Raw genomic sequence first — 72,089 nt, 5'->3', positions numbered from 1 at the left:
CACCCATTCCACAATTATACATGCACTTTAATGTTTTGAGGTCACCTGCAAGATGCCACTGAACTTGAAAGTCTCCCCTTCCATCTAGACGTAGTACCTCTCCCTGGTTAGTCTGTCGATCAATCACCTCCGGAATATTAGTTCGATGGAACACCCAATATAGAATCTCATGATCTTCTTTCTTTACCTGCAACACAAAATAAATGAGACTTAAGTAGATCTGAACATTTGAGCTTACTTGAGAATCTCGCTTACCTCAAACGCACCAAGCCACCATATGTTAGATTCTGATTGAACACTAAAATATAAAGGATCATCACTGGGACACTTTGAGAGGGCTCTATTCATTAAAGTAATAGTAACACGCTCTAGCTTTTTCTCTTTAACAAGCTCACACTCATCCAGTTTTAACACAAAATGTAATACCCCACGTGACTCTTCAAATGTGATGTTGTAAAACTCCACCATTCTCTTCTGTAACATCCGCAGGTCCATAAAAATATTGTTGAACTCATCATATGCCATGTTTGCTCCATGGCCACTGTAAGTTACTTTAATATGAAAGGGCTGTCCAAGATAGTCTCCCTGTGCCTCGTTAAGCTGAAGCCTCTCTTTCCAAACACTTGAGGCTGATGGTAGAAGTTTGGATTTTATACCCTTCCTAACAAAGATGGATGAGACAGACTTTTGGATAGCCGAATATCCTCTTTTGCTTACACCAAGTGAATCAAGTGTGCCTTGTATCTCTTTTGCAGGCACTGAGTTCTCTGAAATAAAGCGGTCCACTACATTTCGTTGTAGGACCTTAAACTTCTTGTCATGTACTATATCTGCTGCCAGGCTTCTACTTATAAGTGGCTTCAATCTCTTTCCTATATTGGCTTTGGGGTCAATGTTTTCCTTGTCGGGATAGATTGAATCTCTACATGAAGACAATGCATAAGTAAATAACAGAAAATTTGCTTCACTAACACTATTTAGGCACATGAAAACAATGCATAACAAGAAAAAACAAAAAGATTACTTAACTAAGACAATGTAGCCAAACAAGAAGCATCACCTTAATGCTCGGATTCTTTTCTTGAGACCTCCTGATGCAACCTGCAATGTTTCAAGATTGCGCAATTTCTTCTTTCGGATACGACCACCCAAGATGGTGTCCTTCATTTGACAACTTCGCACCTTTCCTTCCAGTTCTTGTACCTCTGTTTTATGTTGCAAAATGGTAACCTGATCTGTAGAATGTAAATGTGAAAGGCGAACAATCTCACATTGTTGAGCTTGGAGAATGCTCTTGTAAGTTTCAGCTTCTCTTGTAAGAGATTTACAATAACCCAGAAGGCCCTTTTCTCCATCACCAGCAAAGGTCAATAAGCTTGTAGGATTGACAAACGGTGGAGACGCATTAGTCATTGGATTCTTAGGGTAGAGAGAGCCTCTTGTCCAGGTATCTATGTGTTTAGCTCCCTGAGCTCTGAGCGTGTCTATGGAAGCGGGAGGTATATGTGTGTTTGTTTTACTGCGCTTAATCAATGGTTGGTACTCATTGTCCAAATCAATGTGAAGGTGATATTTGGCTCGTTTCTGGGTAACATTTGTGCCATTTGAGGAGTGCGCCATTAGCCAAATGTGCAGGTTTAATGGAAAGTGAATAGCGGCTGCGCCTTCGTCCCTCCATGTTAGCCTCATTCCCTCCATATTGATGAGGTTCATTCAATGCAACTGAAAAGAGGATTATCCCTCAATCACTACGAACGAATGTTCAGAAGAGTAAGGAATCTACTTAAAGTACACTTTTTAAACTTTTACTATGAAAGACCCAGCTCTTTTATTTGCCATTTTTTCTAGAGAGAGAGTGCAAAAAATACATTTTCTTAGAAGGCCCTCCAAATGACCTCCGAAATTCCCTAATGGGCCATGCAAGCATCTGTGTGTAGATTGAGAAGCTCCAATGAATCCAACACTATAATTTTAAAAAAGTTATACAAAAAACAAGAGGATTTCTAAAAAGAAATCCTCAAGATGCAATCAAGCAAGTCAAGGTGATTGTGTGTAACTACACATTTATTGAGCCTAAAGGAATCAACACATATTCTAGTGCTCAATCCTAATTAGCTCTAATCACTTGGTTAGGGAAGTGGCCATGTAGATGTACCCAAATCTAAGGAGAGAGATAATTAGGCTTGAGCTTAATTAGCCTATTCCTAAAGAGCTATGAATCAATCTAGTGCACACACACACACACACAGAGAGAGAGAGAGAGAGAGAGAGAGAGAGAGAGAGAGAGAGAGAGAGAGAGAGAGAGAGCACTAAATCTAGCTTAAAAATCAACCAATGTAATTAGGAGATATTAATTACTTATAAGCTCTAATACTGCATGTAATGTCTATGGTGGATAGACCAACAAGGCATTCATCATAATGAGAGCTTCATAACAATTAGGAGAAAATAAATTAGAGAGAATATACTCAATGAGAGAAAAATGGACTTGTTTGATTAGTTAGCATAAAAGATCAGCTTACAAGTTAAGCATGATGGCCTTATATAGGCTCAAAATGGAATGTGGCATTAAATGCTGGAAAGTGATATTATGCATCACAAGGTCAAGTGGCATGTGGGCTTCATGTGATTATAATTGTGTAGCATGTGGGCATAGTAAATAAGCACGTGTTAGGAAAATCGATGTAGTAGGATCCATGCATGTACATAAGGGTACATGCTTAGTATGCTTGGATTTAGGGGCTGGTCACATATTGAGTGTAAGCTAAAGGCTTACCCCAACATGCCTTACCTTGGGCCGGGACACTGTGCACGACCATCCACACTTACCCTTATTGTTTGTACATATACAAACTAATAAGAAGCTCCTCATTTGAGGCCTGCTCCACCCACACACTACGTGTGTTCTCATTTTTCCTTTCCTCGCATGCACATATGCACACATGTATCCGTGCATACGCACCTCTCAACTGGTATCAACGACACTTAGCTTGATTTCTCTCAACAGTGGAGAGATCAAGAAATCTTGGAATCTTTGTGAGAATGCAATGAGAGCTTGTGAGCTCAATTGAGAGTGATGTATGTTCTTGTGGAAGCTCAAAAGACTATGTGAAAGGTAGTGTGTAGGAGAAGGTGTTGCCCTAAAAATCGTGTTGTGTGCAGTAGCACTATTTCAAGATCAATTTTCTCCTTGTAGATTACATATTTGAATATTTTGTACAACGCTCCCCTCCGTTTTAACATGGTCTACAACTTTGGAGAAGAAACTTTTCACAAATTCCTCATCAATTTGCTGATATTCAGCCTTTGTACAAGAAGTTTTAGGTTTTTTGTTTTGCATAGTGTGCAAGTATGATGCACTTTTGAAAACATGACATGTGCTTAAAGTTGGATGCATAAATTTTGAGACTGAAGATGCAATTTCAGCTTGTGCACAGCTTGAGATTTGAGGTTTTTTGTTAGATTTGGGTAAAGAAGAAGTGATGGTGGCGGAAGCATGACATCGAGAGTTCAAGATCGACATCAACACCACTATCTATTGTGCTCTCAGACACAGGAAGGTAGGTGTTTACACAGTCTTGTAGTGATGTCTTGAGAGACACAACTTCTTGGGCACACAATTGCTCAGAGGCGGTGTCTTGTGCATCGATAGCATAGGTGGAGAGTGTTGGAGTAATCGAGGTTTTCTACTCACAACTTGCACTTTTTCCAATGCGGATTATGATGCACATGTAATGTGCTCATGTATGACTATGTGGGTTACTTCAAAGAGTTTTCTAGCACCGTGTTGTGCGATTTTTGCTATGTATGCATATGAGGATATTGAGTGAGCTAGTTACAGCTCACAGGTGGCGGATTAGGTTTATAGGAACTTTGGACAAGTACAATTGTCCATAGAGCCACTCATTTAGAAGTGGGATGGATTGGAAAGATTTTGTTCGTTTAAGTATTCCATATGTGGTTTTGCTACTATTGAGATATTGAGTGTCTGTTCATGATCTATGTAGTCTTTTGGTGATATTTTTAAAGATTTTGCTCAAATTTCAGAGAAAACTCTGTCCAATTTTTCTTAGATTCTCGCCACGTTTTGTGCCCGTTTTGTGTGTATCTTCAGTTTACTCTATGATGGTTTAGTGACTGAGTGTGACTCCTACTTTGATAATGATAGAGTTTTTACTCTCACTTTGACAAGTTCTGTCAGTTTTGGACATAGATTGGTTTTTTTGTACTCACTCTCGCATGTGTGAGATATGTGTGTGCTCGTTGTGGCTATATGTTAGAAGTAGTTATAGGTTACAAGTTCTACATGTTATAAGTACATTTTAGTTGTAGCTGTCAAATTTTATATACAGATTTGTGGGATGCATACTGAGCATCACATTTACTTCTACTTATGCATATGGTTATGGATTTTATGCTTGTGAGAATTGTTTATCCTAGTCTTGAGTCTTTGCTACTGGTTGTGCCTACATTATCACGTGGTGCTTGTATGTGTGCTAAATTTGCTTGGTTTAGAGCAGAGATTGGACACCGCTACTGTACATTGTTTTGGTAGAGCAACATTTTGCATATGCAAGAATTGGATTGATGCATTGATCATGGTTATGATTTTGTAGTGGTGAGTGATCTCCCTATTTTTTCCCATTTTGGCATGATTTATAGTTGAGATTTTGCCCCGGGAGTTTCACTATCTAGTTTCGTACGGTATCACATGAGTGTAAGAAAGAGGGATTTTATTTCTGCGAGCTTTCATTTTTGAGCTTTTACAAACTTACTTTTGAGATTTTGAACGCTTGCATTACATTAAAAATATCTTTAAATATCATTGTGACATGAAAAAAGTCAAAAGTACACAGTGCATTCCTTCAGTTACCACACAATTATAAGTGATATGAATGCATGTCTATGCTTAAGCAAAATGCAACTTTAAAAGAAGCACCATTTGTATTTAATTTTGAGCTTGTACATAAAATTTAAATCTTAAATTTTTGCCAGAGTCTCCTTTGTACGTTGACCTCTTTCTAAAAAGAAATCGGTACATCCTTTCTTGGGCTCCCACATGGAATTTCCATCACATGATTTCTTTTTCCAAAAAAACCGTCCATGCCATCTTGGGCTCCCACATGGAATTCAAGGATTTCTTACACACCAAAATCCAACACACTCTCAATAGTGTCAAAGTAATCTAGCTAACTAACCTCAGAGTGGTGGTGTGACATGTATATCACACTGCTTAGGAAACCTCCAATCACATACTCTAATCACATGATTACCAAAATGCCATGTTCACATCATGTGGCCATCATGTACAAACAAACACAAATGAAAGAATAAAAATGCAACGTTTATCACACTACATAGGAAATCTCTAATCACATAATCTAATCACACTACATAGGAAACCTCCAATCACATAATCTAATCACATGATTACCAAAAAGGCCATGCCCACATCATGTGGCCATCATGTAAAAACAAACACAAATGAAAGCATAAAAATGAAACATATATAGAGAGTAGCATACCAAATCAACTTAAGAATCCTCAAAACCAAACTACATTCCAAGTGCTAGTATGTCATACATCTCATACTACACAATCAGCAAAATGCCATGTCAATGTCATATGGCTGCCATGTATGTTTGAAGAGAGTTTCTAAACCAACTACACACTCACAATCAACATTTCAATGGTCCACATGCCATGTTCGACAAACATTTTTCATAGGGCACATCATCTAGCTTTAGACACATGCAATGTCTCATATCCGTTGCATAAGCTCGGCCCAAACCACACCATATAAAAGTCAATTAGAAACCTATTGCAAATACACATATACTAGAACATTGACTTATGCCATACATTGGACTAGTCTTATCAAAATAACAAAGAAGACCTCTCTGCCCCGCCTCTAAGAATTATACCATCAATCTCCATGGGGAAGACTAAATCATCCATCATGTAGCTACAATCTACTGGAAACAATCTCTCCATAATTTTCTCCCCTGCCTCTCTATCATAGCGTGGCACAGGATATCCAACACGATATCAAAGACACATGGTAAGATCAAGTACTTGCATAAATAAATAACTCAAAGAATGAATGACTTTGTTACAATGTTTTTAGTTGGAAAATTAAATAAGGAAACTAAGTTTGTTATCTCATCGCCTCTCTAGTGAGTGGATGCTAATATTCCTTCTTATTACACATGAGGGTCCATGTATGTAAGAGCACAATTCCTACCCTCATTGCATCTGCAATAAAATCTTCAATATGCTCTTTCATGCACATGATGACCAAAAACCCCTCATCGATCAAAAAATCATGTGCAACATTCATGCACCCCATCACTAGACCCTTGAAAAATTTGTTCCAAATGGGAGCACTCATGTCCTCTACAAAATAGATTGATGGTATATAAACATACAACCATAGTGAGCTTTAGGTACTAGTTCAAAGAGTAGTTACTTATCCAATGGGATTGGTCCTAGAAGATCAACAAGTAAACTTGTAGCAAAATCTACAAAGATAAGCCTAGAAACCTCATGACACGAGACACCATCTCTGCTATATAGATTTGTATTCTATGTTGCAAAAAATTTATTGATGCTACAAGAAAACCAAACATGAATCATGTTTAGAATATTAGAGCTATGAAACATAGCATGCAAATAAGTATTCATTACCCAAATCTACCTATCCATGGAAAACTTATCAATTTGCAAGATATCCACAAGCAAAACATTACAATTTGGTAATGGAACCTGCAATCATTATCCCAATAAGCATTGAGGTAGAAAACAAGGAATACACATTTGCAAACAATGTTTTAAAAGTCACCAATAGATCATGTGATAGGCCTCCTCTCCCAAGCCTCATGCCCACGTGAAGACACCCCAACAAACAAAGTAGTATGCACCAACGAGGATGTAGTGGGCACCTTAGAGGAGGGTGCCATAAGAGGTGTAGTGGTCACCAAAGAGGACATGACAAGCTCCGTAGATGGCACAATGGGAGGCATAAAGGAAGGAGTGGGTATCCTAGATGTACATGGAAGCTCCATTTTCCCTTTACCCTTGTTCAGTGCATTGCTTGCTTGTGGAGTAGTTTGAGAGCCACTCCCAACGGTGTATTGAGTAGCTCCATGAGAAATGGGAGGGAACGACTCTTCTTATGTGTCCTCTAAGTACTCATCACTTTCATTCTAAAACCCTTCACTCAACAACCATATAGCACAATGTGACATATGCTATCACAAAAGTAACATGTTCATACTCAAGAAAACAAGAGACATGAGTGTTGAAGTACTTACTCTCCCGTAACTCTATCTCTTACTTTGGAATAACTCCCACTGGATAATCCAACCACCAAGGGCAAACATTCACCTCCCATGTTGTCACATTCCTCTCAAGCAAAGAGGGAGAGTACATGGTACTCTCATCACGCACATTAATCCACTCTCTAGTGACTAATGGAGTTGCATCCAATTGCAAGCCCGTTAATCCACTCTCTAGTGAATAATGGGGTTGCATCCAATTGCTCCTCCTCTACGCATTACACAATCCATCTATACAATTTTCAGAGAACCATCTACTTTAAGAAACACATATAAATTGAATTAGAGAGAATCACAAGCAATTAACATAGTAAAGATGACATATACCATATAAAAATTTCACTAGAGTCTCCTTTGTATGGAGAACATTTAAAAAAAAAAAACCGTACACCCTATCTTTGGCTCTCACATGGGATTCAACATGATCATTTTTCACATAAACTTCTTTTCCTCAAAAAAACAAAAGAAGGGGAGGCAAAGCCCTCCATCATCCTCGGCGGGGGGGGGGGTGCACCTTTAAGAAACTATTCATATAACGTGTATTCAAAGGGTATTCAAAAAACTCCTTTACGTACAAATAAAATGACCCCTTTTTCTTTAAAAACTTATGGGTTTTTCTCTAAAATTAATTTAAAAATCCCTTTTATTAATAAATCCTACTAAAATTTTAAAATTTTGGCAATTAAAAAACCCATTCATTTGAACTCACATGGTAACTTACATGTCTAAGAGACGAACCCCCCAAGCCATCATCTGCGCGCTTTTGTGGAAAATGCCTCCTTGTCTTTGTAATGAAGAGGTTTTTTTGAGAATCATGCAACAAAATTTTTGCAACGTAGATACTGTTTTAGAAAATGAAACTCCTAACAGCCTTGTGCAGATTGCAAAAAAAGGGGGGGGGGGGGGGGGGGGGGGGAGGGGGGAGAGCCCCCATCATCCACGTGCGCATGGATGATGGGGGTACTCTGTCTCCCCCTTGCCCCCCTTTTGTGATCTATGCAATGCTGTTAGCGGCAACATCAAGGATCGACATCGGGTGGAGAGAGAGAGAGAGAGAGAGAGAGAGAGAGAGAGAGAGAGAGAGAGAGAGAGATAGAGAGAGATGATGAATAGCGATGATGACGGAGATAGAGCGAGGAAGACATACCTGTGTTGCTCACTGTGTGCTCCCAAAAAAATGACTTATCTTCATTTTCACTTGTTATAAGGTATAAACCCTAACAAATTGCATTCACATTATAAATTTCCGAAAAACAAATTGTTTGACTAACTAAAACCAAACTATACAAAAAATATAAGTTGAAGTAAATTTTAAACTATATAATATATATATAGCAAAACTATATACGATATCTATTATATATAAGCTATATAATATACATTAATATATTATACATGATAATATATAAAGTATTAATATATATATATATATATATATAAATATATAAATATATTTGTATTTATATATACGTTATAAGATACAAATAGGTAATATACAATATATATAATATACTATATTATGTTATATAATATATAAATTATCCTATAATATACAATATATAATATACTATATAGTAGATATTGTAAATGAAGTATACAATATATATATATATATATATATATATATATTATAATATATAATAAACATATTATATATCATATAAATAATATATAATATATCTACCATATAATATAGAATATAATATATATATATATATATATAATATAAATTATATATTATTGTATATATATCATATAATATAAAATATAGTATATATATAGTAAATAGTTCATAATTTAGTAAATATATAGATAGATATATAATAAATATTTTATGTAATCATATAATAATAATGACGTGTATTAGTAGATAGATTTGAAAAGATGTTAATTCGAATGTATCTTAAAGATTATAACTGTTCATATCTTAAAGAATGAATATTTCAAATCCATTTATAATAGTTTTCAATGAATGTATTCTCTTACACTTTCTCTGTGTCTTATAACACTCTCTGCCATCTCTTTTTGTCACTTTCTTTCCCTCAAGCATTCCTCCTCCTTGTCTATTTCAAACAATGACAACTTCAACTATGCTTCTATGGACGATTAATGGTTCTCCCGTGGAATATAGTGTTTCATTAAAAAATGGAGAGCTTCTACTTAGTGAATATTTCCTTCAAAGCTTGTTACCTCATTCTATTGAATTTGAAGGGGTACAAGCAATCGTTCAGACAAGGAGCTCTGTATCTAAGGTCAATGTGTTGCCAAGATGGGATCATGAAGACAGAAGATTTACCGCCTTGATCATATTTTGTCCTCTACTCACCACATTCTATATTCAGATGATTGCGTTTATGTGTCTGATAGTTCAGAAACAATGGAAGATGTTGGTGATGATTCTCTCTACATACTACACCATGTAACAAAAGTTCAACTCCATTACATTTAAATGTTGATACTGATGAAGATCCAGATGCAGTTATTTTGGAGACAATGGAAACAACCAAGGCATTAGAACCCTGCCTAAGAGGTTGGCTAAACAAACAAGGCAAGAGTATTCAAAGGATACATCCATCAGTGCATGGATGAAAGCCATAGATAAATCATGTAGGTTGTTCAAACTACTAGAGATTTGTGGACCTCCCAAAATGGTTGAAGAGATCGCAATTATTTATAATGGTACTGTTTGTTTTGAGATTTCTCCAGCACATGACAACAAAAGGATGCTTGGGATGGAGTAAAAGTATGACTGTCACCTTTGGCCTTGACCAACATGGCCATAGATTGCACAATGCATTTGAGCTATTGTCTTGGAAGTCTTCAATATTGCAGGGTGACATGCCCTTTTTACTTGAGTGAAAGAAGATACAATGATGCCTTCTTTCATGGTCATTTGGACAGAAAAATCAACATGGGCTATCCTGCTAGCAAAGGTAAATCTAAAATAACTTGCCATTATTGTGAGAAAACGGTCACTTGTTCAAATGTTTTCAAGTGTATGATCTATTATGTGATGTCAAAGAAAGACACATTAACACGTTTGGTGATCCATCTTGGGATGCATGAACATGATGTTCAGCCAGGTACTAAGAGGGAAACCCTTGAAAAGGTGCACAGTCTTGTTAGTACAATTCCAAAGATTGAGAAGTGGCTCCTAGAAAAGTACAAATGTTAGCTGCTTGACAAATGTTATTCCAATCTTTGACTACAGAAGATGATTTGAAAGCCAGTGATATAGAGCTTAACCATCCTCTTGAGGAAATGATGCCACTTGCTCAAAATAGGGGATTCAAAAGTATTGTATCAAATGAGAAAGCCAAAGAGGGTCAAGTTGCTGATGATGGATATAACAATATGCTATTGCTGTAGAAGAGGTGTGTTTTTCCATTCTTTCATGGAAGTCGTCTTTTTGGTCAGGGTGGACCTAAGGATAAATGTTACATGCTCAAAATGTCCATGAAAGAACATGCTTTAGGAGTTGAACTTGCCAATCGAATGAGGCAAGGAGGGACATGCAATTTGAGAAGTGCATGGGTGCACTTTGATCACACTCACCGGATTGAAGGATGGGAAACTATGTCATGCTCAATTTATGATCTTGGGTAAGTGAGCTCATAAAAATATGTTAGAAATCATATTTTGATATGAGTCACCTTTTAATACTCAATTTTATTTTGTATACAACATGGGAGCATTGCAGGTGATTGCAATATGTGAATGTAAAGAGGAAGACGAGGATACACAAATCTTGTTGTGGAGAATTTTTAACACAATGATGGAGAGATACGGGCATGAACCACCAGACTTTGCTGGATTCATGTCTGATGAAACTAGAGCTAATTGGTGGGCAATACGAACTGCATACAATGGAGGAAGGCATAATGTAATGAAAGAAAGCAAGTGCTCATGCCTTTTCCATTGGGAGCAAAGTCTACACACACAAAAAAAAAACATGTCGCTTCGGATAGACAAATGCATCACATTGAAATGTGTGAAGCATGGCGCTTAGTAGAGACAACAAATGAGGCCTCCCTTCAGGCTACCACAATACATTGGGGAAGTGCTAAACCAATGGTATATCAATCTTTTCTTTGCATGTAACATACATGAAAATAGAGGTTAATATATATATGTTTTTCTTGTATTGTATTTATAGGCTAGCAAGATTCCTTGGGAGAAAGCTCAAATTCCAAGCATAAACTTGTCAGAGGGCATCCATGCAAGTTGGCTGGCACATGAAGGCAAAAAACAAAAATCTTGCTTTATGATGCATGTGTTAGCAACGTTTGAATGCATACATTCAATGTGAAAAAAGATTGGAATACACCACAAGCAGGTTCATAGAAATTGGTCCTTCCATAGAAGCAATGATGGGCAATGCCAAAAAAAAAGAATCTCGAAATCCAACTCATATTGCAAGTACATTGAAAGGATTGGTTTATGGTGGACCTTTCAATGAAGATCCTGTGATGGAAGGTGACAAAGAGACTGTGCAATGGAATAAGAAAGAAAGTGTACCGATACAAGTTCACATAAATGTGGATATGTAATGGAATAAAGGAAAAACAAAATTAGAGGGAGACCACAAAATATAGAGAGGATAATGAAAGAGATATATGTCAATGACAATGAAGTAGGAGAAAGCATTCTAGTGAAGCAAGAAGAGAATTCAACAAGGTGTATTCAAGAGGTCAAAGTTGCACATGAAGAGTGGGATTTACAAAGAATGCCAACCAATTGAGTGAGGAAATATTTTGGAATGGAAAGGAAGAAAAATCGTGGTTAACAAATTACAGAGCGACTGTCACGTGGGATTGGTTGCACCATGTTTTTGCTCTAAGAGAACTTTTAAAGACAAGACAATTGAGCAATGGATATGGATTTGCAATCATGACGTAAGCCACACACAAAAAGTATAGAGACAAATTAAATTCTTACCTATCGTTCCTACATTTTGACGAGTGGATATTGGAACCAACGTATTGAAGGAAGAGAGTGATAGCTTAGTGCAAAGTGGTTTTCAAATTGAAAATTTTGCAACACCACTACGAAACATGAACAATACGTCTACTGCTCTTACAAAGGGAGGCTCTAGTAGTAGGAAGAACAAGTGGAGACATGGTATTTCCAAAGAAGGACAAAAGAGATTGGAGTCAACTGCAGGTATGGTTGCAAAGTTCTTGGAAGAGAAACTAGAAAGTGAACAACACATAGTTTTGCAAGTTTTGATAGAGAGTTGTTATGATTTACACATAAAGGAAAAACCTAGTTGCACCTACCTTGATTTTTAGAAGACAGAATCCACACATAGAGCTTTTTTAGCATGTAATCACATGTACTATGGTGTTTGTGTACATACTTGGGCTTCAACTAAAAGAGCACATGGTCATTCATCAACCTGTACTAACTCCCATAGACCTTGCATTTGTATTGAGGCAAACCTGCAAGATAAACCCTGTGGTGTAGTGAACCTAAACCTTAAAGAAAGTCATCTAGAGGTATGCATTAAATGAGACATCTCTTATGTATGAGCTGTGGAATTACTCCTTCCCATCTTTTGAAACTTTTTTGAATCCTTTTTAGTTATAGATGTATGCTTTGTAGTATCTACCTTGCCAAATGTACAAGCTCAAAGTTAGGTCCTTTGTAAACTTGTACATGTTTTTTGGTGTGTATCATATGAGTAATGTCTCTTTTTTGGTGAACATTTTTTGTGTCATTGAAAAACTTTTTAAATTTCAAGTCAAGTTATTGCAAACTGGCACAGTTTTTTTTGGTATGTATCATATAGTAACTCTTTTTTGGATTAACATATTTTGTGTTGTTTGAAAATGCTTTAAAGCTAAAGTCAAAAAGCTCGCAAATGGGTTTGATTGCAAAAGCTCAAAATTGAAAGCTCGCAGAAAAGAACATACTTGGTTTTTAATAGGGGTACCATAAGCGTATACAATAGGGGTTACCCCCACTTATTTTTTTAATCTACCATAGGTAGAAGGGGGGAGGGGGCGGTGGGGTACTTAAATCTTAAAAGTCCACTAAAAACCTCTCACATTTGGCAAATGTTATCCGATACTTCTAGAACTCTTTATAACATATCCAAAATTTTTAAATGTTCCTTATCTTCAATTTTACAATTTTTCATTAGGCCATAGTTTTTGACCTGTTCAATGGAATATGGACGTTCACTTGCTAGAAGTAGATGCTCCATTAAGTTGTGAACACTCTACTCTCGTGTTGCACATTGCTAACAAAAACTTATCTTTAGTGTATTATGTACAAAAAACCTACCTTTAGTGTATTATGTACATCATTATTAAGGCCAATGTGTTAGTTTTACGAGGTCACAATTTTCAGAGCAAGGCACACAGAAGAATAAACATGAGAGAGAGATTTTGAAATTAGTGTCAGTGTACAAAGAAAACTATCACACTTTCTAAAAAATAACAATATTTCAAAATTAGTGTCAATATATAAAGGAAACTATCAAAATTTCAAAAAATGACAATATCTACAACCCGTATATATATTACAGAGGGGGTTAAGTCCACTATACAAGTAGCGTAGAAAGGGGGGTATATGGGTTCTTTAGAATTTGTAGATAGGGGGTCAGGTTAGTGCTATGGGGTCTGTAGATAGAGGGTTTTTACCATATGGTTGCATGCAAGTGACATCCTCCCTAAGTATAAGTGAATCCGCTGGGGATTTTTCTCAGTTTACAAGGGAGACTCTGTTAGATTTCTTCCACAATTTCTTGCCATAGTTTTGGTTTCTTGTCATATAGCAAATATGTTGATATTTCAAAGTGTGCAGACATGACTTGTGAGAGATGGAGGTCTCGTTCATGCTAATATGTTGTTGGCATTGTGTTCAAACATGGCACATTAGGTGTCATTGTTTTTGACGTATGAGATAGTGGCAAAGATGTATGCAAGATGTAGATGTGGTTTTGATACATGCTAGAGAGGTGGCTTCATATGCCAATGACAATGATGTCACGCTCACCTTTAGCATTCCTCTTACATGTCTTTGTGAGGTGGCACTTCTCCCCATTGGTAGATGAGGATGAAATTTTCCATGTCACACCACATCATGAGTGGTTTAGTGCTTTCTCTAGTGGGAGATTTGGTCATGTGCACTTGGCCAATGGTTCGGCGTTTGACATTGCCACAAATGTTTGATTGTCATTACATAGCGGTGCATCCTTTACACTACAAAGTGTGCGATATATTTCTTTGTTGAGATAGAGTGACCTCAATGAGACAATTAGTAGATTGTGGGTTTCAAATAGTTCTTAGAGAGCAGTCTTTTCAAATGCATTATAGATCACTAGTGATTTCTAGGAGAGCCCGCATTGGCTTGGTATATCCTATGCATGTATCTAGGGTATGAGACAACATAGTCTCAATTTTTACTGGCATACGTTGAGCAAGAGATGAGACATGTATCGTTCGTAAGTGAGCTCCACCATGCTCACAAGATAGAACTTTTAGATATGCAAGACATGCATAGCTAAAAGCAATAGACTCTATAGAGACAGAGGTAGAGTGGTAGTGCTCTAGTGAGACACAAAAGGTGGCATCAAAGTCTATACAAACAGAGGTAGAGAGGGTGTCCTCCCTAGAGACACAATTATAGAGATGATGGACATGGAATTCTTTGATATGCTCCTGTTAGAGGCTGATGAGTTGATGCTAGGACACATAGTTCCACCTATGGATGAGAGGAACGGAGCCATCCAAGTGTTTTGTCATGACACAACCATACATGATGAATAGTCCTGATGATGCAAGTCATGCAAATAGCACTCAAGAGGCTAGTACAATCAAGTTTTCATAGATTTCATCAGTGTTCAAGCATCTCATGTATGACCTACTATAGTAGATGCGGTGGGAGCGTTTGTAGAAGGAATTGTCAGTTGTACGATGGATAACATTAGTATGATGCATTGTGGAGCTATGCAGACCATACAAAGTTGTCTCCATGGTTTGCAAGCACATGATCTAGTGTGGATATGCACACGTCGTACTATCACTATAGACAATACAAATACATGTAGATTGCTTGAGTGAGCCAATGGGCATAGGTTGAGAGATGCTCTCACCGATTCTCCTGTACAAAATAGTAGTTTAACTATGAGAACTCATTGCATATTTTCTTTGAAGTGGGAGGATGTTGGGGTAAAGGTGGTGTGTCTTACCCTAGGCTGGACACTGTGCCCAAGTGACCATTCTTATCCTTATTATTTGTAAATATACAAAATAATAAGGAACTCCTCATTTGAGGCTTGCTCCAGCCACACACTGTGTGTGATGCACTTCTCCCCTTCCTTGCACACACATGCACACACACACACATGCATCTGTCTACACACACCTCTTATCATTCGTGAGAGGAAGGGACACTCTACTTCCAAGTGCTCCAAGAAAGATAGAGACAACACCAAAGCCTAGAAGATCAGTCTGTTCTATAAAAGAAGGTGAAGAAGAAGATGGAAATAATCTTTTAATCTCTTTTAACTACGACTATGAAAAGCAATCTCCAATTCTAGTGAGTCAACAATGATTTTTCCTTGAACAAGGTGCAACGGCCAACTATTAGGACACTGGAGAATTTTGCAATAGGCATGTTTTTCAACATTATCTGCAATGATATTTCACTCTACACATTAGCCTCCTCTACTAAAGGCTATTCATGGATTGCCCAAACAAGCACATGTTAAGCAACAAGATTCCAGATTTCCCATTCTACTTTTGTTCTAAAACCTTCAGTCCTACTCATGAAAGCTCTCACAATCCAGGAGGATATTTTGTTTTTCTCCTAAACGTTGACGATTTAATGTCCTTGCTCATCTTTTGTCAGGGTAAGCCTAACTTGTGGCACCATGTGGGAAAGGTCTCTAGCCACCTAGGAAAGATAAATGATGACATGGTCCAATAGCAAGAGGGTGCAAACTCTCTAGCCAATGATTGTAAAGCACCAAGCCTATATTAGAAAATACTTTTAATGAATCAAATGATTGTAAAGCACCAAGCCTATATTAGAGGATACTTTTAATCAATTGCACATTGAACTCTATCATTGTGTCTATACTCTCTCCCTTTATGCTCTTGCAATTGGTGTAGCCTACCCCTAATCTCCAAATTCTCTGTAACCCTAATTATAACACCATGATTAACTAAGTCTTCACCCTCCATAGCCTAATGTTAATCATTGGTGATTAGGGAGTACACTTCCGTATCAACTAACCCATTGAGTGGTATCAAAGCCAACGGTTTATGCATAGGCCTAATTATATTCCTCTCTCTCCCTCTCCCTAATCCTTAGCATTGCTAATTGAGCTTGGGCACATTCTTGGAAATATGAAAGAGACACTACCCTTCTTGATTAGTGAGCTTTTGATTAGTGACACTCTAATAATCTTATGTGTGTGTGCAATTCTCAATTATTGTGCTTCTTTGCGTTCATTTGTAGCTTACTTTATCGCACCATTATTCTCATTATAGACATCGTTGACTTGTGCAATTAATGTGCATGCAAAGATCTCTTCATAAGATTTGCAATGCATTAATACACATTTGATTTGGATTAGTAATGGGATATTAATTCCTTGATTAAAATAATCAATTTTTCATCAATAGTTCTATAGTTTTTTTCTTGCTAAATCTTGAAACGTCGCTGAAATTAGGTGTGTGCAAAAGAGTATTGAGCTTGTTGAAGCATTGTCCAAATAGGGTGTGTGTAAAGGATGTTAGGTAAAGGAACTGTGCCTCACCGTGCTTTGCTCGTGTCCACCGGACAGTGTCCGATCGCCCATATTTATCTCCTTATTATTTATACATACAAAGAATACACTGTTCTCATACAATGGAATTTGTTGGAAGCTCCACCCCACATCCCTGTTTTGTGCTCTCTCTCTCTCTCTCTCTCTCTCTCTCTCTCCCCCCCCCCCCCCTTTCTCTCTCTCTCTCTCTCTCTCTCTCTCTCTCTCTCTCTCTCTCTCTCTCTCTCTCTCTCTCTCTCTCTCTCTCTCTCTCTCTCTCTCTCTCTCTCTCTCTCCATCTTCACTGCACACACGCACACCTACGGTCCATCTCTTCAGAATTGATATCAGAGCCCGGGTCGGAGAGGCGGCGCAAGTGCGGATCCGCAATGCTATGATCGTAGAAGTTGTTGGGGAGCTCCGACAGGTGAGTAGTCATACAGAGAGCTTATAGAATCATTTTAGTGATTACAGATCAACACACATTGCAGTAGGTTTGCACAAATTGATTTCCATAGGAGCATTTTTTGGACCCGAAATCACATTTTTGGCCATACTTTGCTCATACAAACTCAGATCTGCGCAACCCATGAATCTATTTTGAGGTTTTTGCACGTTTTGGACGCAATGGTGGTGTCCATTTGACCTAATTCTAATCACAAAATTTTCTACAGCAACTTGTGTATTTTGTTTTTCATCGATTTTTGATTATTTTTCCCTCTTTTGGTGCAGCCCTTTGAGGTCGAGATTGCAAATTTGTGCTAGTAGGCACACACACAAGTAGCAAGAGCTTGCAAGGACAGGTTGTCTTTGTAGAAGGGAGATCTTCTCTACTGGATACAAGTATTTGAGTGTAGGTACAAATACAGATTTTGGTTGACCATTACGTACTTGCAGACTGATATATGTCTTATGTGGTTTGATGCTTACAGTGATTGCGTTTGAGCTCGACAATGTATTCCTCAAGCATGTTTTTTGGTAGTCACATGTAGAGCAGGTATTTGTGTACTATATTTGCAGGTGTTTGCAATGATGTATGCAAAGTGTGGAGATTGGTGCATGCATTTGGAGTGCGGTTTGATGCGCTTTGGTTGCTCATGGTTTTGAGCGTGCAGTCACTTTGGTTACTGCTGTTATAGCCATTCTGCTGACAAAACTCTGGCGACATTTTCCCAACAATTTCATGCGCATTTTTGGTGCAATTGAGATTGTGATTGCTTGTAGCACTCAAGATTTGCGTGCAGTGTTTTCCCTTTTGGGTGGTGCACAACGGGCGTGTTTTTCTCTGCATTTTTTGTCTTGAGCTATGAGTGCTCGGCCATTCGCGCTTCGAGTTTTGACTCCCAGCTACTGTTGAGTCTAGTACTCTCACAGGTGTTGCCATTTACAGTTGAGGACATCTTATATAGTGTTTTGGCTTGCATACCGATTACGACACATCAGGTGTCTTGAGCTTTTGCTTTGTGTATGCTTTTATGGGATAGTGGTTGGAGTTTACTCGCCATAGTTTGTGATCAAGCTTAGCTCTCACATTGAGAGGTTTACAGACAGTTTTGAGGGTCATTAATGAGCTGAATTTTTTAGCAATCGTTCCCTCTTTGCAGGTGCCTATATATGGCTCAATTGTAAGCTAATTTACGGCACAATTGTGTAACATGCTTCTTTAGCTATTTGAGAGATGAATATTTGTAGCCATATTTTTCAGCCATACATGAACTTGTGTTACTCTACAAGTACAATTCTTATTACTTTTGATAGTCGTTGAGTTCTGACTCCCACTTTTACACAAGTTATGTATGCTACGGTTTTTTGGCACATTGTTCATTCATTGACACATTTTGGCATCAATTTTTTCTTACAATATGTATGTTATTTGTGGAGTCGTTGAGTGATACTCCGGCTAGAGAGGTTTGGCTCAATGTATGACTTGTGAGGTGATTTCGGATGAGTACATTCCCGGATTGGCCATTTGGGCATTTGTTGTTTTCTCCATTGCAATTTACTATTTATTTTTTTGCTCCACTTACAGAGGAGACTCTGTCAAAATTTTGCCAGATATGTATGTCTATAGTAGAGGCTAGTGAGCTTGATCGTTTGCTCACCTTCTTTGCTTGAGACAATGGTTTTCTCTCGGGTGGGAGAGTCTTGTGATCTCGAGCATTGTTTGCCATAGTTTTGGCATGGATATGGAGACACTTCAAGTTAGAGGTGGTTATCACTCATGATCACAACTGACATGTTGGCACTGCAGCCACGATGGGTACATTAGGCATCGTTGCTTCATGTGTATGAGGCAGTGGAAGAGGTAGATGCATGGTGATACTATGAGGACATATGCTAGAGACTATGCATCTGAAGGGCATGTCACTTTTGAGTCTAGCTTGCCTTCAAACAACTTTGTGTCTTGGGATAGCACATTGTCTATGTGTTTTCTACTAGACAAGCATGTAGTTTTTCACCTGATGCCATGTCGTGATTTGTTTGGTCTTTCTCTAGTGGGAAACTTGGTTGTGTGTAGTTTGCTGATGGTTCAACATATGACATAGAGGGTCCTGGAGATGTATGCATGTCTTTACCTAGCGGTGCATTGCTTATGCTACGAGATGTACGAGGACTCAATTAGAGTCTCATTTCAGTGCGTCTACAACTACTCACAATCGCGATGGACATGTCGGCACTGCGGCCACGATGGGAATATTAGGCATTGTTGCTTTAGGTGTATGAGGCATAGAAAGAGGTAGATGCAAGGTGAAACTATGAGGATAGATTCTAGAGACTATGCATGTGACGAGCATGTCACTTTTGAGTCTAGCTTGCCTTCAGACTACTTTGTGTCTTGGGATAGCACATTGTCTACGTATTTTCTACTAGACGAGCATGTAGTTTTTCACGTGATGCCACATCATGATTTGTTTTTCTCTTTATCTAGTGGAAAACTTGGTTGTGTGAAGTTTGCTGATGGTTCATCATATGACATAGAGGGTGCTGGAGATGTATGTATGTCTTTACCTAGCGGTACATTACTTACGCTACGATATGTACGTTATGTACCAGGACTCAGTGAGAGTCTCATTTTAGTGTGTCAGTTGTTGCACAGTAGTGGACATTGTGTATTGCTTGGAAAGCAATCATTTCAGATGCATTGGGAATCAAATTTTTATTTATTTTATTTTTCATGACTAAACATGTGCTACATACACCGGGCAGCTTTGAGAAGACAACAACCACTCAAAACTAACACATGCCATTGTCTCTAGCTCTCTACCAAAAATTAAAAACCAAAACCTCCTGAAACAGTCCGTGCCGGTGCCTTGGACCTCTAAAACCGGCTTTAGTTGCCCGTTGCCAATTTGAGTCCTTATGGTTGCTGTTAGGGAGAAAGGGGGCTAACCAGTGTCGCTTGATTTTTTCTTTGCTCGAGAATTTTCGCTCGCCGTTTGGTAAGACTCCCTGCATAGTACCTTAGGGGATCCACAGTAACCAAATTTGGTGCTTTTAAGCAACACAGTACCAAAGATTATATGCAATTTGATTCTTTTGTACACCAGTCACACTATAGGTAGTATAGTTCTAAAAACAGAGTATCTGCTTTTAGGGAACTTGCATAGGTTACATAGAACCAAATTTGGTGCTTTTCTTGCACCCAATCTGGTACTATAGTCTCATTTTTGGCAATACAATGGAAAAAATTGGTATTTTAGAATGAGTTGGTATTTTATTCTTTTTTGGTAATATTATGAGCTCTAACGTGTATTATTTTTTGTTTATAGGTGGAGCTCTATAAAAGATTCAAGAGCACATATCCCCCGGGGAGGTCACCTAATAAAAATATAACCTATCACGTGAGTTCAACAGAAGGGTATTTAAAGTTCTTGAAACTTACAAAAATATATATATAGAAGGGCATTATTTTTTCAAATTTGAAACAAACTTACAGATTTCAAAAGAAAAGGGTATATTATATTCCTAAAAAAATTAAGGGGTTTTACAAACATGTCTTGAACTCACGTGATATGGTAGTTTTACACATAGTGAACCCCCCAAGATATATCTTGCTGTGAAGTTGTCACTTAGGTCCTTTGAAACATTCAACCATTCTTTGTCCAAAAATTTAAAGAGCGCTATACTTGATGCCGTGTATACCATATCGAGATGGTATACTTCAAGGATGATTTCAATCAAATGCACAAGAACAAGCTTGTGTATCAGACAAAAGAGCATCCATGTACATGCTTGATTTGTGGTACACATAGTGCCATAGGTCAGTGTTCTACAAACCAGGTAGTTTTTCAACATATAAATAACTTGTAGGTTCCATATTGTGCCCTTGCCCTACCGATCATGAATATTATGCAAAGAGATGTTTGCTTGGAGAGTGCCCTAGATGTGGTGTAAGAAAGTTGTCATTCTGCCCAGACAAGATTGCAATAGATAGCAAGGAGGTGACTGTTAAGGTATTTAAGGATGGGGGTATTGAGCAGGTTAATGCCAAAGAAAAAGAGAAAAAGAGAAAGGACTTGGTCGTGGAAAGGATAAAAAGTGAAACTTTTATTTATCTTTTTTTAGATCATCATCTGAAAAGCTTAATCAAGCATAACTTTGTATTTAAGTGGTAGACCCAACAATTTAAAGATTGCTCGCTTAGGTTTCACAGAGATGTTTTGGTTTTTGTTGTTTATTCTCTAGAGAATTACAGCTCTAAGGTGCAGAATGAGATCAAGTCCATGCATTGGTGGCCAACACATGTAACTATAGTGGTGTACATCTCTTATATCAGAAATTCAATAGGAGCTTTTGAGGAGACTCTACATTTTTACATATCGGATGATAAGCTCCATGACATGCTCTTTTCTATAAAAAAATTATGTTGCATGACAATTGGATGAAACAACAAGGACACAATTTTTGTTATCTCATTGGGTATGCTCAGATGGAACCACATAAGATGGAACCAAATGAGATGCTGCGTTCTCCATTATGGGATTGTAAACCAATTGTAGGCTCTTGCTCATTCCATTTTGTTGATGGCTACTCAACACATAATCCATGGGATGTGCATTTTTGGATGTTGTCATGCTTTTGTGATCTATGTGTGAATGGGCAGAGGAGGAGATGCAATAATAAGTAGCACATTGAAGAATTATATTATGTCTCCATCAAGCCATTGACATAGCTGATACAAGTACATAGTGATTAGAATGAGGATGATGAGAAATTATAATTATCTTTTTTTCTCCCAAATGAGTTAGGATTTAAGCATGTCTATGTATGAAGGAAACCCTGTGGTGTTGATCCAATTACTGTTCATTGGGGATAACTTTGCAGTGAAGGTAGCCTAGGAGAAAGAGGACTTCTACCTTCTAAAGTGCACAAAAACCATGCACCAAGCACCAGGCACCAAGAGTACAGAAGAACCTTTGGAATAACAAGATCGTAAAAGGTGGAATTCTAGTTGAGGGTTTGTACTATGTCCAAGTTGAGGGAAAATTTGATACCTATACGCTATTGAATCAGAAACCATCGGTGATGATCTACTCCCATATAGTTAGATCCATGCGGCTCCCCATGGAGGCTATCCCTGGTTTGCATGACCACTTCAACCTATCCTTAGAAATATATAAAAATGTCTACAATAGTATGCCATATGAAGAAGAAAGTGGGAAAGAAGTGAGCCATACAGTGTTTAAACCAACTACAACTCTAACCACGACCAATAGTTGTAATTCTCTTGAGTAGAATCTTACTTGAGATTAGCACTGTCTAATGCCATTGCTGTGCTATCAATCTGGTACTCTACAGTACCAAACTTTGGTACTCCACATTACCAAGGATGGTATGCTATAGTACAAAACTTTGGTGATGTGCTTTATATTTTCTAGTTGAATGTTGTGTTACTATAGCACTAAATTTTGGTACTGTGTTTTTTTGTGTTCAGCTGATTGCTGTAGTACCAAATTTGATACTCTATGTTACCATACCAAATTTGATACTCTATACTAATGTAGTACCTAATTTGATATTCTATGCTACCCACCATTGGTATTATTTGCTACCTGTACAATCATTCAGTTACTACTGTGTTATACAATACCAATCTTTGGTGGTAATATGCCACCAACTTTGGTAATGTAGTATAAAATCTTGGTACTATGCTAAATGGATTTAGCTAACTGTTGTTTCCAATTCTTTTGTAGGTAGAGGTATAAGCCCATTCGTATTCTATAATAAGAACCCTTTTTGGTACTCTGCGAAAACTATCCCCTTCCTCTTTCTTTCTCATCCTCCCCTCCCTTGATCTCATCATCTCTTTTCCCTAGCTTCCTGTTGTCATCTTCCTTCCTCTCATCCAGCCTTGAAGAGGAACTACTAACTTGGCAAATTCAAAGTCACGCTAGTCACCATGTAGTAGCAGAAAAGTACCAAAGAAGTAGCAAGAAAAAGTACGTTGGAGAGGGGGAATAGGGAACACACCCAACACACAAAATATTTGCCTCTCTATAGCCCAGGGATTCCACAGCACCCCTAACCTCTCAAATAACACCTTCAAATTGGCTAATTTGCACTAACTCCACTTTAGCATACAAAACAACTATCTCACACCTTGCAAAAAACACTCCACAACACAAATGCACCCACACTGCTCAACTCACCCTCTCCGACTCACAAAACACTCCTAATTTTCCCTCTTGGTAGCACCTTTCGAGCTGCAGGCAAACCCTCTACAAGCAATGACCAATACACGAAGAGCGAGAGAAAAGGAGAGGAATGGGGAGAAGCAACACAAGAGATTGGGGAAAATGAGTGGTATTATTGCATAGGGGGTAGTACAATCAAGTATGCAGATTCAATGGCAAGCTTAGCAACACACAAGCTTCAAGCTTCCACTCACACACTCAGGCAAACAAGCCACATTGGTCCAAAAAGCCCCAAAAAATGAACATAAACCTCCTTTTATAAGGGTGTGTCTAGGAGACCCAAAAAAAGAAAAAAAGATGAGTTTCTCCTCCCGTGGCTTCCACTTAGAGCTTCTTTTAGAATGTGATTGCATTGCCAACACTTGGCACATTTGATTTTTGGAAACCTTTGCATGGTGTACACCTTGGGTCTTTGTCCCTTCCCTTTGGCCGGCCGGATTTACTCTTGGGCCTTTGAGTGCCCTTTAACCGCCCTTGCCGACACCTCTTTGCAGCGAGACCCCTCCCTTGTCGAGGCAATAGAGATGTCGCTATTGGGGGGGGGTACACCTCTTTCCTCAAAATATTTGACCCTTAACGGGCATGGGCACATCCCCTTACGGGCTGCCATGTCATCATCAAAATGCCACACCACGCGGGCGCCATTGCGCCGCCCCCCTCGCCGACTGTCTCCAAAATCGCCACCAAGTCCGCGCACGCAGTGCCTGCGTCCCCAACCGCCATCGCCATGGGAGGGAGAGCTCCCCTCTCTCTCCTCTCTTGTGTGCCAGTGAGGGCTCATGCCCTGGAATATATACCGCAGCCCCCGGAGTTCCCCTTGCGCATGTGGGGCAAAGGCCTGCCACGTGGCATCTCCCGGTCCCTTGAGCCCTCAAGGCCTTTGCAAATTTTTTGAAAACACTTCCACAAAGAGCCCACTTTCCCAAGCTCCCTTTCATTGCTCCAACCTCCTACTGCCAAGCCGCAAAGCCCGGCCAAATCTTCACTATATCGGGTCAGTGCCATGTAAACCTGCCCGCCCTTTGACTTCTCTGAGTTCGCCGTCCGAGGCCACCAAAAAAGGGGAAATGCATCTGCATGCACATCAACTGCCCATGATCCTTTTTTCTCCACACTGTAACTCGATGCTCGGGACTCAAAATCACACGCGGTGTTACCATATACATGTGGTAGTGATGTGTGTGAACACACTAGGACCGCCGGGGCATTTTTTCCCTCTTTAGGAGGTTTTTTCCCCCGTGCATTGTATATACGCCCATCACTCTAGGGCTATCTATCTTTCCATTGCACACTAAGTAACACACTCTCTATTGTGTGCCTTGAGCTTCCTTTGTCTTCTCAAAGTTGTGTGTGTTTCTCTGCAACCCTAATTCCAACAATTGGTATCAGAGTAGGTCACGTCCTCCCGGGCTTAGTCGCAAGCTGCTCCAGCACACGCCTGCTCACTTTCTCCGATTTCAGTGAACTTTGGTGAGTGTTCGCAGGTCGACAAAATTTTTGGGTAAGCTCAAAGAGCTTGGTCTGCTCAGAATTCTGATTTGGGCTCATTTCGGCCTCCGTTTCCACTACAGGCAGTACTGCACAAGCTATTTCGTCATTTTGTGCAAAATTTTTGTCAGTGACGTTTTTTGTATAACAGGTGCCTTATAGTCTTCTACGGTTTGTGCTATATAGCACAGGTTGTTCCCGCTCCGTTTCTCCTATTTTCGGGCAGTTTTAACATCAGGTGCAACATTTACCATGGCTGACAACAACAACACAGATGTGTTCAAGATGTTTACTGCTGAGGATAGGTTGGATGGGGAGAACTACCCTATGTGGGCTTATATGATGCAACATGTTCTTGTGTCAAAGGGTGTCTGGAACATTGTGCATGGCATTGATGTACGTCCTGGTTCTGAGGATGTAGGCGATGTTGAGGATGTTGCAGGTCTTCCTGCAAGGATTGCAACTGTTAGAGTTGTTTTTGCCTACTGCAGAACAAGCTCATTGGGATGTTAAGGATGCACAGGCTCATGCATTGATTGCGTTGTCTGTGAAGCGCACCATTGTTCCTCACATTCGTTCAACAAAATCTGCAAAACAGGCTTGGGATATTTTAGCAGGTCTTTATGCAAGCCGCAATGAGGCTAAAATTGCTTTGCTGCGTAAAGAGCTGGAGTCGAAGATTATGCATGAGGAAGATGATATGGACACTTTCCTTGCTAGTGTCAAGGATATCAATGAGAATCTTATTTCTGTAGGTGAAGTCATTTCAGACAGTTCCCTTGTGCAGACTGTTCTTGATGCCTTACCAAATTCCTACTAGAATTTTGCTAGTACTTGGAGACTTATGACCCAAGGAAATCCAGATGTTGTCAAGTTTGATGCATTATGCACATTGCTATTGCAAGAGTCACTTTCCAGAAAAAATAAGACTAGACAGCGTGCAGTTGAACAGGCTTTTATTGCTTCTCAAAGAAAGAGTGGTAACAACAATGTAGCCACTTCTTATGGTTCTGCTACGAGTGGAAAAAATTATGTTCCTAATGCTTCTACTGGCAGCACTTCGTCTGGCAATTCTGGTGATAAGGGCAAAAAGAAGATGCGTTGCCATTATTGTAAAGCCAATGATCACTTGATCAAGTCGTGTCCTAAGTTGAAGGCTAAAGAGGCTAAGAAGAAAGAGGGTGGTTCCGCTGCAAATGCTGGTTCCACTACAAATGCAGCCATTGTTGAGTCTTCTGTGAAAGGAGACTGTAATGCTGATGTTGATGTAGAATGGGCATTTAGCGCAGAGTGCACTTACAATCCTGCTGTCCATGATGCATGCTTGTCAGTTGCTGCAGATTCACATGTGTGGTATTTTGACAGTGGTGCTACAAAGCACATTACCTCACATCGTGAATTGTTTACCTCTCTCGAGTGAGTCCCTCATGGGAATTCAGTCACTTGTGCCAACAATGCCTCTTATCCAGTTCAGGGAGTTGGAAAGATTGTGCTCACTGCTGCTAATGGTGGTAGTTCCTTCACTTTTGTTGATGCACTTTATGTACCTGGGATCAAGAAGAATCTCTTGTCTGTATCCGCACTCACTAGACTTGGACTTGTAGTCAAATTTGTGGATGACAGATTTACAGTTCATGATCTCAGTTTTGGTGATGAAATTGTTGCATCTGGGCTTTTGTGCCGTGGGCTATATAAGCTCACTTTGTATAACAAGTGTGGACAAAATTTTGCAAATGCTATTGCAGATTCAAGGGCTATTTCAGATGCAAAACTTTGGCATGCACGTTTTGGTCATCTGAATTTTTCCAGTTTGTTGCGTTTGCAGAAATTTGATATGGTTGCTTCTTTGCCGCCTCTTGAAGCACCTGTCAAACATGTTTGTGAAGGCTGTATTTTGGGTAAGATGCAACGTTCTAAGTTTCCAAAGGATGGTTCAGTTCGGGCCACATGCAGGTTGGAGCTTGTGCATAGTGATGTTTGTGGGCCCATGCAAACTCCGTCCTTGGGAAATTACCTGTACTTCGTGACTTTCATTGATGACTACTCTAGGCATGCATGGGTATTTCCGCTTAAAGCGAAGTCCGAAGTTTTCATGTGCTTCAAACAATTTTTGGCTATCGCTGAAAATGTTTCGAAATGTACTATGGGCACCCTGCGCTCCGATCAAGGGGGGGAGTATATGTCTCATGAATTTAATGCATTTCTGGCTAGTTATGGGATAAAACACCAATGTACAATGCCTTATACGCCTCAGCAAAATGGTGTTGCTGAGAGGAAAAATAGGTCACTGACGAAAATGGCACGATGTATGGTCAAAAGTCAAGCTTTACCGCATTCTTTTTGGCTTGAGGCCATCATGTGTGCCACTTATGTACTTAACAGGTGTCCTACGAAAGCTTTGCAGTCTATTACTCCATATGAAGCATGGCATGATAGAAAGCCTTCTATTGAGCACATGCCTGTTTTTGGCTGTTTGGCATATGCTTTGGTGCCACAAGTGCAACGCAAAAAATTGGATGATAAGGCTATCAAATGTATTTTTGTTGGTTATAGTGCTGAAAGCAAAGGTTACTGGTTGTATTATCCGCAAACAAAACGTATTCTGGTTTCTCGGGATGTAGTGTTTGTGGAAGATTCTGTTCATCCCTTGTTGTCATGTACTAGAGACAGTAATGTGAGCTCACAGTACATTTATGACACTTTGTTGCCTCTTTTCAGTGGTGGAAATACGAATGTAAGTTCCAATGAGGGAAATGTACAGCCTATGGGGGTTTCTGAAAATGTTTTAGATCAGCCTATTACTGATGCAGATGTACATGATGTACTTGATGAGGAAAGGGCTGAAAATGAGCAGGCTAGAGGTATGCCAAAATGGCTGGTGCACACTTTGCGTGACAGTAAATTGGATGCACCTTTGTCTAGTCATACTCGTTCAGGCTCTCGCCATGCATCTTATGCATCAGATTGTTATGCTTTAGCCGTGTCTAGTTTACATGATGTTGAGGAGCCTTTGTCTTTTGATGAAGCACAGAATTCAAAAAATTGGATGGCTGCCATACAATCAGAATATGATGCACTTATAGAGAATGACACATGGACTTTATGTGATTTGCCTCCTGAAAAAAAGGACATTGGTACGAAGTGGGTTTACAAGTTGAAGCGCAAGCCGAATGGTGAGATCGATCGCCATAAGGCTCGACTTGTTGCAAAGGGTTATGCACAACAAAAAGGCATAGATTATGAAGAGACTTTTGCTCCCACTTGTCGTATGACTACTATGCGTTTTCTATGTGCATTGGCATCTCATTTTGGTTGGGATGTACATCAATCAGACATTGTTACTGCTTTCTTGAATGGTGACATATTTGAGGAAGTTTATGTAACGCAGCCTCGTGGTTTTGTCATAAAAGGACAAGAGGACAAAGTGTGCAAATGTAACAAGGCTTTGTATGGGTTGAAGCAATCTCCTCGTGCTTGGTATGAGAAAGTTTACACTCATTTGGTCAAACAAGGCTTTCGTAACAGTCCAACAGAAAGCACATTGTATGTAAAGCGTGAGGGTGATGTACTTCTCATTGTGGTTCTTTATGTTGATGATTTGCTGATCACTGGACCAAATCAGAGACATATTGCTGAATTTAAGGCTGATTTGAATGCTACTTTCACGATGAAAGATTTGGGGCTGTTGCATCATTATTTGGGTATACAGTTTAAGCAGTGTGATGGTGGTATTGCCTTGTGTCAAGAATGTTACATAGAGACATTTCTATGTAAGTTTGGACTTGAGGATTGGAAACCTATTGCCACTCCCATGGAAACAGGTTTGAAGTTGAGTCTACATGATGCTGGTGATCCTGCTGGTGTCACTCTTTACCAAACTGCTGTTGGCTGCCTCATTTATGTATGCAACACGAGGCCGGATATTTAGTTGGCAGTCTCACAGGTCAGCAGATTTATGCATAGCCCAGGGTCTAAGCATTGGCAGGTTGTCAAGAGGATTTTCCGCTACCTTAGTGGGACTTTACATCTTGGCTTGTTTTATCCCAAGGGGGGATCATTGCCACCAGACTTACATGCTTTTTCGGACTCAGATTGGGCTGGTTGTTTTGACACACGAGTATCCACAAGTGGTATTTGTTTCATGCTTGGCAGTTCATGTATATCATGGTTGAGCAAGAAGCAACCTACTGTGGCCACATCGAGTTGTGAGGCCGAGTATAGGGCAGTCTTCACGGCTACGGTTGAATGCTTGGCAGTTCGTGTATATCATGGTTGAGCAAGAAGCAACCTACTGTGGCCACTTCGAGTTGTGAGGCTGAGTATAGGACAGTCTTCACATCTACGGTTGAGTGTGTACGGCTCAGACGCCTTATGGCTGATTTGGGTGTTGGACAGGACACTGCCAAAACTATCTACACTGACAGTCAGAGCTCATTGGCAGTTTCAAAGAACCCAGTTTTTCATGCTCGCACAAAGCACATTGAGGTGCATTACCACTATGTCAGAGAGAGGCTCTCAGTAGGAGAGATCAGCATGGCTTATGTGCCAACACAGGACAACCTTGCAGATCTTTTCACAAAGGCATTCTCTCGTGAGAATCTTGAAGCTTTCTGCAAAGCTTTGGGCTTACTCCCCTTTGTGGACTGATCCTGTCCTCAGGGCATGGCACTTCCCTTTACTCATGTGCCAACTCTTGTTCACCGCATCACTCCAGGGGGGATTTGTTACCATATACATGTGGTAGTGATGTGTGTGAACACACTAGGACCGCCCGGGCATTTTTTCCCTCTTTAGGAGGTTTTTTCTCCCGTGCATTGTATATATGGCCATCACTCTAGGGCTATCTATCTTTCCATTGCACACTAAGTAACACACTCTCTATTGTGTGCCTTGAGCTTCCTTTGTCTTCTCCAAGCTGTGTGTGTTTCTTTGTTTTGACACACGAGTGTCCACAAGTGGTCTTTTTTTCATGCTTGGCAGTTCATGTATATCATGGTTGAGCAAGAAGAAACTTACTGTGGCCACTTCGAGTTGTGAGGCTGAGTATAGGGCAGTCTTCACAGCTACGGTTGAGTGTGTATGTCTCAGACGCCTTATGGCTGATTTGGGTGTTGGATAGGACACTGCCAACACTATCTACACTGACAGTCAGAGCGCATTGGCAGTTGCGAGGAACCCAGTTTTTCATTCTCGCACAAAGCACATTGAGGTGCATTACCACTACGTCAGGGAGAGGCTCTCTGCAGGAGAGATCAGCTTGGCTTATGCACCAACATAGCACAACCTTGCAGATCTTTTCACAAAGGCATTGTCTCGTGAGAAGCTTGAAGCTTTCTTCAAAGCTTTGGGCTTACTCCCCTTTGTGGACTGATCCTGTCCTTAGGGCATGGCACTTCCCTTTACTCATGTGCCAGCTCTTGTTCACCGCATCACTCCAGGGGGGATTTGTTACTATATACATGTGGTAGTGATGTGTGTGAACACACTAGGACCGCCGGGGCATTTTTTCCCTCTTTAGGAGGTTTTTTCCCCCATTCATTGTATATACGCCCATCACTCTAGGGCTATCTATCTTTCCATTGCACACTAAGTAAAACACTCTCTATTGCGTGCCTTGAGATTCCTTTGTCTTCTCCAAGCTGTGTGTGTTTCTCTGCAACCCTAATTCCAACAATTGCCGCTAGACTTACATGCTTTTTTGGACTCAGATTGGGCTGGTTGTTTTGACACACGAGTGTCCACAAGTGGTTTTTGTTTCATGCTTGGAAGTTCATGTATATCATGGTTGAGCAAGAAGAAACCTACTGTGGCCACTTCGAGTTGTGAGGCTGAGTATAGGGCAATCTTCACAGCTACGGTTGAGTGTGTATGGCTCAGAGGCCTTATGGTTGATTTGGGTGTTGGACAGGACACGGCCAACACTATCTAAACTGACAGTCAGAGCACATTGGCAGTTGCAAGGAACCCAGTTTTTCATGCTCGCACAAAGAACATTGAGGTGCATTACCACTATGTTAGGGAGAGGCTCTCAGTAGGAGAGATCAGCTTGGCTTATGTGCCAACACATGACAACCTTGCAGATCTTTTCACAAAGGCATTGTCTCGTGAGAAGCTTGAATATTTTCGCAAAGCTTTGGGATTACTCCCCTTTGTGGACTGATCCTGTCCTCAGGGCATGGCACTTCCCTTTACTCATGTGCCAGCTCTTGTTCACCGCATCACTCCAGGGGGGATTTGTTACCATATACATGTGGTAGTGATGTGTGTGAACACACTAGGACCGCCGTGGCATTTTTTCCCTCTTTAGGAGGTTTTTTCCCCCGTGCATTGTATATACGCCCATCACTCTAGGACTATCTATCTTTCCATTGCACACTAAGTAACACACTCTCTATTGTGTGCCTTGAGCTTCCTTTGTCTTGTCCAAGCTGTGTGTGTTTCTCTGCAACCGTAATTCCAACACGCGGTCGATTTTGACTAACTCACACAATGCATACTACCTTCGAGAATCTTGGTGAGGCTCCAAAGATGCCAGATGGCACATTTTCCAGTGCGGTCAAATGAGCATAGACCTGGCCCCCGGAAAATCTTTAACTGACCATATCTTGCCAACCAGAGCTCCGATTCGCAATCTGAAAAGACGGGTAGGCTCCATGAATTGAGCTCTACACATCTATACCTCAATTTCCACTTGGATCACCTGTCCCATGATGCCCTGTCCGACAAGAATCTACAAACCACTAAAGCTTCAACCTTCAATAACTCGGGCTCCGTAGCTCGGTTTGATGAGACGTCTAGACCTGTTCCTTCAGCACTTCAAGCTCTTCATTCCTGGACTCAAAAACTGCACTTTGCATCTCCTTCACCTGCTACCCAAATTAGCCCCCCATGGAGCCTTCCCTGGCCTATAAGCCGTATCATGCATACAATTTCGCTGCTACTTGCCATCCCATGATTTTCCTAGCTGCTCCAGTCCTTTGCCATGCTTCTGGTAGCCTGCATATATCCGCCCATGCCACCTTCTAGAGTCGACACACTTTGGCTGCACCAACGTTTACAAAAAGATAAAGTGCACTAGTAAGATTTTTTAGGGAACCAAGATACATGCACAATGATAATTTTCATAATTTTCATGAAAATGCCAGAGGTAATGTTCAAGCTTACAAAATCCTTTACACATCAGGGCGGTCAAAGTGATATGAATACCCTCCAAAGATACAAATTATTTGGAAACGTTTAAGGAAGTTTCATCCTCGACATCAAACAAGGGTGTGCGACGGCTGTAAGTAGTGGGGAACTTCTCATCTAGCCACCCAAAAATCCATGGAAAAATGACCTATATAAGATACTTTGGATTTCTTGGGTCATAATATTTTGGATCATATGACCAAATGCAACATCATGAGTCGTAGTCACTCTTCCGGGACTTCTATCTCGTGTCATCCACAAGGAGGGTGTTTGCTTCATCAAACTACGCATGCTTGTACCACACTATCCTTAGGAGATTTTAAAAGTAGGCTTGTCACTGAAATTCTCAAAAATTGCTGGCACATATCTGAGTGTGGGAGACCACATCTCGCATTGAGACTAGTCAACAACATGTATGGTAGAGAAACTAAGCAGCTAGAATAACTATACAAATAAGAGTACCAAAAGCAAAAAACACATAGTACCAAAGTAATAAATAACCAAATACAAAACAGTAGGACATTGTGTACACAATACCGACAATAGTACCAAAGTACCATAGAACTAGAGTACCAAAGACACAAACAACACCAAATTCTGTTCACAATAGTAAACAATAGCAAAAGTACCAAAGTACCATATAGTACCAAAATGTGTACAAATAAGTTGAAATAGTACCAAAATCAATGAAGCCACTATCAAAGTCAAGGGATAAATACCTAAAAAGAGGTATTTCATCTTCATCAATTTAGGGAAGCAAGCATTCATTATGGTCATCAAATTATTCCTTTGGCTACATGACCAAAGCATCATGTAGCATTGCTTTCTCGAGTTGATATAAAGTACTTCACAACATTAGGTCTGAGCACACAATATTTGTATCGGGAGACTTTCACACATCAGGGTGCCTACATCCCGCTGGAAATGGGATATTCTACAAACCTTTGGGTTCTTCTACAAAATCCATCAATAGCACTCCATTGACATCCAAAATAACAATAAAAACACAACCTTTTTACAATAGCAAAGTTGGACATTAGGCACCATAAAAGTTTACCAATTTTTGATAGTACGACATGACCATTTACAAACACATTGACATATTTCAAGAGCAGAGTGACATGACACAAAACACATTGACATATGCAAAATAGTCTGGTAAGCTAGAAGCAAGTACAAAATGTTGTCACAACAGCTAATTCTTGCAGGTTTGTGGCTTGAGGCAACGACCAACGGGATGCTTTCTAGATTTTCACATTGAAGAGTTAGGAGAGGGTGGTTGAGTCAATGCTATCACCTGTTTCAAGGGTGTTGCATCAAGTGTCTCCTCCTCACCTTTACCCTCCCTCAAACCTTTGGCCTCCTCCATGCTATTAGCCACCTCTCCACCTTTAGCCCCTTTGGCCTCCTCCAAGCCTTTGGGCTCCTTGGCACCTGCAGACTCCTGTGCACTTTTAACAGGTTTCGCCGTCCACTTTGCCTTCTTTCTCCTCTTTCTATCCACCTTCTCCCCTGTAAATTTTGATGTCGCATCCAAAAACTCTACCACTGAGAGAACTTCAACTCCCACCTCTTCAGTCGACATTTCTTCATTGATATTCTTGCCTTGGTCAATCTCCATTTCATTAACTTTCTCAATCAAATCACTTCCCCCCTGATGTTTCTCATGATGTCCCCTTCCCTCTTTACCTTGTTTAACCCTCTCCTGCACTTTGGCTTTCAATTGCTCTTCTCCCAAGCTTGAGTCCAGAGTACCCTCATCTCTTTCCCTTTTGCTATGCTGCATCAAGGTCTTGTAGTATATCCTGCAGTTCAGCTTTTAGTTGATCTTCTCTCAAGCTTGAATCTACCGTAGGCTCAACCCCTTTCTCTTCCATTGTGCTGGCATCAAGGTCTTGCAGTATTTCCTGCACTTCAGCTTTTAGTTGATCTTCTTCCAAGCTTGAGTCTACAACATGCCCTTGCATTACCAACAAGAGGTAATTGAGGGATCTAGGTGTCTACAATAGATAGACACATTATTCCATTTACAACCATGGGGAACTGACTTTTAGAGAGCACATGAGATGATGTCATCCATTCAATACAATGGAGAAGCTACATTGACAGATCTGAGACGACGAAGCAGTAAAAGTTTGGATCCCCTCCGACATGATCAATCAAGAATTACATTTACCACCAGGAAACCATAACTTGTTGCTCAAGACCAAAGATGTAGATAATGACTAAGCATTCGTCAAGTAGCAAGGGCACAAGTTTACTAACAAGGACTTGGTGTATTCAGAGACAGAGTTGCCACTGCGTCTCATATCTGTTAACTGAGCCGACATCAGTTAACAAGAGATTCTACAGATCGAAGCCTTATGAATGCACATTGAAGATGAATATGAAGAAGCAGTGAAGATTGGAGTTACACACTTTTCACATTTTTCTGAAATGGCTATGTATTGTAATTTCCCAATTTATTTAGCCATTTTGATCATTGTAACGTGTTACGGGCTCAGTAAGAGTTCCAAGCTGTAAAGAATAGGTCATTTAGTGTACCTAGGTTGCAGATATAGTAAGTTTTGGAGTCTTAAAGGCCTTGGATACTGGACATTACACATTTTAAACCTTGGCTAAGGTATAAAAGCCAATTTGTAAAGATTTCATTAAGTTTTTGGATATGAAATACACAGCATGAGTTAACGACACTCACTTCTCTCCTTCTCATGCTTCCTTCTTCCTTGTCGGTTGTCACATTGCAGTGTTGTCTGCTGTGTTGCAACCATAGGTAAGACCTCTACGCATTGACGTGAACATATCATGGTAAATCGTACCTTTTGGCGTCACGCCAACCGACGACCTAATTTCATCATAAGTAAGAATTTAAGCTAGGAATCACAAAGTAAGCATAGGCGGGTGTTGAAGCATCATTGCTAAACATTTAGATGCATTTGGGGTCAAAAATGACTAGGTCAAAATCTCACTATTGTTAATAATCGCGTTTTTTTGCACTTCATCAAAAGCGAGATTTGAGACCATAAGCATGTGTGCTTAGTCTTATATACTTGTCCTAGAAGTTTTGTAACATTTGGATCATGTTCTATGTGTTGATTAGTGACTAGCTTTTGATGACTTAGGTCATTTGAGTGTAGCTTGTGTTAGATGCAAGTTGTCTATTGCTTTGCAAGAGATTGACACCCTCTTGTAGCCTCTATGCACTAGTTGAGTCAGCTTCGTCCCATGGATTGAAAATTATGTTCCTAGTTCTCGCTATTTCTGCAATAAGATAAGAGTGAGGTTAGGAAACCCATCTACATTTGGCGCCGTTGTTGAGGACGAGTAGACCTAAACTAGGGAAAACAAGAGTGTCTTGTGTAGTTATACTTTAACTTCCTCTAGGATCACCTAGAGTAAAACTTTCTCTTTAAAACCACATAGCTTAAGAGTGTCGTCTTTTGCTATGTAGAGGTAGCTTGGGAGTAAATTGTACTTTCTAAGTACCTTGTAGGATTGTAGAATTAGGTTGGGATTTTGAGAATGATTGATGGACAGTGTCAAGTCTTCAGATCAATGCTCAGGAAGCCATAAAAAACAAGAAAACAAGTGTTTATGGACACCTTCCACAACCCAATTGCAACAGAACCTAGAAGTAGGGTAAGTAGAATCCGAGGTGGGATCTCAAATTATTGCTCACTCCGAAAGAATCATCCGTGGGTTGTTTATGTGAAGTTGCAGAATTTTAGGTCTACCGTTTGAAACAACACCAAAAGACTGAAATCGGATGCAGATTATGCTCATAAAAGTTGTATGAACCAGTGGATAAGCTTAAGAATGCATTTCAGGTAAATTTTCAAGAGTTTGCAAAAACTCAAATCATTTACATTTTCTTGAGAATTTAGGCCAAATTAAGTTTTGACTTAACTCAAAGGCTTAAAACATGTCACAAAAAGACTGACCAATGAAAAAATTATAAAAATTGTTCATTTTAGGCCAAAAGTAAATAATCATGATTGTTTACTTTTAGCTCAAAAGTGATCAAAAGTGATATCAGAGACTCTATGCATGATTACAAACATCTTTTGTGAAGGCTCATAGAGTTTGGATCACAAAACATACCAATAACTTGATGAAAATTGAAGTTTGTATTGATTGTCGAGAAATTGAGTTTGACTTGATAAATCTTGTTCAAACTTTGTGAAACTTGACTCAGAGGTTTAAAACATGTCACAAAAAGACTGACCACCTAGTAGAAAAATTGCAACAATTGTTCATATTAGGCCAAAAGTAAATAATTGTGATTATTTACTTTTAGCTCAAAATTGATCAAGATTGATACCAGAGACTCTATGCATGATTACAAACATCTTTTGTGGAGGCTCAAAGAGTTTGGATTACAAAACATACCAAAAACTTGGTAAAAATTGAAGTTTGTACTGATTGTCGAGAAATTGAGTTTAACTTGATAAATCTTGTTCAAATTTTGTGAAACTTGACTCAGAGGCTTAAAACATGTCACAAAAAGACTAACCACCTAGTAAAAAAACTGCAACAATTGTTTATATCAGGCCAAAAGTAAATAATCACGATTTTTTACTTTTAGCTCAAAATTGATCAAGATTGATACCAGAGACTCTTTGCATGATTACAAACATCTTTTGTGAAGGCTCATAGAGTTTGGATCACAAAACAGACCAAAAACTTGATAAAACTTGAAGTTTGTACTGATTGTCAAGAAATTGAGTTTGACTTGATAAATCTTGTTCAAATTTTGTGAAACTTGACTCAAAGACTTAAAACATGTCACAAAAAGACTGACCACCCAGTGAAAAAATTGTTCATTTTAAGCCAAAAGTAAATAATCAACGATTATTAACTTTTACCTCAAAATTGATCAACATTGATACCAGAGACTCTAGGCATGATTACAAACATCTTTTGTGAAGGCTCATAGAGTTTGGATCACAAAACAGACCAAAAATTTGATAAAAACTAAAGTCTGTGCTGATTGTCGAGAAATTGAGTTTGACTTGATAAATTTTGTTCAAATTTTGTGAAACTTGATTGAGAGGCTTAAAATATGTAACAAAAAGACTGAGCATTGCAAAAATTGCAAAAATTACTCATTTTAGGCCAAAAGTAAATAATCACGATTATTTTCTATTAGCTCAAAATTGATCAAGATTGATACCAAAGACTCTATGCATGATTACAAACATCTTTTGTGAAGGCTCATAGAGTTTGGATCACAAAATAGACCAAAAACTTGATAAAAAATAAAATCTATACTCATTGTCAAGAAATTGAGTTTGACTTTATAAATCTTGTTCAATTTTGGTAAAACTTAACTCAGAGGCTCAGTTTAAAGTGTTTAACATGTGTGTATGCTCACATGATAAAAAATATGCTAAAATTTTCCAGAAGTAAATAATCATGATTATTTATTTTTGTTCAATTTTCAAACATTTTTGGCCAACCAGTATACCACAAGTTCTATCATGTTGTATTGAGCACTCACATCAAATTTGGTAAGATTGGATCTTTAAAGTGAAAATTGTGGAGGTTTTGTAAAGATAGTCTGCAGACACAACATTGTTGACAAATTGAGTAAGGTTTATCCAAACTTTGTGAAACTTTGCTAATGAGCCTAAGTTGAGTTGCTTTACCTATTTGTATCATCATCTTGGCAAAAGAATTCTAAAAAGTCCAAGAAGTAAATAATCGTGATTATTTAAATATGCCCCAGATTTGAGATCTTTTGCACAATTGAGTATACCACAAGGTTAAGCACATTAAGTAGACTACTCATATCAAATTTGATGAAATTTGGATCACAAAAGTGAGACTTAAGCCAGATTCTCGAAAACTGAGTCTGCGGACACTAAACAATTTGATAACTTTGGACAAATCTTGTTCAAACTCAGTGAAACTTATCTAGAGACTACAACAAGGTGTCTATATGGCAAAACAAGTCTAAAAAGTGAGAAAAGTGAGAAAAGTAAATAATCACGATTATTTACTTTGAGTCCCAGAGACAAGATTTTGGACTTTTGAGCTTGTACAGTGTTAGAGAAACATAATACAAGGCCACTGGTCAAGTTTGGGTTCAATCGGATCCAAATTATTGCATGAAAAATCACTTTCCAGGTTGTTGATCAATCCTTTAGTTCTTTGCAAGGATAGAATTTGGAAATCTCATTTGCTGACTCACTTAGCTCAGATTGAAGTTATATACACATACCAATCACAATAGTTAGCAAAAAATTGAGCAGTTTGAGCGAACGATCAAAAACTTGTCAAAATGGGATCGAGCATATAAAAGTGTAGCTCGAAATGGATTTTTAGTAAAATCAAGCCATTAGGGTAGTTTCATGCATGGAACTTGCGTATTGGGACACAAATCACATTGGACTGCAAGTTAGGTTATTCAAGGCCTAGATTTCCATCATCTCAAAGGCTGCAATCAATTCTGACACTTTCGAGCTAGAGTTAATCAACTCTTGTGAGTCTAAGAGCAATCAACTGCCAAAAGTACTTTGGCAAAAGCAGTTTTATCAAACTTGAGCAGGAGTAATTTTGCTAATCAACACCAAAATCTGCTGAGAGATAGTTCTTAGAGACCAAGAAGACATGGACTCAAGTTGAGCCAAGAATGCAAGTACAACAAAGCTAACCAGTAGCAGTATAAACACATGCACAAGAGTAACAGACCAGATTTTTCAGCTCTATGTCTACATTGGAGATAAAGTTTTATATACAGACTCAAAAGGCAATAGGTATCTTATGAGTGGCGAAGATCTTATTGATCAGAGTAAATCCAGATTCAGAAAACTCCAAGATGTTCGTAGAGTTTAGTGGAGCCAGGTATTGCAAGCTCAAAAATGAAGTGCAAATAGAAGTGGAAAAGATGGATCCAAGTGGTTATCCAAAAATCTGCACAAGCCCGCAAAGCATCCATTTAGTGCATATGAAATTAGGATCATTGTACATGGATTACATTGGTCAAATCTATAGTCGAGAGCCAGTAATGGAAGATCCAACAGATCAGCCAATAGAAGCAAGTCTAATTGGGGAACCAAGTCAAAGGCAGTATAAAGATCGGGAAGCAGTCTATAACCTGATGCTCAGTATTTTAAAAGAATATGCCGACAACTTGGCGAGTACAAAAGAGGAAACTTCTCAGTTAGAGCTTGACATGACACAACCAAATGAAATACCACAAGTCATGGCGTATTGCTCAGATTGTTGAAGAAAAAGTGGACATTTTTATGAAGATTGTCCAAGAAATCCAAACAACAAGGACACATCAACTACCAAGCAAAGCAAGGAGAAAACTGGAAATGTGAATCCCGATTTTTGACCGAAGGTCAAAAAGAGTATAAGGTTTGCAAATGACTCTGCATCCACTGTCACAAGTGTGCAATCATTCACGAGTCTAAGGGACACATCAAAGCGAATGATGTTAGCTTTGTATGGCACACATAATTCATATGCACGCTATGTAGACAAAAAATGGCAATTGTACAAAAAGGATCAACCAGTGTTTGAATGGCCCACATTCGAGCTAATAGAAGTGCGTCCAATGATATATCAAAAAGGATAGTCCATTTCAAAGGATATAATCTATTATAGCCCATCCTCTCTAGAGCTAAAGGATATTACTTGGGTGAACCCAAAAATCTGTTCAGAGCCAAACTCTCCTCCATCAAAAATCAAACTTTGATGTTATGAACAAACGAGCATATACTTTGACCAAAACAGTTGTTAGATATAGACAAGAGTCTAAGATCTATGATGACTTGAGTCCTGAAACCACATAAGCTCATATCATAAGAAACCCATGGGATAAAAAATATCAGGGCACAGATAATGCTATCTACAGTTTGACTTGGGGAATAATTTCATGTTTCACTGAGAAACATAGGAAACTATGCAGAAGGTTTACATATACCAAACATCAACAGTGCTACCGAAAGTGTGTCTTCACAATCCCAAAAGGTGAGACTAATAACCAGAGCCAAACACTTCTCAACTCTCATAATGAGCAGGCTATAGTGATCACCCTAGGAAGGGGGGAGCTGCAAATCCATCAAGCTCAGCTCTAGTACCAGGAAATGCTACACCAGTTAGAATCCCAAGAACTTCTAGCCAACAAACCCCTTCAAAGCAAAAACCATTGAAAGATCATATGGTTGTTGGAAGTCTCCCATTGACCCAGATCCCATCAAAATCTGCAGAAAAATGCCTGTATGAAGATCACGAGGGACAAAAGTTTCAATTGATCTCCACAAGTCAAAGCCAAAAGCCGAAAAGTCCCATAGTGTTCAAGCAATATCATATGACCAAGCTCACATATGCATATTGAGATGCAAACAACAATTATTATTAGCAGGTTCATGACCTTGTACAAGAGCATGAGGCAAAATTGAAAAACAAAGGAAGCAGAGCAACCATGCAAATATGTCATCATTGACATACCTGAAGAATTGAAAAAATTTGTTTCAAAGAAGCCGATTCCAGAAAGAGCGCAATCATCAAATGCTCAACAAACACAAGATCAAGACAAGAACAGGGATAAGGAAGAAGATCAACTGTCTCCTACGACAATCAAATTTAGCATAAGTGGAGAAACATGACTAAAATCACATGTTCAACTGTGATAGATCCAAAAGTGACAAATAATCTAATGTCTTATGATATGTGGATAATGATGGAAAAACCACCATCACTGAGCTAGAGAAGATCGTGTACACAAGTTCAAAAATGCCAATTCCTAGCTTTGGGTTGACGAGGCCGTACTCAGGTTGAGTACCGGGGAGTACAAGGATACTTTCCACATAATTGACTCCCATCATATCAAAGAGAGTCTGATCCTGATGGAAAGTTGGAGAAACACTTCTTTCAACCACAAGGAAAATCTTCAACAACAACACTAAAAGCCCTCGAGGAACTTCAGGTACATGCAAACAAGAAACAACCAATCATAGCTCAGAAAAAGGTAAAGCTAAGGTAAACTTTGAAGTATATCAACCTCGCAAGACTACTTTACCTTCAATTTGCCGATTAGCGAAGCTTTTGATGATTTTTGTCATTTGAGTGTAGCTTGAGTTAGATGCGAGTTGCTTGTTGTTTTCCAAGATATTGACAACCTCTTGTAGCCTTTATGCACTAGTCGAATCAGCTTCGTCCCATGGATTGACAATTATATTTGTGGTTCTCGCTATGTCTGCAATAAGATAGGAGTGAGGTTAGACAACCGTCCCACATTTGGCGCCGTTGTCAGGGATCCAAGAGACCTAAACTAGGGAAAAACACGAGCGTTTTGTGAATTTATCCTTTAACTTCCTCTAGGATCACCTAGAGGAATTTATCCTTTAACTTCCTCTATGATCACCTAGAGTCAAAACTTTCTTTTTAAAAACTGCATAGCTTAAGATTGTCGTCTTTTGCTGTGTAGAGGTAGCTTGGAAGTAGGTTGTACTTGATAAGTACCTTTTAGGATCGTAGAAATGTAGGATTAGATTAGTATTTTGAGAATGATTGATGGACGAGACAAATTTTAAGATCAAGGCTCAGAAAACCTAAAAGAAAAGAAGAAAACGAGTTTTACCAAACAATGAGCAAGTTTTTCCGAGTAAAGTAAATATCGAGCAGATCCACCAAAGGAAATAATGACAACCAAGTAGATTGCAAGAAATGTTTCAGTAGAGTAAGTCTCAAATGCAGAGAAAGTTACAAGTATGCAAAAGATAATGTCAATGATGTTTGATGCATCCGAGTTAGAATAGGTTGCCAACAACTGACTGATATGAAGATATCACTAGCACTAGTAGGTGATCATAGAGGTCTTTCCAAAAGCCATTTATTCTCAATTAGCCTCATCTTTATGTTTTGGAGAGTGAGACATCTATGTAAAAAAAAAGGGAGCTAGGTGGACACCAAAAGGCATTCTGCAATTCAGCATTATAACTCAAAAATAATTGACATACTTAGCTGGTTTATCGTGGCATTACCCAAACAAAATATGTGACAAAAAAATTATAGTGACGTGAAGGAACTCAAAGAAAATGATGCTGGCAATATAAGATGCAAGAAGGATGAGCTTGGTGAGGCTTTATCCATGCATGAGGCACTCATAGTGTGTTTTCTATGAATCTCCCAAAAAAATGGGCACCAATGTGGGTGGCTTTGAGTATATACATGTTCTTGATACCCAGATAAGTGGAGAGACAAATACATGAGAAACCTAAAAAGTGTTAAATGTACATGCTTCCATAGAGGATGAAACAAGAGTACCCCTTGCACATGTGCTACTTTTGATCATCACTTCTCAATGACGAGTGTGGTGGATGCTTGTTGAAAATATCTCAAGTGCTTGGCAATATGATTCATTGTAGGTCTACTTGGAGGGTGGAATAAGTGCTTGGGCGATGCGAAAAGGGTTGAAAGACTTTAGGCGGGGGGGACAAAGGTCGTTGCTTCTATGACGTGGTTTACAAACCCCCCACTTACATAGCCTCTTGTGAAGAGCCAAGTCCAAATGGCTCCACGATATTGGATACTAAGGATTTGCATGAGTTCCATAGCCTCTTGTTAACCCAATTTAATATTGAGAAGCTGACATCCATTTTCTTCAAGAACTTCAATCTGGGGGTACCGACAAGAATTATTTTGGAAAAGAGAAATAAATAGAAGATGCTCTCAAATATTATAGGGAGTCCAATTTAGATCTTTAGATGCTCTCTTTTTGATGCCCAAAACATAGCCTGGCTTCATGGCATCCCTCTCTCTCTCTCTCTCTCTCTCTCTCTCTCTCTCTCTCTCTCTGTGTGTGTGTGTGTGTGTGTGTGTGTGTGTGTGTGTGTGCTTGTGAGGCCCTAGCTTTGGCTGCGTTCTTGCCCTACTCCAAAGCATTGCTAGAACAACTATGGAGAAAGATCATTTCAGAAATTGCAAAGGGTTGCGCAAGACAAATCTCTTTGCTACCTCCATCAGATGCAAAGGGATGGTGGCATGTGGCATTGCCCAAGGCTTTGGCATGGGTGGAGAGAGGAGAAGTAGTCGACATGAAGTCTACACAGAGAAGGGAAGAGGGATTTCCCATGTGCACGTCTGCACAAGGTCTACATGTTTGCTTTGCCAACTCTTCTACCTGTAGACTTGAGAAGATGGATGGAAGTCTCCAAGAAGGTGGTTCTTGAACTCTTGCTCTTGGCCCTTCCAGCCGTTGTGCACACCATCTAACAAGGATATCGTTCGCCTTCATTGATATATTGTCTTTGAGGAATGAAAATGCACCTGATGCTGCCTTAAGGAGTGTTTGATTTTGTGTGTGTGCGTGTGTGTGTGTGTGTGTGTGTGTGTGTGTGTGTGTGTGTGTGAGAGAGAGAGAGAGAGAGAGAGAGAGAGAGAGAGAGAGAGAGAGAGAGAGAGAGAGAGAGAGAGATAGATAGATAGATAGATTTTATTATCGTCCTCGGAGGTCAAATATGACCTATGGGACCAAAGTTACATGTGATGTAGTATGTGTATGGCTGATGAGTGACTCTCGATGCTCCAAAATTGTAGTGATGAGAGTCGCAATGGAGAGCCCACACTTTGGCTGGGAGAGGAAAGTGTGTAGGTCTAAGTTATGGCTGAAAATGTGAGAGAAGCAAGTTCGGATGTGATCAAAAGCTGAGCACTCTAGTAGTGTGTGGTACTCAGACTCTCGAACTTGCAATGAGCATAATGTGCACAATCGACTTGACTCTTCTCCATTGCCCCAACGCCCTATCTCGCATCGAAGGAAATGGGAGCTAAGCCGAATTGCTGCGATAGTGCGTATCGCGGACAAGGGAATAGGCTCAAGCATGTAAGTGTGAGTACGGTTTCCTCTCTCAGCGAAGAACATGGTTTTGTAGTTGGGGGCAATATAGGTGGTGTAATGTATGAAGCGTGACCCACCGGATTTCTCCCAAGCCGTAATACATTGGCGTTGTAGAAAAGCTTCATTCACTTGAGAGTCAATTGAAGCATCATGTAGCAAGTGTAATGCATCCCATCTCCCAAACCACTTCTTTATGTCTTGCATCCATCCCGTGCTCAAGATCTTGCTTTTATGCGTCTTTTGAACTTTTTTGCTTGCTTCCCATGCAATTGTAGGAAGTCGATGTGAGGGGTTTTGACGCATCTTTATCATGTACTCCACAACCCTTTCCATGCCCATAACCTCAATTGGAAGAGATCCCGACTCAAGAAGTAGGAGCATATATGGTGTTTGTGTCTTAACCTTGAGAAAGTTTGTAAGAAAACGCTTTTGGACATTCTCAAACTCTTTCCAAGTAGACTTTGAGATGCTCCCGCCCCACACTTCAACTCCATAAAGAAGAACCGGTGTCACCAATGCATCAAAAAGATACTTCTTGAGAACCCAACACTTGATGTTTCCCGCATTACACATGTTCTCAAATGCATAATATGCTCTCTTTCCCGCTTCCAAACGACGCATAGCACATTCATGCCACTTGTGATTGGATGGAACCTCAAGGCCAAGGTACTTAAAGCTCTCAACAACTTCAAGTGTCTCCTTGTTGTACACAATGCATGGCTTCTCCTTATGGTTGGTTTTCACAAGCATAACCTTTGTTTTGGATTCATTTACAATCAGCCCACTATGCAAGCAAAAGTTCTCAAGGACAACCATAAGCTTTTGTGCATCTTCTAAAGTGTGTGCTAGAAGCACTACATCATCCGCATACAACAAAAGCATGATTACCGCATTGCAAATAGTGACCTCTTCAATGCCTTCTTCTTGCATAAAGTCAAGTACCATTTGTTCCAATTGATCGATGCATAGACCAAAGAGAGTTGGTGACAATGGACATCCTTGTTTAACCCCAATAGTGCTTACAAAAATTTCTGAAATTTCTCTTCCCATGCGCAATTGACAAATCACCTTCTCATAGATTCGAGAAACCGCAAGCATAAACTCACTTGGCACTTGGAGTTCTTCCATCCTTCTCCACAAATTGTTACGTGGAATCATATCAAAGGCTTTCTTAAAGTCCACAAAACAACAATACAATCGCTTGCCTTTTAACCGACTTTCCTCCATGAGAACACGAAGAGTGACAAGATGATCAATGGTGCTATGGCATCGACGAAAACCCGCTTGTCCCTTTGCACGCTTGTCATTCTCTTCAGCCCAATCACTCAATTTCATCTCCATTATGCACCCAAACAACTTTGCCATAAGAGACCCAATCATTATAGTCCGGTAGTTGCTTACATTCTTTACATCCCCTCCTTTATGCAAAGGCTTAACCCAATTAGTACTCCAATCATAAGGCATACCATGTTGAAGTGCAAGGTTGAACATATCACACATCCACTCATGGGTAAAATCTCCCGTCCATTTGATCATCTCCGGCTTGATACCTTGGAGATCTCCCGCTTTGCGAGTGGCCAACTTTTCAAGCCCACCGCATACATCCTCAATAGTAAAAAAAGACGGCATACATGGGAGTGAACCATAAAATGGCATTTTTTCGAGAGAGAGAGAGAGAGAGAGAGCGGCCAAATTGGCCAATTATGCAGTGCAAGGCTTGCCTCCTAAGGAACCTCTTGCCAACGACCAGAAACCCCTCCAAATCAAGATGCGGCACCATGTCCTGATTTGGGGCTTTTTAATATCCTAGTTTGACTTGGCACACCTCTCCTTGAAAATCGCGCGGATGAGGGGATAAGAGTGTAGGCATGATGACCACATGCAGGCGATGGTAGGCTGACGCACAGAATAGTGGGGTCCTTGAGTTGAGCCTCTCTCTCTCTTACACACACATTGAAAGAGGTCTAAAAACTCCTAAAAACAGTCTGTAGCACCGCGAACTGGTTTGAGGAGTTTTGAAATTCTTTATTCATAGCACAAATTTTAAGCTTGGCATTACAGAGACGCGTGCCTTCTTGCTCATAGAGAGCACACAGAGTGCAACAACGGTCATAGGGCTGTGTGTATACTGCATGGACAACAAGAGAAGAATCTTGCATCTGCCTTTGCGATTGCACATGAGAGAGAGAGATAGAGGGGGAGAAACTGCCTCTATAACCTCCAAAAAGAACCAGAAGAGGGAGATGACTGGAGAGAGAGAGAGAGAGAGAGAGAGAGAGAGAGAGAGAGAGAGAGAGAGAATTGCATCAGTACGTGCTTACTACCTTAATATAGAGCTTGTTTTGACCGGATGCTTGAGGTTCTTTGGCTAAAAATGACAATATATGTTGCCATGTCGTCCATTGAGAGCCCGTGCGCACAACGCCCCCGCAACCCCTTGGCGGGATGGGGCTCACAGTACCTCCATTGGCTTCCTTGGCAGATGGCGTGCACCCCACCTTCGTGGACATAGCTCCATCGTTGGAAGCAATAGTACATTAAACCTCTCCAAATCAGGACGCGGTGTTGCGTTCTGGTCTGGAGGATTTTCATATTCTCAAAGGTGGACGAGCTTCAGGACTAACTTACACGGGGTCTTAAGTGAAGGGCGAGAGGTGGGATCGAGGGCAGGGAAGCCGGGCGCGAAGGGAGAGGGGATCTCGACGCTCCACGTCAGCGTAAAAAGTAAACACTGACAAAATTTGTAAACGTGGACAGGCCTACTGATGTGGGGGCTATGGCATGGCGGGGTTGAGCTGTCCGAATGGTGGCTGAGTTGGACAAAAAATTTGGATTGGCGTTGGGGGCGGGGCGCATGATTGGGGGGAGAGGGAAGGTGTCCTTGGGCATGCAAGAGGCTCTGCATGCAAAATCTGAGGGAGCGGGTCTTATCGGCGGCAGGATTGCTAAGGGATCGCCAATGGGGCATTGTGCACAAGGAGGGCGCTATGAGTCTGGCATATCCTTTTTGTGGAGGGGATAGGTGAGCAACAGGAAGTGTGGGGTGCTGGAGAAGCCCAATGGCGCCAACAAGGGGAAAAACACAGTGTTCCGGCAAGAAAGGGGCCAGGAGCGGGCATGGTGTTGAGCAGGCATCCACGGTTGGGGAGGTTGCAGGGGTGGCCACGCCTCCAAAACCTATCCGAAGTAGCCCCTGTTTGAGAGCAAGGTGAATCATAATCCTGAACGCCAGCCCCATAGCCATCCCTTTTGAATAAGGCCGACCCCAAACGCCTGCTTCTACCAATTCACGACCTAGAAAGAAGTTGGAGAAGGCGTTTGATTGGAATGAGGAGAAGGATGAGAAGATGTCAGCACAACCCATGTCCTAGCACAAAAAGGCAGCAGAGGCTGCAGTTGCAAAAAGGAAAGGCAAACAGGTCCTTGATGAGGAGGTAGGTGACACCAAGTTGAAGGAGGGGCTGCCGAATGATACAAAAAGGAAAGCAGGCCAGGCAGGTGAATGCAAAGAAGATGAAAAAAGGAGATTGAGGGTAGTAGCATGCAGTTCATGTCGTCCGGGTTGATGCCATATGTGGAGGTGTTCTTGCCCGATGGGAAGCTTGCCCGGCAATGTCGTGCAAGTGATGAATGCCCTGGACGGTTTCGCTTTGAGTTGGTGAGGTGACGAATGGAGAAGCATCTCAAGAGAGAACATGGCCTTGACATACACATCCTAGTACGAAATTCGGGTCGTGCTTCCCAGGCTCAATTTCCCTCAAGAGCCAAGGCACCAAGCTCGAGAGTAGAGAAAGATGAATGGCAGAAGTGGGCAAAGAAGCGGTTTGAGGACAAAGAGAGGAAGTTGGCAATAAATGTAAAAAAGGTTGAGGATCTTCATCATCTTCGAGCAATTAAGAAATGGGACAAGCTCAGACCAGAGTTTAGAATCGTGCCAAAGGAGCAATTTGTGGAGAATATTGTGAAGGAGTGCATGACTTCCTACCATGCATCAGCTCAATTGTGCCTTGCACGCATTCAAAAACGTATCGACGAAGGCTATGATGCGCATGTAAGCTGGTTAATTAATTGGTTAAGTGACTTCTTTCTTGCATGCCTATGTATGTTGTTTAGGTCCCTTGTATGTTTGAAGTTTTATCATGTTAGCATGGTTAAGTTCCTTGTTTACTTATGGTTGCTATGACAAGCGTTTAAGTCTCAAAGGTTAGGTAATTGCACAGCTTTTATGCTTTGAAGGGCAGCTTGTTAGCATGTTCAAAGTGTTTCTATGCTTATGGATGCTACAATTTAAATTACTTTTCTTGTATTGTTTGAAGCTTCATGAAGCATGTTAGCTGGTTGTAGCTTTCATGGCCACTAGGTCTTTCCTCGCACTTGTTCGTTACTATGGGCCTGTTTTACCCACCCACTATTTTCCAAGTGTTGCTCCATTTTCTTGTGAGAATGTTTAAGTTCCTTGCATGTTTTGAAGCTTCATGAAGCATGTGAGAAATTTATAAGTTTCATGGCCATTGTCTTTCTTTGTAATTGGGAGTTCCATCCCACTTCTTAGCTAAAGTAGGTCCTATTTTCTCTCATGAATCACTCCTAAATTAGTGGCCAATTACCTTCCTACATTAGCTCCTACATTGCAGCCCTAGTTTGCTCTAGATATCACGGACAATGAACTCCCATTCATGTATATAAACAAGTCTTGTATCAATTCACCATGTTATTGTGCAACCGAGGCAATACATTCAGCTGAGTACTCTTTTCTATTCATTACGCACATTAGTCATTAGCTTTAATTATTGTTTTAGTGTTTGTTTTGGTTTTTCCTACATGGTATCAGAGCCCCTATTAGCTTAATAGCTCACTCAAGCTTGCAAGCAACTAGATCCTTAATCCTTAATCCCTCTTAGAGACATTCGTCTTGCTGCTTTCTCCTCTCTTCCAAGGTATCCGGAACCTGACGGCATGGCAGAGATCTCTTCTACCACTTCTCTTAAAGCTAGACATCAAACCATAGACAAACTTAATGGTAACGACTATCAAGTATGAGGGTTGAAGATGGAGCTCTGTGTCAAGGAGCTTCTACTATGGGATGTTGTCTCGACTCTAGGTCCAATTATTGTGTCAGTGGAGTCTATGTGATCATGCTCCATTGCGGATATTGACGAGTGCCAATGGTGCTCTGGACTCAGCAGAAGCTATACGGTCTTTCTTTCACAAGACATATGAGCATACCGACTTAGTTTACTAAGATTCGTTGATCAAGAGATTGGTGAACACCAACATGCAAGAAGGACAAAGCATTGCCAAGTGCATGGATGCTTGGCAGGTTCTTCTTGATGAGGTCATTATCTGGGGATTGGCGGTCCCTGAGACATTAAAAGCCATTATTTTGATGGTAGCCCTTCTATCCTCTTGGTAGGCATTCATCACCACATAGGGTGGACCTACAAGTGCAACCCTTGGTGGCCAAAATACATCAAGGAGAAGCTCTCTGCGGTCAATCTACGGGAGCCCAACCAGTGGCACTTTCCGGCCAAGCCTCACGGAAATACCTCCAAACACCAAGGCTCCTTCAACACCAGTACGCTCCCTCCCTATTACCATTCAAACTTAAATCATGGTGTCGTTAGCAACAACATCATGGCGGTAAGATCAATCCTCATGCTTACTTTTAATGCAAATTTTGACACAAATATGGCCATCTAGAGAAAGATTGTCCTTAGAAAATGAGCAAGTAGAGGACTTCTCTGAAGCTTCATCCACCAAAGGTTCAATGCATGCAACTTCAGCCCATACCCTCAAGCCCGAGCTCATTATACTGAGCTCTCACACTATGATGGCAGTAGCCAGTCTCTTCTCATGCCGTCCCCATCCAACTATATGTTGTGTGCCTCCATGGTTCAAGTATACTCTGTCCTTGTTTATCTATGTTTGTCATTGATTGTCCTAGGTCATGGTTTACCAATCTTCACCCTTTTTGCCATGGGGACCTCGATGACCATGAAACCCAGCACTTGATGGCCATGAAATCGAGGACTTACAACCCAAGAGGTCATTGGGGTGTACCTTGAAATTAGCGAGTTATGGTTCAAGTATACTTAGAGTTGTCCTTGTTCATTTATACTTGTCCTAGTTTACCAAGCGCCATCTTTTTTGCCACAGGGAACTTTGGGTTGTAGGTTTCATGGCAATCGGGTTGTGGGTTGAAATCAGCCTGTCACCACCAAGAATGAGCATTTGGCCTTTGGATGAGGGGCAGCCTTCTTGATCTCAGAGGAGCAACGGTGAGACGGTGGACAGCGTGGATCTCGAGGAGATCCGACGGCAAACAAAAAGTTGGTGGCAGCCATTCCCCTAACCGGATCCGCATGTGCATTTCGTTGAAACGTAGATGTGTTTACATCTGCTTATGCTGGTCTGAGGTTACTCTTTGGGGATGTCAGACTTTACAAAACTTGTATGAGTTTACTTCTCAGCCATTCTCCTAACCGGATGCCGCGTGTGCATTTCGTTGAAACGTAGGTGTGTTTACATCTGCTTATGCTGGTCTGAGGTTAAACTCTGGGGATGTCCGAGTTTACAAAACTTGTATGAGTTTACTTCTTGGGAAGTAAACTCATACAAGAAGAAACGTAGGTGTGTTTACATCTGCTTATGCTGGTATGAGGTTACTCTCTGGGGATGTCCGAGTTTAAACTCGGACATCCCCAGAGAGTAACCTCATACCAGCATAAGCAGATGTAAACACACCTACGTTTCTTCTTGTATGAGTTTACTTCCCAAGAAGTAAACTCATACAAGTTTTGTAAACTCGGACATCCCCAGATACAAAACTCGGACATCCCCAGAGAGTAACCTCATACCAGCATAAGCAGATGTAAACACACCTACGTTTCTTCTTGTATGAGTTTACTTCCCAAGAAGTAAACTCATACAAGTTTTGTAAACTCGGACATCCCCAGAGAGTAACCTCATACCAGCATAAGCAGATGTAAACACACCTACGTTTCAACGAAATGCACACGCGGCATCCGGTTAGGGGAATGGCTGCCAAGGCTCCCATCTAGGAGGGGACTAGCTCTCAATTTTTGACTTACTGTCGGAACTCCTCGAGATCCATGCCATTTGTCGTCCGCCGTCGATCCCATGGCCCCGTGCCAGCCTCATGACTAAGTAACACGAGGTCTTAAATTACCCTGAGCGGTGGGATCAACGGCTGTGGTTGAGTGGCGAGAATCACGAGAACGCCGGACGACCCTGAGGACTAAGTAACACGGGGTCTTAAATGAAGACCTCGTCATGGGATCCATGGCGAGTAGCTATGCGCACAAAAGCAGAGGCACACCTGGCCATCCGATTTTAAACGGACGTGTCCGTGTTTATTTTTCTATCCGTGTTTACTTTTCCACGTTTAAGTTTAGCTTATACAATTTATTTCTTGCCTCCTTGACACCTAAATGCACATGCATGTGTGGTTAGCTCACCAAGCTTCCATGGCCAAGGTGTTGGGTTCGAACCACCGGACGGACGTTGACCTTCGTTTTTTGTTGGACGTCCATATCCGTCGAGATGACTAAAGAACACGGGGTATTTAATGAAGACCCCGTCATGGGATCGACGACACGTGTGGCAAGCGCGAATCTCGAGGGAGATGGACGTCCAACAAAAAATGCAAGTCAACACCCGCTCGGTGATTCGAACCCGGCACCTTTGTCATGGCAGCTTGGTGAGCTAACCACACATGCGGTGCATTTTGGCAACAAGGCGCCAAATAAACTATATAAGCTAAACTTAAATAGGAAAAAGTAAACATGGACATAAAAAAATAAACACGGACACGTCCGTTTAAAATCGGACGGCCGGGTGTGCCTCTGCTTTTGTGCGCATAGCTTCTCGCCATGGATCCCATGAAGGGGTCTTCATTTAAGAACCCGTGTTACTTAGTCCTGAGGGCGGACCATACACAAAATGTCAATGCGGGGTCGCGAGCGAGATTTCATCCCAGGCGGCCCAGTTTTGTCCTAGTTTACTTTTCAGCATTTTTGTTTAATTTCTATATTTATGTTTTCCCATCATGGACAATCAAACACCCGCGTGCACGTGGTTAGGGCGTGTGCCTCTCCCCGCGGCCACCTAGGTTCAAATCCCGCTCGCGACCTCGCGTTGACTTTTTGTATGTCGTCCGTCGTCCTCGGGATTCTCCCCACTCAGCCGCAGCCGCTGATCCCACCGCTCGGGGTCATTTAAGACCCCGTGTTACTTAGTCATGAGGTTCGCCTCAGGCTCGTTGAGGACACAATAGGAGAGGTGGTCCAAGTAAACCATGTTCACGTATACTTTGAGTTGCCATTGTTTATCTACACTCTTCCTCAATTGTCCTAGGTGGGGGTGCCAAGCTAAAGGCGAACCCTTACATGTGTCCGAGTTTACTTTTTAGGTTCAAGTTTACTTTTCAGCATTTTCGTTATGTCTATGTTTTCAAGGCGCGGATTCCATTTGTCTATGTTTGGTATGCATGCAGAGGTGCATGATGAGGAAAATTTACATGCACACCATAATAAAAAAGAACAGGTGCATCCCGTGCCATGGCCGATTTATTGCATTACGTTTATCAGGTTTTTGTTGAGTTTAATGCGCTGATTCCATTTAACTATGTCTGGTCTTGATGCAGAGGTGCATGATGAGGAATTTACATGCATCCCATAACAAAAAAGAACCCGTGCATCCTGCTATATGGTTTATCAAGTTTTTGTTTGGATTTAGTGCGTTGATGCAGCTTGTCTATGTCTAGTCTTGATACACATGTGCATGACAAGGATTCTACATGTCCAGTTTTTGTTTGATTTTAATGCGTTGTTGAAGTTTGTCTTTGTCTGGTCTTGTAGAAGCTCGACATCGTGCTTCATGACTAATCCAAAGCATTGTTTTTTTGAAGTTTGAGTTTTTTCTTAATGTGTTGACCCCATTCTTTTATGCATGGTCTTGATGCAGAGGCGAGTGAAGGCGTTGCCACCTTGGCTGAATGTGATGATGGATGACATTGAGGAAGAAAAGGAAAACAACGATATGCAAGGCGAGAAGGGGAATGAAACCGGTGAAGAAGAGCACAATAAGGATGTGTTTTGGGAAGATGACTTTGGTGATGATGAAATCTCAAATGAGCAGGCAGAGGACAATCTCCAAGGAGAGAAAAAGGAAGGAACCCCTGGTGACGATGAGATCCCAAATGAGCCAGGAGATGAAAATCTCCAAGGAGAGAAAGAGGGAGATGACCTTGGTGATGATGAGATCCCAAATGAGCCAGGAGAGGACAATCTACAAGAAGAGAAGAAGGAAGATGGAGGGGTCTTGGAGGGAGAAGGGTCCAAGGCGAAGGAAGGTGAGGTTGCAACTAGTAGCGGGTCTACTAGCTCTAGCTCCTAGTATGGTCTTGGAGATACACCACTGTACGAGATGCCGCCCCATGATGATGCCAAGGATCTTCCAGTGGTCGAGGCTGAGGGTCACCAATGTGATGAACCCAACAATGAGCACATTGTGGACACCTTTGATAGATTTGCTTCCATGACATTGAACATCGGTGTTTCCCAAAATAAGGTAAAACTGATTATGGCTGTGTTTTTTCTGGTTTTCTGGGTTGTCAATAATTATGGCTGTGTTTTTTTGCTGGATCTTGAGGTTGTCACTGATGGCGGCTGTGCTTTTGTTCGATGGGCTGAATATGGCTGTGTTTTTGTTCGATGGGCTGAATATGACTTTGTGCAGGGACTCATAATGGAACATCAGCAAAAGTTTCAAGTTCGGTCATCTACAAAGACAAGTGTGGTTATCGATGTCTAATCACCGAGCCATGAGACCCATGTATCTCTTAAGTTCACCATCGAGAATGGCCGAGTGTGCGTTTCTCTAGAGGGGGGCGGTAGGGTTGTCACCACACAGACAAATATTGCGAAAGCTAGGTGATTTCATATCCCAGCTTTGCATTTTTAAAGAGTGTTAGTACTAATTCGCATTATTCTAAGTCTTGCATGCTGGTCTTTCAGGCTTGCTTCTAATGCTAGCATCACATTCAATTCTGCAAGATTCAAACTGTCCACGAATGTAGATCAGCCCCTAGTCAATGCTATATTGAACGGAGAGGCTAGCTCTCGGACTATAGACTTGTTTGGCCAGTAAGACTCCTCTCTCCCTCCCTCCCTCCCTCTCTCTCTCTCTCTCTCTCTCTCTCTCTTTGCTGGCAAATTGTTCTTCTAATTATCACCAAGAGGGGTTGTTTGTATGCAGGTGGATGGAACATGTTTTGCCACCTTCTATTCTTAAGAAGGTTTTCTTTGTTGATGCTTTATGGTACACAATGTCTGGCCACCTTCTCAAGAAATTTCTCTCAACATAGTTTGCTTGACTTGTCGGAAATGGTATTATATTTTTGGCCAATAATTTGCAGGTATTGGTCACATCCAAGAAAGACACCATGCACGGTTTCAAGATTAAATACTCTTACTCACAGTTGTGATCTTCTTGTTTTAGGCACCATTGGTCGTTATTTGTTCTTTATGTTAATAGAGGTGCAAAGCTCCTTCGCTTGCCCGGAAAGAAGCACTATTTGTTGTATTTTGACTCCTTACATCTCACGAGTCCGTTTGAGTGCCTTGACGCTATGCACATGTCAATATTCTTGATACCTATGTATGAACATTCCTTTCTTCTACATGACCTCAAGCAACTAAACCATTTATTGCCATGAATGTTTTGTAGTGGTGTTCAGAACCCTGCTCAAGTGGTGGATGATACAGCCCTTCAGTGTGCCTTGGGTGATGAGTCACAGCTTGAGCTCAAGTTTGTGGATGCCCCGCAACAGCCGAATAGCATTGATTGTGGATTTTATGTCATGAAATACATCAAGTACCTGACTAGCCAAGGCACACATCAAGTGTACTTTATGTGTATCTCTTGGAAGGTTTACAAACAATTTGGTTGTTTTGCAGGGAGCTTATTGTGGGAGGATTGGAGGAGAGGCCGCGAAGGAACTGGCTAACACGGAACTGGTTTCAGCACGACGAAGTATGCAACATGAAGCAGCAGCTCCATGATTGGTGTATGGAGTGCTTGTCCTCGATATAGGGTTATTGTGTCTCAACTCTACTTAGGCTTAACAACATCAATGACTACGAAAACTTGTATAAGCGACATAATATATGATTTGCTTTACAACTTGTGATTTTGGGTTTTCGGATGTAATAGAAGCTTTGTGACCATGGCTATATGTATTTTTTTCTGAATCGATGCTTTACTTGCTGGTCTTTTACTGGTGTACTCGTTATCTCGAAAAGGTTTCACTCTAAAAAATGCTATGGTTTAATGCCGGGATGCCATCCCAGATTATGTCTCGGTTGGGGGTTTTATGGTTTAGGTTGCCTTCTCCCGGGCTGTCAGTTATATGCATTATGTTTGGAATATGGTCGTCGATTGAAAAAATAACTTGAAATGTGTTGAAAAGTGAATTGAAATGTGTTCTCAGCAAGTTCTCATTTGTGCTGTCTCTAGCATTATGTCTCGAATATGGTCAGCGATTACGCGAACTGTGCATTGACCAAGGTCATTGCCTGTGGTTGCAAACTTTTTATTTCTATTCGTAGTGCCCGGATTTATTTGTTATGGTTATGATTTGAAGGTTATGGTTTGCGAATGTAGTCCACGAATGTGAAATTGAAATGTGTTAAAGTCTTGGCCTTTGAATCTCTTGGTTATGGCATGCGGTTGTGTTCTCCGCAAGTGAGGTTGCGACTGTCTTCATATTCGAACTCACAAGTTATGGCCATTTTCGCCTCATTGTGCGCTCATTTAAATTTTCTAGCTATATGCTGGTTATGGTCTTTTTGTGTTGTCTCTAGAATTATGTCTCGAATATGGTCAGCGATTACGCGAACTGTGCATTGACCAAGGTCATTCCCTGTGGTTTCAAACTTTTTGTTTCAATTCGCAGTGCCCGGCTTTGTTGGTTATGGTTATGATTTGAAGGTTATGGTTTGCGAATGTAGTCCACGAATGTGAAATTGAAATGTGTTGAAGTAGTGGCCTTTGAATTTGTTGGTTAGGGCATGCGGTTGTGTTCTCCACAAGTGAGGTTGCGACTGTCTTCATATTCGAACTCACAAGTTATGGCCATTGTCGCCTCATTGTGCGCCCATTTAAATTTTCTAGTTATATGCTGGTTATGGTCATTTTGTGTTGTCTCTAGCATTATGTCTCGAATATGGTCAGCGATTACGCGAACTGTGCATTGACCAAGGTCATTCCCTGTGGTTTCAAACTTTTTGTTTCAATTCGCATTGCCCGGCTTTGTTGGTTATGGTTATGCTTTGAAGGTTATGGTTTGCGTTCGTAAATGTGAAATTGAAATGTGTTGAAGTACTGGCCTTTGAATTTGTTGGTTAGGGCATGCGGTTGTGTTCTCCGCAAGTGAGGTTGCGACTGTCTTCATATTCGAACTCACAAGTTATGGCCATTGTCGCCTCATTGGGCGCTCATTTAAATTTTCTAGTTATATGCTGGTTATGGTCATTTTGTGTTGTCTCTAGCATTATGTCTCGAATATGGTCGGCAATTACGCAAACTGTACATTGACCAAGGTCATTGCCTGTGGTTGCAAACTTTTTATTTCAATTCGCAGTGCCCGGCTTTGTTGGTTATGGTTATATGCTTTGAAGGTTATGGTTTGCGAATGCATTCTATAAAGGTAAAACTGAAATGTGTTGAAGTCTTGGCCATTGAATCTGTTGGTTAGGGCTTGGTATGCAAGAAGGTTATAGCATGCAGTTGTGTTCTCAGCAACAAGTGAAGTTGTGAACATCGCCATCTTCGAGCACATTTGATTTTTCTAGTTAAGGTTGCTAAGTCTCAATATGTTGGTTATGATCATCATTTCTCTAGTCACTGGTTATGGTTTTCGTATTGTTTATTTCAAGTCTTAAGTCTCTTATGCAAGTATTCTAAATAGATAGAGTTAGGGCTTTGGTCACTCTCCATGTTTATAGGTAGAATCATTACAGCCAGCATGGGGTCAGCCCTTGTCATTGGATATGGTCACCGGAACTTGACCATGGTGGATTCGAACTTGTTTATGGCTATTGTCACCAACATAACCTTGACTCCTCAATGCATAAGACATTGAGACATGATGGATCGATTTGACACAACACTACTCACTTTCCAACGGTTTGGTACGGCCTCCGAGGCTAAGAGATGTCGATCTAAAAATTAATGCAATACGTGACCAAGCATGGTACGCACATTTTGAAATCTACAGATATCGATGCAATAAGAGAACTGGCATTAAAAGCTACAAATAACAACCCAAAAATCGATGCAAAAATTAATGTTCAACCTCCAAAACCATCCCCACTGCTTCAGCCTTAGAAACAACACTACATTCATGTCCCCAAAAGTTCAACCTTAGACACAACACTATTCATTTGCCCAAAAGTTTGGTACATAAGCATGCATTGAAAGCTACGAATATCAACCCAGAGAAATATGCAATAATTTCAATTTTCCGTCAACCTCCAAACCCATCTCCACTACTTCAGCCTTAGACACAACACTATTTATTTTCCCAAAAGTTTAGTATGTAAGTGGGCCTTAAAATATATAGATATCGATCCAAAAATCGATGCAGTAAGTGAATGGGCATTGAAAGCTACAAATATCAACCCACCACTACTTCAACCTTAGACCCAACACTGCTCATTTGCCCAAAAGTTTGGTATGTAAGAAGGCCTCCAAAGTCTACAGATATCGATGCAAACATCAATTGAATAAACGACCAGGCATTAAAAGCTCCAAATATTGATCCAAAAATTACTGCATTGTTAGTTGTCCACCAATTTGGTATGTAAGCAATCCTTGCATGTTCGAAGAAAAGGGAAGACAAAAACTATCAACATCCAGCAAGACTGCCTAGCAATGACCATTTAAGACAGCACTACATCACTAAAACTCCCAGTCAAAGTAGTATTAATACAAACACGCATTATAAAGATCCACTTACAATCTTGGCTCGGCGGCGTAAACCACCGCATGTACTGCTTTGTTATCCAATAGAAATATTTTCGAAGGGCAAAGAGCGATAGCAGCCTCGCTTCTCATGTTATGAGAACCATTCGTTGCTGGGATGCAAGGACCCCATCAAGTATTGAGCCGTCCCCACATTGAATCGTAAACCTCCTCTCCTCTGTACCAAGATCTCCATGTACACATCTAACCACTTTCTTCCTCTGAATGACATCATTGAAGAGAGTTACATGTCGGTTTAGAAGAGGAGACTCTGAACCAGCTAGGGCTTGCTCAAGTGTCAAGGGTAAGAGAGCATGGCATGTATGGCATGAGTGGCTTTCTCTTGGATCAAGCAAAAGACTTTTTCTACAACAATGGAAGCAGAACACTTTACGTCTCTTTTCGAAGCGTACTTGGCTCTTCCCTCGCTGATTTTTGCATCTTAAAACGCCAATAGTCCTGGCCTTTGGAGGGACAACTGAGACTAGCCCAGCTTCAGCTCCACATCCATCGGCTTCTCGTGCCACACCATGACCAAGCCGAGTTTGTGTTGCATGTGCTTGGATCTGGAAAGTCGATGCGCTTTGGGACAAGCAGAGTGGAGAGGCAATCCCTTGAGTTGCACAACTGATTAAAGAGGATCAATTTTAGGTCACTATCGCATTGTCCCAACTGTTCTTCAAAGCTTTGTAAAAGTCCTTTCAAGTTTGAGATGCATCCAAGAATCTGGTTATCAATAATGGATACACTTTCCTCGGCCATGGTGGGTAGCTGTCTTGACATATCTTGGTCCCCCATCATTGCATCTTGCTCCCTTGCTTGAGCATTGGCCTCCTGAACCACATGGTTGAAGGCATGTATGCTATCAAGAACTGGAAAAATACATAGAAGTTGAGGAAAGTGCTTTTGAACTATTAGTCGGATTCCGTACTGATGCTTGCATTCTGAACCCCAGTCAGAACAATCACAATAGCTAGATTGGACGCTCCCATGATACCATTGGGAAGGAGATGACATGCTAAGAATTTTGAAAAGCAAAGTGCTTTCCTCTATCACTTGAAGGGTGGTAGGATCAGCCTCAAACCTTTTCAGAATCGCCTCACCACCTGCTAATCTGGATGTGTGCTGCTTGCTTGACCCAACTCGATTAAAACGCCCGAAATTAGCTGCCACAAGTTTAAACACAAGAAGTTAAGAGTTGGCATATACAATAGAATACGATACTAGTTACAAACTCCAAAACCAATTGACTCTTACCAATCTCTTGCTTTTGCTTAAAGAACTCAAGCAAGGTTCCTCCGATGTAGGTTCCATGCAATGAATCACCCACAAGTACATGCAAAAGGACAAGTACCGATCTATTTATCTTTGCATCAAGCAAAGTATACTTGATATATTGTCATAATCGTTCAACCAGGTTTGTCATGTCCACATTTCCATGTACAAATAGATGCCCAAACTTGGCCACCTTGTTCGCCACATGCATGTGCTGCCACACCAACCGTTTGTCACGTAACGCTGGATATTTTCATGCATTGAATATGTATCCAGCAATTGTCTATATCCTAGATTAAAAATCTCCTCAGTTGGTGCTTGCATTAGATTTGATAAGTGATTATAGACATCAGCTCGCTTGTCCTTAGGGACCTATTAAATGATTTCAACAAGTTGGTTATTAATATTAATAACAACCCTTGACACACCAAAGGAACGGAAAGCTATGCAACAACTACAACACCTGCATACCTGCGGCAATAAGTTCTCCACCCATGCCTTCTTGACATGGAACCAGCATAGTAACACATGGCATGCAACTTGTTTTGGGTTGCCGGCTTCATCTTCTCACCAGCAATGAGGATCCACATTGACCACCTTAAGAATTGCTTCCAGCTCTTGCTGATTCTTGTCAATGACAATAGCTGTAGGACGAATTTTGCCTAGCCTTGCAAAGACCAGCTTGAAGGTCAACTCCAAAGCCAGCTTTTCGTGATTAGTGCCCACATCGCTCGTGCATAACATCAGCCATATTAGCATCCCTACACCAATTTGGTTGGGCAAGACTGCAGCATAAAGCGGTAACCCAAAGACATTTGTTTTGAATGTGCTATCCACTGCCCAAGAGTTATGACGAGAGAAACGAATAGCAGTTTCAAGCATATCCTCATCTTGAATGACAAGGATAAACGGTCTCTTGCATTCATCATCTGCCATCGGGTTGTATGGTTGGACAAATATGACCTACAAGCAAGTGCATGCCCATGAACAAAAAAGCATGCAAAATGTGACTAGAAGTTGAGCTCTCAATGGTACCTTCTTCAAATCTTGCAAGCGAAGAGCTTCCGTAAGCATTGTAGTCCAATCATGCTCTGCATATTCTCCTACAATAAGGCCAAGAGATACAACATAATATAGATCTGCAAAGAATTACTTGTAAAACGATACGATTCAACCCTTGAGATGCTTTGGGAGAGAGTGAAATACCTTGTGTGCGCATCCGGTGTAGCAATATTCGCACTTCTTTTGGTATCATGAAGAACTGATAGATCACACGATCAAGTGTAGATGCATGATCCATGTGAAGGTGTTCCTTTGACTTTGATATTTCTGCAACATGCCGGCAAGTGCCTATATCAAATATGTCCTTTGTGCAACATGCAACTACAGATGGATGCACTAGCAGGTGATAAAGGTCTACACGAGAGCCAGGTACATGTCCCTCATGAGTACCTTGGACTTTGATAATCACCTTATCAAATTCTTCAAAGTGTTGGACCACCACCTTGAATCCACATCCCCGCCTTTTGGATTTTCGATCTCGTCGCTTGTGTGCACTTTTTCGTTGAATGCTACCCCATCGATGACACATGTATTCTTGCACCCACTTGCTTAATCCATGCTTCTTTGTTGATCTAGACAAGACAAGCCTTGTCTGATGCTTTATCATGATGTTTGCCAATTTTGGTTCCACTTGGGATAGTGTTGTCTCAATCGATGTGCTCGAAGTAGTAGTAGACCAGCTACAAGCAGGCCAAGAGGAGACATCATGAGAAATAGCTTTCTCTTCCAACAAACAACCACACGCAATTACTGAATCTCTTATGTAGTCATGAGATATCCCGTGTTTTCTCATGTCAATGCACCATTCGGTCTTGATTGTGTTAATAGTGGCAACCACTCCCAAGTGTTTTTCATGCCTTGAGGGACAATGGGCTGCACGTACAATGCGCGCCCAATCTTCTATGTATGCAATTTTTAGGCCTGATGATTTCAGCTGCAAGTAGAGTTGTTGTGAGGTGGCAATTGGTCAAAGGGAGAGATCATCTCTCATTCTATTCCACCTCTTTAGATTCATCATCCCTCTCACATCATGTGCTTTTAGAATTGAGAGCGACATTGTGACTCTCCCAGCCAAATTATTCACCATTAAGGAGTACATCTTCTCATCAAATGAGAAGAATGTGTTTGATAAGTATTGAAATGCATCTAATGAATCCCCCAGGTCCTCAACATCAGGCAATGAATCCATACAAACATCCATCTCATCCCAAAGAGAATGGTGTTCCAAAAAGCCATATTGATCCAGATCATCATCACTTGATTCGCCCTCCGTAGTGGTCGCAAAACCAAGGTAATCTTTAAACGAAAGATTGGCTGCATTGTTGGCCTCATGCACCTGCAGGAGCATAACAATGCAAGCCTGACGTTTTTAACCCCTTGCAGGCAACCGAACTAACCCAACTTGCTGATATTAAACATGCACAAATTAGTGAGACTTTGGTAGACAAAGAGACATGCAAAATAGTGGAGACATTAGATGCTTATTGCAACGCACACACAAGGGAGAGACCTTTGTAGAGAAAAAGATCAAAATAGAACCTGGTTGTGATGCCCATCGGACTCCATTGCGTGTAGCCTGTCAAAGGCACTTTTATTTGTTCTTTCTCAAACCCTAAACAAGCACCAGATGGTGCCCCTCCCAAGCCCTAAAACTTAATGGCGGCTATTTCTGAGGAGCATCCGCAGCCTTACTGGACAGCCCTCTCTTTGACAGGCACAGCTTGCATCGAGCCCCATATTCTGCAACAAGCAAGGAGGGTGGTCCTGCACCAGAAGCAAGAGTGCACAGGATGCCTGATCTGCAACAAGAAAGGGTCGCCCTGCACCCGAAGTAGGCACGCATAGCGTTCCCTTAGCGTTCGCAATTTCATAAATACACATCGTGCCCAATGCAAATCCAAAATTTTTGTCCAACTCAGCCCCGCCATGCCACTAGCCCCGCCACATCAGCAGGCATGCCCACGTTTACAAAGTTTGTCCTTGTTTACTTTTTACGCTGACGTGGAGCGCCGAGATCCCCTCTCCCTTCGTGCCCGGCTTCCCTGCCCTCAATCCCACCTCTCGCCCTTCACTTAAGACCCTGTGTAAGTTAGTCCTGAGGGTATGCGAGAACCTTTTGACTTGTCGTCCGGACCTCAATTCGGATGAGAGAGAGAGAGAGAGAGAGAGAGAGAGAGAGAGAGAGAGAGAGAGAGAGAGAGAGAGAGAGAGAGAGAGAGAGAGAGAGAGAGAGAGAGAGAGAGAGAGAGAGAGAGAGAGAGAGAGAGATGTAGCATAGTACCTACATTGCCTTTAGATCAGAAGCTGAGAATGGTAGTCTCCATAAGTGGTTCTCTAACTCATGCTCTTGGCCATTCTGGCTGTGATGTGCATGCCATCTACCATCGCCGTCCATGGACTGGGTGTTGTGGAGCTTGGAGACCTTTCCTTGGATGCCCAACAAGAGGTTATGCGACTTCAAGAGGATATGGAAGTTTGGAAGTGCCACCTTCTCTCCTATGATCCTTACTACACCAAGTGGTATGGTGGAAAGAAGTAGGCTGGCCTCCCGGACCCCTCCCTTCATCTGCCTCTCGCCCAGATTGTGTTTATATTTCATTATTGGCCTCCATTTCCCTCTTTATTTTTTGGTTGTCCATGATTTTCTCAGTATCTCCCATTTGGTATGTTATGGCATTTCTTTTGAAGCTCAAAACGAGAGAGAGAGAGAGAGCGTCTGGTACGTGCACCACATATTGGTTTGGGGATTTTTCAAATCCTCAAAAGGATTTGCAACAAATATGTGACTTGACGAAACTCAATACGTGCACGCGCACATGTGTGTGTGTGTGTGTGTGTGTGTGTGTGTGAGAGAGAGAGAGAGAGAGAGAGAGAGAGAGAGAGAGAGAGAGAGAGAGAGAGAGAGAGAGAGAGAGAGAGAGAGAGAGAGAGAGAGAGAGAGAGAGGCCATGAAGAAGTGATGGAGATGTTCAAGGTGATGAAATAATCAAGGAGAGATCATGAGATGTAGAGAGAGAGAGAGAGAGAGAGAGAGAGAGAGAGAGAGGCCATCAAGAAGTGATGGAGATGTTCAATGTGATGAAATAATCAAGGAGAGATCACGAGATGTAGAGAGAGAGAGAGAGAGAGAGAGAGAGAGAGAGAAGGAGAGAGAGAGAGAGGGAGAGGGAGAGGGAGAGGGAGAGAGGTTAATTCAATAGGTTGGTGATTGTGGGTATGCTCTCTCACTTTTGTGTCACAACGTACATGCTTGCTGCCCATTGTCGATCCTGCTCAAGGCTAGCAAGGATTGCAAAAGAGACTCAACCGTTGAGATAAACATACATGTAGGTCAGGTAGCCGAGGAGTTTTCCCTAGTTGACCATGGAACTTGCAAAAATTGATCAACCCACTTGTTGTCCGTTTTTGGATCCCTACATTATGCATGATGGGCGATTGTGGAAGGAAAGGTTGCATGCATCTAAGTATTAAAAGGTGCAAGGAGATTCCTTTGGTGAGGGAGGTGGGCATGGAAAATACTCACATAAGAAGCACACAAATAAGCATTCTATACCTTTGTCCATGAGTGCTCTCACAGACACAATTCTAAAACTTTTGGAATCATAGAGTACACTATGTATTAATGTGGGATCTATACACATAAATATTTTTGTTTATGATAAAAAGAGCTAGAGAGTTCTCTACACAATAGATATTTGGGGTATATTTACTATACAAGAATGTTTCGATTGGAAGAGAGAGAAAAAGAGAGAGAGACAGAGAGAGAGATACAACAACGACTTATGGTCAAATATGAGCTAGTATTATATAATTATTAATAGGAGGGGGCACCAACTCCATTGACTCCGGCCTCCTCAAAAGCAATCAGGAGTTCCGCTCACTAATATCAAGACTCCATGTTTGAAGAGTGTAGCTACTCTTAATAGATTGTATATTCATAGTAGTATATTGTAGAAGGTGATATATACTTCAAGCAATCATTTTTATCATCTTTTAGTGCTACTTATGCAAATGGTAACTTAGATTCCATAATTCCTACTTATGGCTTAACTTCCTCTTGTAGCCGACGCTACTACTTTCTGCATCACCTCCTCGTCCTTGTCGACTAGTTGAAACCAATGTCGTAGATGCCCTCCAGGCTGTGATGTACCAAAATACACCAAATATTCTAGATGTTGCGTGTAGGAAACATCATCTACCACCTTTCCTGTTGCCGCTTATAGGTATGTACATGGGTATTAAGTAAAGCGTGAATGATGGCCTAACAAATTGCAACTACCTGACCACCTACTTTCATATTGGCAATCTCTTGCTTGATCATAAGTTGGGTTGAATAGCTCTAGATTGGAGTTTCACGAAACATTTTTTGCCTTTATTTTTACAAGGAAGAGTGCCTCTATTGAACGTGCATTTCTCTTTTAGAGAGAGAGAGAGAGAGAGAGAGAGAGAGAGAAGAAGAAGAAGAAGGTGAACAAGAGAATTTTTCATATGATAATGAACAGTTGAAATTCATGGATTTCTCTTCCCTTGCAAGGTAAAAATCTTGCATTAATTTTGATTTACATGATGACCTTGCTTGCAAGCTTTTTATTTTTGAAAAAAAAAACTCTATACTCATTAATTGAAAGGAACTTTCAACTTAGATAACATAAAGATCTTCCTATCGACAAAAACAAAAACCTTAGATAACATAAAGATCTTGCTATCAAAACCATGTACAACTATTACCATGCTCCATCACGATCTTGTATAGTACACACATTTTTAGACTTTGGTAATGTCTATATTATATCAAAAAATCAAATGTGTTTCCTAATTTTTGGAAATCTCTAGCGACACTTAGCATTACATAAATGTATACAAACATAATAATAATGTTTTAGTTGTTCTCTTTGAAATGTTGGATTTGCTCGGTTTTTATTCGCTCGAATAATCTTGCTCGATCTTTGGAAATCCTCATCTATTCGAATGAAATGCTCACTATGTCTATGCTATTTTCTGCTACACACAAGGTACTAGGCCATTAAATGTTACACATCTCAATACACAGATATAAATATTATGTTCCAACATAAATCATCAAATGTTATGTACCAATAGTACCAAGTGTTCCTACAAGAAGTATCATGCTCCTACAAGATGTACCAAATGTACATAAGAAATATTCAGGATGTACAAAGGACACTTGAAGAACTCGCTATATACCAAAAGTACCAAAATAGTTCAAATAGTACCGAAGTTTGTTCATAACATGGTACAAAAAGTAAGAGATATAAACTAGGACAAGAAGCTAAAGTTCCTATCAAGAATATGGCACTACATATAAGCACAACTATAGAAAAATAACATGAAGAACAAGAGGTACCATATGTAAAAATACCTATTCAATTTCCATTTCTAGAGCAAGATTCTTCATCTCCGCAGTGCCTTCGAGTTGATATAGCATGCATTTCAACGCATTTAGATCAGATTCCACATCTTTTATCTCATCAACATCACAAGGAACTTGCCGATATAGTTCATCGAGGTGTTGCTCAAACAAAAGAATATCCTCCTTAATTTTCTTTTTGACAACATTTGAGCCCTCAAACCTCAGCAAACTCTCTTTCTTTTGTTGGAGACATGCCCTCAACTCAGATAACCTATTCAACTTCTGTGTAGAGCTTGTCAAAACTCAACGAACAATGGCATCCAAATTAGAAATGTAATCTACTATTATTGTTTCAAACTGCAAAACTTTGTCTTCTTCAATATTACACATATTGCTAGCACCTTGTGTGTACTGCCTCTTCTTGTTGTACCCTAATAGCCCACCATGAAATGCTCCATTAGTCCTCTTCCAATTTTCCACCTTTCTCTCCAATACTCCAGGTTTACTACTGCACATGCTCAACACACTCTCCCCAAACCTTGCCCATGCAATTTTATGTCTTGCCGGGTCATTTTTAGCAGCATGGCACTTCTCAAAAGCATAGCACCTAGAAAATTTAGTTGTAATCTCCCCACATGATGGGGGACCCTAGTACACCTTATGAAAAAGAAGTTTGCAATCATCAATGAAAGAAGGTTGAAAATGGTGAAGGTAGAACTTTGCATTCTCCTGATACTGATGTTGGAAAATAGTGAGCCACTGATCATCTGGTAGATCATAGTCAAATAAGTCCTTAGCAACCTTTCTTTCTAGACTCAAACCATACTCCTCATATAATTCTTCTGAAGTATAGCAGAATTTGTTGAGTATTGGGTACTCATCCATTCTATTTTTCCCTAAAATACATCAGGAGGAAACAATTAGACATGCCACTATAGTACCAAATGTATAAAGTACTTAACATGCAACCATATTCATGCAACCAACATGTAGATAATGTCTTACAATACCTTAATTAACATGCAACCAAACAAAATGGTCCATTGCCAATCATGTACAGTAGCAGTACTTACCCTTATTCTTTGTTGTGGATCGTTCACTTGTGCAACAGAAGATTTTCTCATGCTATCTGTCATCTCTAATTGATCAATGTTCTACTTGTCTTTGGGGGTTGTAGTACCACTACTGCTGGGATGCTCGTTCTTACTGGTATGAGGCTCATTGTAGCTGCTACTAGGAGTATTGAATGAGCTCCTCTTCATCCTAGACTGCTACTAGGAGTATTGAATGAGCTCTCCTTCATCCTAGACTGCTTCTGATTTGGGTGTGGCTCTAGGTGCACATTTGCGGGCTGGTGTCCTAATGTTGGCAGAAGGAAATGGAGGAAGGAAAGGTCACAAGGGGATCTATGGCAAAGGTGTTTGTGTACAACTTGAAAAGTGCGCTCGCGTGGTGTGGTAGGGAGAGACAGAGTTCAAATCAGTCCCAAACGTGTGACCACAATCATGTACTATGCCTTGCTAAACCATGATTGCACACGGTCTTATAATCTTTGAATTGTACCTTTTAAAATGTAACCTTTAAAAAGTCCATTTGCAAGTTCCCTCCTCCAAGAACCCTACAACTACCAAAGTGGAAAACAACCAAATGGGTACAATTTTTGTACCACCAAATCCTGCAGCATACTCTCACTTTCATTTTTCAAAACTTAAGTCCAAAGTTACAAAAAGTGGCTTTTATACCTTACCCAAGGTTTGAAATGTATGATGTCCGGGCACCCAAGACCTTTGAGGCTCCACAACTTATATCTACAACCTAGGCACACAAACTGGCCTATTCTTTACATCTTGGAACTAACATTGAGCGCTTAACACGTTACAATTATCACAATGGATAAATAAATTGGGAAATTACAATACATGGTCATTTTGAGAAAATGTGAAAAGTGTGTAACTCCAATATTCACTTCTTCTTCATATTCATCTTCAATGTACATTCATAAGGCTTCGATCTTTAGAAGCTCCTGTTATTTGATGTTGGCTCAGTTAACATTCCCCCCTTCCGATTTTAGTGCGCGTCCCCTAGGGCACTGCTGAAAAGTGTTCGTGGAGGCTGTGGAAGGTCTTGATTGGTTTTTGATGGGATGATCATCTTCATTTGTCATTGAATTATTGAGGAGGTTCATTTCATTGTAGCATTTTCATTGGTCCAAACTTGTTTTTGATGTGAGAGATGATGTTGGATTTATCTGTTGTAGTAGCATAATGACAAGGCTGTTGTTTACTTATTATGAGTATGTACAAGAGAAGTAGAATGATGAGGATCTAAATTAGGGTCTAATACCTGGATGACCAAAGAAGAAAAAACCCACTGGGAAAAAAGTACCTTTGGTATACATGCATTATTAGAGTACTTATTAGCATGGAGAATATTAATAAATTACTGAAGGGATTAATTAATGATGGATGCGGAAATAAAGGGGTAGCAAATATGTAAGTGGCATGATGAAACATTTTTTTGTTTGACATAGTGCACTCAAGGTGCATAGGTGGAAGCAAAAAAGAGTGTCTAATGCATATGTGCAATGGTGGGACATCCTATATGCATACAAATGCATGGAAAACAATATCCTGTGCAAGAAAGATTTTTGAGGGATTCTTCAGAAATAAGGTGTAGCTATAAAATCATATGTTGTGACTTTACAAGCTGGCACCCCTTTAGGAAGGGTTTTTGCGATCGAGGATATGTGCTCTCATCTTACTATGCATTGTGCGTGAGTGTTAGGCTCTACGTCACTTCACCATGAATAAGTGAAAAGACTTTCACTCTTATGCTCATCTCATCCAGCATGAGCAACACAACTTAGATATGCTCAACTCTTTCAGCTTGAGCGTAAGCCTAATAACTATGACTCTTAGCACATAATTTAGTATGATTTAAAGCTTTAGGAGTAACACTTTGCTCATTTTTTGGCTCGCAGCCCAAATTTGGCTATGCACCTTGACAACTTGAATTTCTACATTATTGAGCTTACTAAAAACATTTCTTTGGGTAAAATTAAGCTTGAATCCTCAAAAAGAGGATTATTGAAGGACCAAGTTGGCATTGAAGGTTTCTTTTGCCATAATTGTCTTATCTTGGGATCTGTAACTTTATTTGTTGGGTTGTCCTTCATTGATTTTGAAGACTCCATTGTCCATTTGGTTGTCCAATTAGGCTTGTTGTTAGAAGTCTTTGATGTTGATGTAGGCCTTTGTTGACTATATTCATACGGCTTTTGACTTGGTGCATTGGAAGACTTAGGAATACAAATCTCTCCACTACCTTTGTAACTCCTTTGTTGACTTTTCTTAGTGCTAGTTCTTGTTGAGTTCTTGGGATCTTCATGCAGGTCTTGTGTAGTTGCAGTTGTCTTGTGGTTGACTGGTATCCAAATCTTTGTATAACGTGTGTAGAATCCTTGTTTAAGAGGAATATTCTTTGAGATACGTCTCTATTTTGTATCCTTTTGAGAGTTGTGGTTGACTGTAGCATTATTTGATATTGTACTTTTGTAAATATTCTTCCTAGGTATCCTAGAATATCGTTGAGGTTGATACGTAGTGGGCCTTCTTTCTTGGGAGGGTTTTGATGTTACTTCATATGTCCCTACCTACATTTTTGGTATCCATATCTTTCTATTACCTCTATAGTACTCCAGTTCTTTTAAGCTCCACTGTGATGCTATCCATCCCATGTGTTTGTCTTTCTGTATTGATTTTTTGTCTTCAATCCACACAAGATCATTGAATTCTACTAAACTTCTCAGAGCAAACACTTGCTTGACTTTCTTTTGCTTTCTTGAGTACTTGGGCTGAAGTATCCATATCTTTCTATTACCTCTATAGTACTCCAGTTCTTTTAAGCTCCACTGTGATGCTATCCATCCCATGTGTTTGTCTTTCTGTATTGATTTTTTGTCTTCAATCCACACAAGATCATTGAATTCTACTAAACTTCTCAGAGCAAACACTTGCTTGACTTTCTTTTGCTTTCTTGAGTACTTGGGCTGAAATAACTTTTCTTTTTTGAGTGGCTCCCTAGAGGTTTTGTTTGGGTCAACGACTAACTTGAAGTTTTGAGAGCCTATCTTGCTTGAAGAAGCTTATCCCCATGAGGGTTCTTTGATGTAGAGGCATATGTTGTTACACCTTTCACAGTAGTCGATGGAAGGTCTACATTAGCCTTACCTTTGTTTGCAATATTTGTCAATGATTCATGTGAATTTTGCAGCTTTGAATCTAGCATTAATGATACCTGCAATTGTTGCTTGCTACCATTTGGAAAGGAGCAACAGCATTGTATCTTCTCTATGGGCCTTGTGTTGGTCTAACCATTGATGTCCAAGGATGACATATGCAAGCATGTCCTTTGAATGATTTACTTGATAATTTACATGATCTTTATTCTTTTGGATGCTAAGATTAACAACCAATTCTTTTTTACTGGCAGCCTTACCTCGCATTGCTTTAGTGTCCTCTTTTCCTGGAGTGGTCTCAATTCTTTGGATATTCTTTGAAATCATGTTGCAATTTGCTTCTTTATCCAATAGAGCATTGCATCCAAAACTTGCTCCATTTGCACTGTTGAGGACTATAGCTAGTCTCCTTGGTGGTTCTATTGAAGATCTATGTCCTTCTTTTTCCAAAGTCTCATCTTGATCTAGCTCGGTCTCTATGGAAGGTGGTTTGAGACAATGTTTTCCATGTAGACTTCTATCTGTTAATTCAATTGGCAATGTAAGGCTCTTTGGACTTCCTATTTCTTCTTGGTTGTCTGCAACCTTTCTTCTTAACTTTTGGCTTTGGTAGAATTCCTTGTCAGTAGCTTTCGTGGTTGTTTTTTGTTGTGTTTGATTTGCACATCTTGATGTCTGATCTTCTTTAAGCTCTTTTAAGGTGTCCTTGGGTGGAGATGAATCATCTTAAATAAAGTTTTCTTTGGCATCGATCTTAAATAAACTTTGCTTTGGCATCGATCTCCATTTTTACTAGAGGAATGTGTGTTGTTGTACGTGAGTGACTAGTTTTGGTCTTCATTCTTTGCTGTATTTGACGACTACATCTTATTGAACTCCGTATATCTAGGAACTTTTGGTCTAATGGCATTCCCACTATGATGTTATCTGCTATATCTTTTGTTGTGCTCACACGGAACTGGGCTATGATGGTTTTCTCACTTATCTGAATGGCGTAGAAATTATTCCCCAACATTTTTCTTGCTTGTTTCTAGATATGCTAGTGAATCAAGAGCATCCTCCAGATGTGGTTGGTCACATTATTCCCAAGTGTGAAATAACAGGAGATTCTTGTCTAGCTAAAAATATAGCTTTACTTCACGTGAGATCTTTGCTTCATGTTCACCAGTGATGTTGCACTTGATATTCTCAAGGTTTCTTTTAGAATTGATTGGTCTAGCTATGGTAGTATCCTTGGGTTGAACGTTTTTTGCAACCTCTTTGCTTTGTCACGTATTTCAGTTAATGTTGACTTGTTTGATTGTGATACTGTACCTTTTGCTTACATCTATTGAGCATTGTCTGCCTGCATTTGAGTAACTTTTGATCTTAGAAGATCCACTGTACTTTTTGGTAGAATCTGTCTCTTTGAAGGAGATTTTGGTAGTGACCTTTATGTAGCCTTTTGAGCTTTAGCTTCCTTTGATTTTGACCTATCTGTCACCTATTTTGTTAGCTTGAGGCTTTGAACTACCTTGAAATAATCTTTGACTTTAGTCTGGCCATATGTAGGGGTTTTTACAAAGTCCTGAACCTGTTGGTATTCATTGCCATTTGTATCCCTGTATGCATATGTGAGCTTGGTCCCATGCAATTGCTTGAACACTATTGCATTTGTTGGCTCTTGACTTTGCCTTAAGGAAGTCAGCTAAAACTTTTGTCCTTGATGATCTTCATACTGGCACTTGTCATCATATTCTAACGGAATTTAAGTCAACTGGGAACTTCCAACAACCATAT

General features: G+C 40.4%; 1 protein-coding gene and 3 pseudogenes across 1 annotated transcript; 2 read left to right on the top strand and 2 right to left on the bottom strand.

Moving 5' to 3' along the window:
* The first annotated feature begins 47,222 nt into the window (after nt 1–47,222).
* Nucleotides 47,223–47,757, top strand: LOC147459299 (uncharacterized; annotated as a pseudogene).
* A 103-nt stretch (nt 47,758–47,860) lies between these two features.
* Nucleotides 47,861–53,104, top strand: LOC147459298 (uncharacterized). The gene is made up of 3 exons (XM_086511573.1): nt 47,861–47,977; nt 48,065–48,370; nt 52,985–53,104. The coding sequence occupies exons 1-3, from the start codon at nt 47,861–47,863 to the stop codon at nt 53,102–53,104; spliced, it is 543 nt and encodes a 180-aa protein (XP_086367699.1).
* Nucleotides 53,105–58,454: 5,350 nt separating this feature from the next.
* LOC147459297 (uncharacterized) lies at nt 58,455–59,382 on the bottom strand (annotated as a pseudogene).
* Nucleotides 59,383–60,401: 1,019 nt separating this feature from the next.
* On the bottom strand, nt 60,402–62,050 carry LOC147459296 (uncharacterized; annotated as a pseudogene).
* Between the last annotated feature and the right edge of the window lie 10,039 nt (nt 62,051–72,089).

Source organism: Adiantum capillus-veneris, chromosome 4 (assembly GCF_014529385.1).
Source record: "Adiantum capillus-veneris isolate H3 chromosome 4, ASM1452938v2, whole genome shotgun sequence".
Lineage (NCBI taxonomy): Eukaryota > Viridiplantae > Streptophyta > Polypodiopsida > Polypodiales > Pteridaceae > Adiantum > Adiantum capillus-veneris.
This window is presented reverse-complemented; position numbering and strand designations above follow the sequence as displayed.

Excerpts from the sequence above, each read along its gene's own strand:
- LOC147459298 (XM_086511573.1), top strand. The coding sequence starts at position 47,861 with ATGCAGTTCATGTCGTCCGGGTTGATGCCATATGTGGAGGTGTTCTTG. Across the intron at positions 47,978-48,064 it reads GACGGTTTCGCTTTGAGTTG|GCTCAATTTCCCTCAAGAGC; the intron begins GTGAGGTGACGA and ends CGTGCTTCCCAG. Across the intron at positions 48,371-52,984 it reads ACGAAGGCTATGATGCGCAT|AGGTGCATGATGAGGAATTT; the intron begins GTAAGCTGGTTA and ends GTCTTGATGCAG.